The sequence below is a fragment of the Bos javanicus genome, chromosome 9, assembly GCF_032452875.1.
Source record: "Bos javanicus breed banteng chromosome 9, ARS-OSU_banteng_1.0, whole genome shotgun sequence".
NCBI classification, from domain to species: Eukaryota; Metazoa; Chordata; class Mammalia; order Artiodactyla; family Bovidae; genus Bos; species Bos javanicus.
In genome coordinates, this window is record NC_083876.1 from 13,756,714 (window position 1) to 13,828,802 (window position 72,089).

Consider the following 72,089-nt stretch of genomic DNA (forward strand, 5'->3'; position numbering starts at 1 on the left):
TCTGTCACTGTTTCCATTGTTTTCCCATCTATTTGCCATTAAGTGATGGGATTGGATGCCATGATCTTAGTTTTTTGAATGTGGAGTTTTAAGCCAACTTTTTCACTCTCCTCTTTCACTTTCATCAGGAGGCTCTTCAGTTCCTCTTCATGCTCTCCCATATGGGTGCTGCTGCTGCTGCTAAGTCGCATCAGTCATGTCTGATTCTGTGCAACCCATATGGGTGGTCATCTGCATATTTGAGATTACTGATATTTCTTCTGGCAATCTTGATTCCAGCTTGTGCTTCATCCAGTCCAGCATTTTGCATGATGTACTCTGCATATAAGTTAAAAAAACAGGGTGATACAACCTTGACATACTCCTTTCTCAATTGGGAACCAGTCCATTGTTCCATGTCCATTTCCAACTGTAGCTTGTTGACCTGCATGCAGATTTCTTAGGAGGCAGGTCAGATGGTCTGGTATACCCATCTCTTTCAGAATTTTCTGCAGTTTGCTGTAGTGAAGAAGAACTAAAGAGCCTCTTGATGAAAGTGAAAGAGGAGAGTGGAAAATTTGGCTTAAAACTCAACATTCAGAAAACTAAGATTGTGGCATCCGGTCCTATCACTTCATGGGAAATAGATGGGGAAACAGTGGAAACTGTGGCTGACTTTATTTTTGGAGGCTCCAAAATCACTGCAGATGGTGATTGCAGCCATGAAATTAAAAGACACTGAAGGAAAGTTATCACCAACCAACCTAGACAGCATATTAAAAAGCAGAGATATTACTTTGTCAGCAAAGGTCCACTGATGGCTGGATGGCATCGCTGACTCAATGGACATGAGTTTGAGTGAACTCCGGGAGTTGGTGATGGACAGGGAGCCTGGCGTGCTGTGATTCATGAGGTCGCAAAGAGTCGGACATGACTGAGAGACTGAACTGAACTGAACCGATGGTTTTTCCAGTAGTCAAGTATGGATGTGAGAGTTGGACTATGAAGAAAGCTGAGCACCGAAGAATTGATGCTTTTGAACTGTGGTGTTGGAGAAGACTTTTGAGAGTCCCTTGGACTTCAAGGAGATCCAATCAGTCAATCCTAAAGAAGATCAGTCCCGAGTATTCATTGGAAGGACTGATGTTGAAGCTGAAGCTCCAATACTTGGCTACCTGATGCAAAGAGCTGACTCATTTGAAAAGACCCTGATTCTGGGAAAGACTGAAGGTGGGAGTAGAAGGGGTCGACAGAGAATGATATGGTTGGATGGCATCACCGACTCAGTAGACACGAATCTGAGTAAACTCTGGGAGTTGGTGATGGACAGGGAGGCCTGGTGTGGTGCAGTCCATGGGGTCTCAAAAAGTTGGACACTACTGAGCGACTGAACTGAACAGAGTCAAAGGCTTTTGCACAGTCAATAAAGCAGAAGTAGATGTCTTTCTGGAACTCTTGTTTTTCTGTGATCCAACGGATGTTGGCTAATTTAACTCTGGTTCCTCTGCCTTTTCTAAATCCAACTTGAACACCTGGACATTATTGGTTCATGTATTATTGAAGTCTGGATTGGATAATTTTGAGCATTACTTTGATAGTCTGTGAGATGAGTGAAATTGTGCAGTAGTTTGAACATCCTTTGGCAGTGCCTTTCTTTGGGATTGTAACAAATACTGACCTTTTCCAGTTCTGTGGCCACTGCTGAGCTTTCTGAATTTGTTGGCATATTGAGTGCAGCACTTTAACAGCATCATCTTTTAGGATTTGAAATAACTCAGCTGGAATTCCATCACCACAAGATTCTCAAATCTCAGTGGCTTAATGTAAGTTAGTGATGCTGCATTCCTATGTAGGTTGGTGGGAGGCTCTGCTTTCAGTAAACCTTGGCTGATAGAGGCTACACCATCTTTGAGTTTTCTCTCTTAAACTCAAGGAGAAGGTTAGGAGAGGAAGAGAGCTTTGCACCTTCAGTTAGGTCATTTGTTAGGTCAGAGATGGAAGCATAACACTTTAGTCCATAGCCTACCAGCTGGAACTAGTTACATGGGTCTGCCTAATTATCAAGGGATTGAGAAATGTACTGGTTCACATACTCACAAAGTATAGTGGTCAGTTTATCACATTGCTTAAGAAATGGTTAAAGAGTAACCATACTGATAGAATAGCACTTTAAATATTGTTACATTTTTTTAAAGTACTGGGTTGTGTTTTTATTGATGTTCAACTCTCATGGATTGCTGTTCATATTAAAACCCCAGTCTCTGCTTTTACAGGCAACATTCTAAGAAGTCTTTATTTCCCTGTCCCATCGATGAAGACATAAGGGTAATAACCCAGAGTTATTTATGCATTTTTAATAATACTGTCCTTCCTAGGCTTGGGAATTAGATATTTTGCAATAACTGGAAAGGTAGGACATGGAAAGAATGTTGAAATTTATACCGCAAAGTATCTAAAGTTGATTTGGTCTCAAAGGAACCTCCTATCTCCAACTCTCACACTAAATATTCATCTCTTATGGCATTTCCTCCATTAGACCAGTAAATGTTTTTGCTTCCATCTGGACTCAATTCTGAGCTATGTCACTGATGACACTGTCCAGACTATAACGCAGATGGGATTAGAAAAAAAGGAATGTCTATAATCACAAACTCAGGCACTCTTACACAACAGAAAACCTATAATCCAAGTAGTCTTATGTAATATGTTCCATGTGTTTGAGGACAGTGTGATATGGGTATTATCGAAGATTTACCTACTTGTTTTTGAAACAGTATGAACTTTGCATGCTGTCTGTTAACAGTGTATATTTTTGAAATTATACGGTATTAGATTTTAGTCTGTTCTTCCAGACAAAAATTAAAACATTTCCTGTTTAGAGCAGAGCTAACAGCTAAAACTTTTGAGTACTTACTATATGCCAGAGAGAATAGTTGTTTTATAATTCACTAAATTCTTAACACAGTCTGTGATGTTGGTGATATTATTATATACTCACCTGGAGGTGGGAAAATGGATTCAGGAAGGCTAAGTCACCTGCCCTGGCCACGTAGTTGAAGTGGAGTTCTGGGTTAGGCATCTGACTCCAGAACTGGGACTGTTAGCAATGGTCAAGGCTACTCCAGAGTCAAAACTTCCTCATGCACTTCTTTGCAGGTGGGTGTTCCACTGAGGTTTTATGAAAAGTGGGACTAGTATAGAGCATGGCATTTGATTGTATAGAACCTTGAATGTTTAACAATATTTTCTAAAGCTCTGTAATTGCAAGATCCAATAAGAAGCCTAAAATGGATTTTCTTTTTATCCCTGTCCCTAATTCAAGGTCATTCAGCTCAGTCACTCGTGTCTGACTCTTTGCAACCCCATGAACCACAGCACGCCAGGCCTCCCTGTCCATCACCAACTCCCAGAGTTAACTCAAATGCAGGTCCATTGTCCAGCTATTTCATCCTCTGTCGTCACCTTCTCTGCCTGCTCTCAATCTTTCCCAGCATCAGGGTCTTTTCAAATGAGTCAGCTTTTCACATCAGGTGGCCAAAGTATTGGAGTTTCAGCTTCAACACGAGTCCTTCCAAAGAATACCAAGGACTGATCTCCTTTAGGATGGACTTGTTGGATCTCCTTGCAGTCCAAGGGACTCTCAAGGGTCTTCTCCAACACCACAGGTCAAAAGCATCAATTCTTCGGTGCTCAGCTTTCTTCAGAGTCCAACTCTCACATCCATACATGACTACTGGAAAAACCATAGCCTTGACTAGATGGACCTTTGTTGACAAAGTAATATTTCTGTATTTTAATATGCTATCTAGGTTGGTCATAACTTTCCTTCCAAGGAGTAAGCGTCTTTTTATTTCAAGGCTGCAATCACCATCTTCAGTTATTTTTGAGCCCCCCAAAATAAAGTCAGCCACTGTTTCCACTGTTTCCCCATCTATTTGCTATGAAGTGATATGCAGAATACATCATAAGAAATGCTGGGCTGGAGGAAGCACAAGCTGGAATCAAGACTGCCGGGAGAAATATCAATAACCTCAGATATGCAGATGACACCACCCTTATGGCAGAAAGTGAAGAGGAACTCAAAAGCCTCTTGATGAAAGTGAAAGTGCAGAGTGAAAAAGTTGGCTTAAAGCTCAACACTCAGAAAATGAAGATCATGGCATCTGGTCCCATCACTTCCTGGGAAATAGATGGGGAAACAGTGTCAGACTTCATTATTTTGGGCTCCAAAATCACTGCAGATGGTGACTGAAGCCATGAATTAAAAGATGCTACTCCTTGGAAGGAAAGTTTTGACCAACCTAGATAGCATATTAAAAAGCAGATACTTTCTTTTGCCAACAAAGGTCCATCTAATCAAGGCTGTGCTTTTTACAGTAGTCACGTATGGATGTGAGAGTTGGACTCTGAAGAAAGCTGAGCACCGAAGAATTGATGCTTGTGAACTGTGGTGTTGGAGAAAACTCTTGAGAGTCCCTTGGACTATAAGTAGATCCAACCAGTCCATCCTAAAGGAGATCAGTCCTGGGTGTTCATTAAAAGGACTGATACTAAAGCTGGAACTCCAATACTTTGGCTATCTCATGTGAAGAGTTGACTCATGGGAAAAGACCCTGATGCTGGGTGGGATTGTGGGCAGGAGGAGAAGGGGACGACAGAGGATGAAATGGCTGGATGGCATCACCGACTAAATGGACATGAGTTTGAGTAAACTCCAGGAGTTGGTGATGGAAAGGGAGGTCTGGTGTGCTGTGATTCATCGGGTCACAAAGAGTTGGACACAACTGAGTGACTGAACTGAACTGATGGGACTGAATGCCATGATCTTAGTTTTCTGCGTGTTGAGATTTAAGCTAACTTTTCCACTTTCCTCTTTCACTTTCATCAAGAGGTTCTTTAGTTCCTCTTCACTTTCTGCAATAAGGGTGGTGTCATCTGCATATCTGAGGGTATTAATATTTCTCCTGGCAATCTTGATTCCAACTTGTGCTTCTTCCAGCTCAGCATTTCTCATGATGTACTCTGCATAGAAGTTAAATAATCAGGCTGACAATATACAGCCTTGATGTACTCCTTTTCCTATTTGGAACCAGTCTGTTGTTCCATATCCAGTTCTAACTGTTGCTTCCTGACCTGCATATAGGTTTCTCAAGAGGCAGGTCAGTTGGTTTGGTATTCCCATCTCTTTCAGAATTTTCCACAGTTTATTGTGATCCACACAGTCAAAGGCTTTGACATAGTCAATAAAGCAGACGTTTTCCTGGAACTCTCTTGTTTTTTTGATGATCCAGCAGATGTAGGCAATTTGATTTCTGGTTCCTCTGCCTTTTCTAAGACCAGCTTAAACATCTGGAAGTTCACAGTTCACGTATTGCTGAAGCCTGGGTGGAGAATTTTGAGCATTACTTCACTAGCCTGTGAGATAAGTGCAATTGTGCGGTAGTTTGAACATTCATTGGCATTGCCTTTCTTTGGGCAATGAATTGGAATAAAAGCTAGCCTTTTCCAGTCCTGTGGCAACTGCTGAGTTTTCCAAATTTGCTGACATATTTAGTGTAGCACGTTCACAGCATCTTTTATGATTTGAAATAACTTAAGTGGAATTCCATCACCTCCACTAACTTTGTAATGATGCTTCCTAAGGCCCACTTGAGGTCACATTCCAGTATGTCTGTCTCTAGGTGACTGATCCAACCATTATGATTATCTGAGTCATGAATATCTTTTTTGTACAGTGCTTCTGTGTATTCTTGCCACCTCCTCTTAATATCTTCTTCTTCTGTTAGGTCCATACCATTTCTGTCCCTTATTGAGCCCATCTTTGCATGAAATGTTTCCTTGGTGTCTCTAGTTTTCTTGAAGAGATCTCTAGTCTTTCCCATTCTGTTGTTTCCCTCTATTTCTTTGCATTGATTGCTGAGGAAGGCTTTCTTATCTCTCTTTGCTATTCTTTGAAACTATGCATTCAAATGGGTATATCTTTCCTTTTCTCCTTTGCCTTTAGCTTCTCTTTTTTTTCACTGCTATTTGTAAGGCCTCCTCAGACAGCCATTTTTCGTTTTTGCATTTCTTTTTCCTTGGGATGGTTTTGCTCCCTGTTTCCTGTACAATGTCATGAAACTCCATCCATAGTTCATCAGGCACTCTATCAGATCTAGTCCCTTGAATCTCTTTCTCACTTCCACTGTATAATCATAAGGGATTTGATTTAGGTCATACCTGAATGGTCTAGTGGTTTCCCCCACTTCTTCAATTTAAGTCTGAATTTGGCAATAAGCCGTTCATGATCTTAGCCACAGTCAGCTCCTGGCCTTGTTTTTGCTAACTGTATAGTGCTTCTCCATATTTGGCTGCAAAGGATATAATCATCTGATTTTGGTGTTGACCGTCTGATGATGTCCATGTTTAGAGTCTTCTCTTGTGTTGTTGGAAGAGGGTGTTTGCTATGACCAGTGCATTCTCTTGGCAAAACTCTGTTAGCCTTTGCCCTCTTTCATTCTGTACTCCAAAGCCAAGTTTGCCTGTTACTCCAGGTGTTTCTTGACTTCTTACTTTTTTATTCCAGTCCCCTATAATGAAAAGGACATCTTTTTTGGGTGTTAGTTCTAGAAGGCCTTGTAGGTCTTCATAGAACCGTTCAACTTCAGCTTCTTCAGCATTACTGGTTGGGGCATAGAGTTGGATTACTGTGATATTGAATGGTTTGCCTTGGAAACAAACAGAGATCATTCTGTCATTTTTGAGATTGCATCCAAGTACTGCATTTCGGACTCTTTTGTTGACTATAATGGCTACTCCATTTCTTCTAAGGGATTCGTGTGCACAGTAGTAGATATAATGGTTATCTGAGTTAAATTTAAGGTAAGAAATTTAAGAAAAGAAAAACAGAAACAAAAACACATGTTCGGTTTGTAAAGTTAGAAGCTGGAGATGGAGGTTTAAGGTCCAAATGCTACTTAAGCAAGCAACCAAGCAAGAAACTCCTCTGACTCAGCCTGATTTTTAATTCTGACTTTGTTATTCTCTTCTATATAGTCTTTGGTAAGTTAAATTCATTCAGCTTTTGTTTCCCTGTCTGAAAACTAAAGTTATAACTGCCTTAAACATCTCACTGAGTTGCTGTTGTTGTTCAGTGACTCAGTTGTGTCTGAGTCTTTGTGACCCCATGGACTGCAAAATGTCAGGCTTCCCTGTCCTTCACCATCTCCCAGAGTTTGCTCATATTCATGTCCATTGAGTCGGTGATGCCATCCGACCACCTCATCCTCCATTGTACCCTTCTCATCCTGCTTTCACTCTTTCCCAGCATCAAGGTCTTTTCTAATGAGTCAGCTCTTCCATCACGTGTCCAAAGTATTGGAGCCTCAGCTTCAGCATCAGTTCTGCCAGTGAATATTCAAGGTTGATTTCCTTCAGGATTGACTAGTTTGATTTCCTTGCTGTCCATGGGAATCTTAAGAGTCTTGTCTAGCATCACAATTCAAAAGCATCAATTCTTCCATGCTCAGTCTTTTTTATGGCCCAACTCTTACATCCATACATGACTACTGGAAAATCCATAACTTTGACTATATGGACCTTTGTCAGAAAAATGATGTCTCTGCTTTTTAATATGCTGTCTAGGTTGGTCATAACTTTTCTTCCAAAGAGCAAGTATCTTTTAATTTCATGGCTGCAGTCACCATCTGCATGATTTTAGAGCCCAAGAAAATAAAGTCTGTCACTTTTTCCATTGTTTCCCAATTTATTTGCCACAAAGTTATGGGACCGGATGCCATGATCTTAGTTTTTTGAATGTTGAATTTTAGTCAACTTTTTATCTCTCCTCCTTTACCTTCATCAAAAGGCTCTTTAGTTCCTCTTCCCTTTCTTTCATTAAGGTGTTGTTATCTGCATATTTGTGATTATTGATTGTTTCCCTGGCAAACTTGATTCCAGCTTAAGCTTCATCCAGGCTGGCATTTCACATGATGCATTCCACATATAAGTTAAATAAGCAGGGTGACAGTCTACAGCCTTGACATACTTGTTTCCAGATTTTGAACCAGTCTGTTGTTCCATATCCAGTTCTAGATGTTGCTTCTTCACCTGGATACAGGTTTCTCAGGAGGCAGGTAAGATGGTCAGGTATTCCCATATGTCTAAGAATTTTCCACAGTTTCTTGTGATCCACACAGTCAAAGGCTTTAGTATCATCAATGAAGCAGAAGTAGATGATTTTCTGGAATTCCCTTGGTTTTCTATGATCCAGCATATGTTAGCAATTTGACCTCTCATTCCTCTGTCTTTTCTAAATCCAACTTGTACAACTGGAAGTTCTTTGTTCACACATTGTTGAAGCCTAGCTTGAAGGATTTTGAGCATTACCTTGCTAACTTGTGAAATGAGTGCAATTGTGAGGTAGTTTGAACATTCTTTGGCATTGCCCTTCTTTGGGATTGGAGTGAAAGCTGACCTTTTCCAGTCCTGTGTCCTCTGCTGAGTTTTCCAAATTTACTGGTATATTGAGTGCAGCACTTTCACAGCATTATCTTTTAGAATTTTAAATAGCTCTGCTGAAATTCCATTACTTCCACCAACTTTTTTCATAGCAATGCTTCTTAAGGCCTTTTTGACTTTACACTCTAGAATGTCTGGCTCTAGGTGAGTGATAACATCACCACTGAATTGTTGATATCACCAAATGCAGTGACAGTGGTCCTTCCAAGCTCACATGAAATCACTCTCCTTGGTCTCCTCATTTTTCCTCATCTCTTTCCTCCTCAGGTCTTCCTCATTCCCTCTCTTCTCCTCTTCCTTTTGTTCCTCATCATGTGGACATTTTTTCTTCTAGCAGCTGTTACCATTAGAACTTAATAAATACACTTGTGCTGCTCCATATTTGGCTGCAAAGGATATAATCAATCTGATTTCGGTGTTGACCTAATTTATCAGGTCAATAAATTAGGTCAATAAATTGTTGACCAATTTATTAATAAATTGTATTTATTAATGCAATTTATTAGTAAATAAATTGTATTAATACAATTTATGTGTATTAAAGTGAAAATTTGGATGAAACCTATGGAATTCCTACATTTTATTAAAATGTTAGCAGTAAATTATTTTGACATGTTTTTCAGAATTAACTGTTGTTTTATTGACACCTCTAGATGTTTAGATTTTGTGTAAACATAGCCCAAAGCAGCACAGAACTGAGGCAAAATTGACAGTTTTGGGGGGATCATAACATCTCTTTATTACACTCAGAGCATCAAGTGCTAAGATGAAAATCAGTTAGCTTAAAATGAGTTTGAAAAAACTCAATAAAATTTACTGAATTGATTCAATTTATTAAACACTTGTTTATTTTAAACTATTTTAAAAGTTTTTGTAAATTATGATGTGACATTAACATGTTACATGGTACAGGGAGGGAGGAGGGAGGAGGGTTCAGGATGGGGAACACGTGTATACCTGTGGCGTATTCATGTTGATATATGGCAAAACCAATATAATATTGTAAAGTTAAAAAACAAAATTAAAAAAAGGAAAAAAAACATAATGATTCCCATAAAAAATTTTAATCAACTGTTTCATAATAGCAAGACAAAACATTCAACTTATCAAAATCAAAGACCACAGTGTTATATTAGTTACTGTGAACATGCTTAACATTCAGAAAAGTATGGTTTTTCTTTTACACTTTTTCTTTTGTATTGTGGTATAACCAATTAACAAACAACGTTGTGACAGTTTCAGATGACTCAGCCAATAAATATACGTGTATCCATTCTCCTCCAAATTCCCCTCCCGTCCAGGTTGCTACAAAATATTGGGCAGAGTTCCATGTACAACACAATAGATCCTTGTTGGTTATCCATTTCAAATATGGCAGTGTGTACATGTCCATCCCAAACTCCCTGACTATCCCTTCCCCTCAACCTTACCCTCAGAACCATAAGTTCACTCCCCAATTCTGTGAGACAGAAAAGTATGTTTTAAAGTCAGTAAAGAAAAAAAAAAAAGTCAGTAAAGAGTTTTTTAAAAGCTTAATATGGATTTCTTCAGTTTATGCTGATGTTTTCTAGTTTATATTTTCAATAATTGTTCATTTTGTCAAAATTTTAGCATTTTTATGTGTTTATCTTCAATTTATTAATTAGAATATTAATCTTGATTTATTATTTATAGTACTTAATAACTAAGATTTTGTTATTAATTCCTGGTACATTTTAAATTTTATCCTTCTGTATTTGGAGATTTTTAAATAATTTATTTTTTGAAAATCCTTTTATCTTTTTATTCATGATTGTCAAATATAAAATTTTACATGCCAATAAAGCAATTATTTCATTTCACTTCTTCTCTTTTGGGTTAAATATCTCATACTTTCATTTACATTTTCTTGCCTCTTCTTTCTACTTTGTATTGATCTTTGACTGTATCTGCTGGGATACAGAAACTGTTTTAAAACTGCTATGGAAGCTTCCTAAGTTTAGACCTTTCTGTAGCTTTCAATTTGTCTTTTTCCCTGTGATGTTCTCCAAGATTACCAGAAGAAGCTATCACATGATATAATTTTTATAATGGTCATTATCATCACAGCAACTAAAGACTGCAGTCACTTGTCAATGACTTGGTCTCCACCTACACTATCTTCCATAACACTGCTGATAATTTGAGTGATCATGCAGTTACTCCATGCCAGGGATTACTAATGTCCGCCATCCACTAAGGGGCTTCCCAGGTGGAAATAGTGGTAAAGAACTTGTCTGCCAATTCAGGAGAGGCGGGTTTGATCCCTAGGTGGAGAAGATCCCCTGGAAGAGGGTATGGCAATCCACTCCAGTATTCGTGCCTGGAGAATCCCATGGATAGAGGAACCTGGTAGTCTACCATCCATATGGTCTCAAAGACTCAGACACAAATGAAGTAACTTAGGACTCACCAACCAAGAAATAAGATTATCTATATGCCTACTAAACATGCAAGGAAACCTACTTTAAAACTCAATTTTGAGGTTGCATTTCTTTGGGCCTGTCCTGGTAACAATTACTATAAATTTTAGAATTCTAAAAGAAAATAGATGCTGCATGCAAAGAGAGTGATATTTGCAATGTATTATTCTGGATTCAAATCTAGTCCAGGATGTTTTTCTTCTTTTTTATTAGGTCAATTGGAAAAAAATTTGAATAAGATCTACAGTTTAGAAAATAATATTCCATTAATGCTCATTTTTTCTTGTTTTCATAACCATTCTATGGATATGTAAGAGAATGTCCTTGGTCTTTATTTTTAAGAAACATACACTGGATTTTTAGGGTAAAAAGGTCATCAAGCATTAACTTATGCTTTTTAGATATTGAGAAAAGCAATAAAAGTTTTATGCAGAGAGAGAGAGAACCAATATATATGATGCTGAACACTGAGAAATCTGGGTGAAAGTTATAAGGGAAATCTTTATATTATTTTTGATATTTAAAGATATTTAAACATATCTTTATATAAAATAAGATTAAAAAATTAGAAAAGGAGAGGTTGATTGAAGAGAGTTTAATAAAGGGACAAAGACAGGACAAGATAGGGATGGTAAAGCATCAAGGTTGGCAACAGGATGACACTGTTACCTTGAAAGAACAAGTTGACTGAGCAGTTAGTTACCAGAACCCAGAATACCTGCAGCTGTTAGAGAGAGCAACCTAACAGGAGCTTCCAACCTGTGACCCAACAGGGAAGAGCTCAGGGAAATGAGTACCCTTGTCTTCTTCTCTTCTTATCCTCTATATTGGTTCAGAACCTTCAAGAAGCAGACATCAAAATGGAATTAGTCATGCAGTAGGTGTATCAGGGAAATGCCTGTGAGAGAAATAGAGAGGGGGCTGGACGAGGCTGTGAGTCATTAGACCACCATCTAATACCTGTAGAGAGAGGGAAAGAAGGAAGATTTAGAAGGAAAAGTCAGTCAGACTGGAATGCAGTTTTAATAAAGCCTTGAAAATACCACTGGGAAGTCCTCAAGTCAAACCGTCCATCAGAGGAATTCTAGGTCTTTTAGGCATGCACTTCCTTTAGGCTCTCTGTTGTAGCCAATGACTGCCCTAGTAGCACATGGGAAGCGGGGTGATGGATTTTAGAACGCACCAGTTGGCCCTTCAGTTTAAGATCTGAGAGGCACTTTTTTTTTTGGTTATTATAGTCTCCATCACCCAAGCAATTGAGAGCTAGAGGGCCAAGGAGTCAGGTTATTATGGTTTATAAAAGTCAAATTTTCTAAAGAAGATTGGGGAAAGTTGGAATAGGATGGAGCTGAGTGGATCTTCAGGGGTCCAACAGAATCCACTGAGGCAAAAAAGAGAGATTTTCAGAGAGGTGTAGGGCCTGGAAGACAACCTGAATAGCTGTTTTTTAGAGGTTGGGTATAATGAAGAGGTCAGATGAGGTGCAACCAACCCTTTGCAATTGAGGTTTGCAAAGGACAGAAGGAAAATTGCCTAATCTTGGCAGTGATGAAGTCTAGGGAGAAGGAAAGGGGACAAATATTTCAAGTGTGGTATGGCTGGCACCCAGGGCATTGGCTACATACGAAAAATTTTAAAATAACACAAGAGCTAAGATTTGTGACACTGAGAACCCAAGTAAGGTCAGCTTCCTTGAGTGAGCCAGACAGCAAAGAAATGGAGTGTTCTCCCTGAGACAACCACGGAAAACCTGTGACAGAGGGTGGGCCAGGGAGCCTTCAGACTTGAGCATATTCTAAATCTATTAGCATCTATTTTGCTAAGGGGATGAGCTTAGAATATGACATCCTTGGGACACACGAAGAAAGAGTAGTGGTGAATTGATTAGAATCTGAGCTCTTCTTGTCTGTCTGAAATGCTGGGTTACTTCATCAGTACTGGTCGGCTTGTTTAAGGTTGATCTCAGAGCAGTGCTGAGCCCTTTATTGCTCTAAAACTCTGAAAGTAATGACAATTTGGCTGCAAGATTATTTATATCTTATGCTCTACCTAAATATAATGGTCTCACTTCCAGATGTAGACTGGAAGAAACTTTTCAGGACTTTTCCCCGCTTTTCTTACAAGAAGTCTGAAGAAGAAGAAAAAGAAAAATAAATAGGTAACAAAGTAAGTGGCAAATTCAGTTGATAAACTAAATTTCACGAGGGAGATAGGATATGACTGTTAGAGGCGGGACAACATATCGTTATTGTGAGAAAGACTCAAAGAGAGAAAGAGGAATAATTTATTTGTCCAAGATATAATTAAATAGCAAGAGACACAAGTTGAAAAGAGAGAGACCAACAACAATAAACTCCAAAAACCACATCAGATGCTAGAAGATATTTTCTTCCATGAAAAGAGCCATGATAGAGTGTTTTCAAAACTGAGTCGTTTCCTATGAGAGAAAGAAAGATAAATGTAAATCCTCTTGTCTTAGCACCACTATGGCGATGCATTAACTAATTTCTAAGGTTTTCTACTGAATGGGGAGAAATGTAGGGAAATAAGCATTTTTTATAACAAATTTTATGATATTTCAATAGTATCATTTTGAGTGCTATTTTGGCAGCTCTTTCATTAATAAAAAAAGGATTATCCATGAATATTTTCTAAGATTTATAACAGATGGGAGTTGCAAAATATTAAAATAATTTAGTGTCCTAACAAAAATACCTATGAAAATTTACAGCTTTGATGTTCTATGACACTTGTTTCTTGGAGGAAAGGGTGTAATATAATACACATGCTTCTTTTGTTTAGCAAAATTCCTAACCATAATTTTTCCTAGCTGAGGACTTCACTTAACTCAGTTATATATACCGATGGCTTTTCTGATAGGTTGCCTTTTTATTCTAAATATTATGCTTCTTTGGTTGTTATTTTCTGGGTTTCCAGTCAGTCCAGGCTTCCTAATGGTGGCATATGCCCCTTCATTCCACTTAGCCCAGATCATAGTGGCAGGAAAATAATGGTTCTGTTAAATGAATGGTAGTGTGAATTATTTTGTTATAGTTGTTGCTTAGTCACTAAGTTGTGTCTGGCTCTTTTGTGACCCCACTGACAGTAGGAGCCCTCCAGGCTCCTCTGTCCAGGGGAAAACAATTCCCAGGCAAGAATACCAGAGTGGGTTGTCATTCCGTCCTTTAGGGCATCTTCCTGGCCCAGGAATTGAACCTGCCTCTCTTGTATTGGCAGGCGGATTCTTTACCACTGAGCCACAAGAGAAACCCATGGGTGAACGATTATAGAGAATAAATAATATGCTGAAATCTACTGCATTAGTAGAAATGAGAGTTTTAAAACATTCTGTACATCAGGATTATAATCTCTTTAAGGCATTCAGTCTGTAAAATGTTTCACTGACATTATAATTCTATCTTTATTTGTAGACTCAGAGTTCCAATCTTTTACTATTTAGACAGTTGCAACATTAACTTGAACACTTCAAACCATTAAAAGTAAGACTGAAATGTGCAGATCAAAGAGTTTCTCTGATACAATATTTTAATTACAAATAATGATGTTTTAGTTTAGATAGTATTACTGATTCAATGGACATGAATTTGAGCAAACTCCAGGAGACAGTGAAAGACAGGGAAGCTGGTGTCCTGCAGTCCATGGAGTCATAAAGAGTCAGAGGTGTTGAGGGACTGAACTATAATTATGGCTTTATATTTTTGTGTACACTACATGAAATTAAACAGGTGAAGTTTTAAAGGAACTGTGTCATGGTAGTTATCACTTAAATGATAAATTGTTATGTATTTCCCTTTAGGATATCAGTCAGTTTAGTCATTCAGTCGTGTCCGACTCTGCAACCCCATGAACTGCAGCACGCCAGGCCTCCCTGTCCATCATAAACTCCCGGAGTTCACTCAGACTCACGTCCATCGAGTCAGTGATGTCATCCAGCCATCTCATCCTCTGTCGTCCCCTTCTCCTCTTGCCCCCAATCCCTCCCAGCATCAGAGTCTTTTCCAATGAGTCAACTCTTCCCATGAGGTGGCCAAAGTACTAGAGCTTCAGCTTTAGCATCATTCCTTCCAAAGAAATCCTAGGGCTGATCTCCTTCAGAATGGACTGGTTGGATCTCCTTGCAGTCCAAGGGGCTCTCAAGAGTCTTCTCCAACACCACAGTTCAAAAGCATCAATTCTTCAGTGCTCAGCTTTCTTCACAGTCCAACTCTCACATCCATACATGACCACTGGAAAACCCATAGCCTTGACTAGATGGACCTTTGTTGGCAAAGTAATGTCTCTGCTTTTGAATATGCTATCTAGGTTGGTCATAACTTTGCTTCCAAGGAGTAAGTGTCTTTTAATTTCATGGCTGCAGTCACCATCTGCAGTGATTTTGGAGCCCAAAAAGATAAAGTCTGACACTGTTTCCCCATCTATTTCCCATGAAGTGATGGGACCGGATGCCATGATCTTCGTTTTCTGAATGTTGAGCTTTAAGCCAACTTTTTCACTCTCCTCTTTCACTTTCATCAAGAGGCTTTTTGGTTCCTCTTCACTTTCTGCCATAAGGGTGGTGTCATCTGCATATCTGAGGTTATTGATATTTCTCCCGGCAATCTTGATTCCAGCTTGTGCTTCTTCCAGCCCAGCGTTTCTCATGATGTACTCTGCATAGAAGTTAAATAAGCAGAGTGACAATATACAGCCTTGACGTATTCCTTTTCCTATTTGGAACCAGTCTGTTGTCCCATGTCCACTTCTAACTGTTGTTTCCTGACCTGCATATAGGTTTCTCAAGAGGCAGGTCACGTGGTCTGGTATTCCCATCTCTTTCAGAATTTTCCACAGTTTATTGTGATCCACAAAGTCAAAGGCTTTGGCATAGTAAATAAAGCAGAAATAGATGTTTTTCTGGAACTCTCCTGCTTTTTCGATGATCCAGTGGATGTTGGCAATTTGATCTCTGGTTCCTCTGCCTTTTCTAAAACCAGCTTGAACATCAGGAAGTTCACGGTTCACATATTGCTGAAGCCTGGCTTGGAGAATTTTGAGCATTACTTTACTAGCGTGTGCTGCTGCTGCTGCTAAGTCGCCTCAGTCATGTCCGACTCTGTGTGACCCTAGAGGGCAGCCCACTAGGCTCCTCTGTCCCTGGGATTCTCCAGGCAAGAATACTGGAGTGGGTTGCCATTTCCTTCTCCAATGCATGAACGTGAAAGTGAAAGTGAAAATGAAAGTGAAGTCACTCAGTCATGCTGGACTCTTAATGATCCCATGGACTGGAGCCTACCAGGCTCCTCTGTCCATGGGATTTTCCAGGCAAGAGTACTGGAGTGGGGTGCCAAGTGTGTGAGATGAGTGCAATTGTGCGGTAGTTTGAGCATTCTTTGGCATTGCCTTTCTTTGGGATTGGAATGAAAACTGACCTTTTCCAGTCCTGTGGCCACTGCTGAGTTTTCCAAATTTGCTGGCATATTGAGTGCAGCACTTTCACAGCATCATCTTTCAGGATTTGAAATAGCTCAACTGGAATTCCATCACCTCCACTAGCTTTGTTCGTAGTGATGCTTTCTAAGGCCCACTTAACTTCACATTCCAGGATGTCTGGCTCTAGGTGAGTGATCACACCATTGTGATTATCTGAGTTACAAATATCTGTTTTTGTACAGTTATTCTGTGTATTCCTGCCACCTCTTCTTAATATCTTCTGCTTCTGTTAGGTCCATACCATTTCTGTCCTTTATTGAGCCCATCTTTGCATTAAATGTTCCCTTGGTATCTCTAATTTTCTTGAAGAGATCTCTAGTCTTTCCCATTCTGTTGTTTTCCTCTATTTCTTTGCATTGATTGCTGAGGAAGGCTTTCTTATCTCTCCTTGCTATTCTTTGGAACTCCGCATTCACATGCTTATATCTTTCCTTTTCTCTTTGCTTTTTGCTTCTCTTCTTTTCACAGCTATTTGTAAGGCCTCCTCAGACAGCCATTTTGCCCTTTTGCATTTCTTTTCCATGGGGAATGATCTTGATCCCTGCCTCCTGTACAATGTCACGAACCTCCATCTATAGTTCATCAGGCACTCTATCAGATCTAGGCCCTTAAATCTATTTCTCACTTCCACTGTATAATCATAAGGGATTTGATTTAGGTCATTCCTGAATGGTCTAGTAGTTTTCCCCACTTTCTTCAATTTAAGTCTGAATTTGGCAATAAGGAGTTCATGATCTGAGCCACAGTCAGCTCCTGGTCTTGTTTTTGTTGACTGTATAGAGCTTCTCCATCTTTGGCTGCAAAGAATATAATCAATCTGATTTTGGTGTTGACCATCTGGTGATGTCCATGTGTAGAGTCGTCTCTTGTGTTGTTGGAAGAGGGTGTTTGCTATGAGCAGTGCATTTTCTTGGCAAAACTCTATTAGTCTTTGCCCTGCTTCATGCCCTTCATTCATTTGCCTGTTACTCCAGGAGTTTCTTGACTTCTTACTTTTGCATTCCAGTCCCCTATAATGAAAAGGACATCTTTTTTGGGTGTTAGTTCTAAAAAGGTCTTGTGGGTCTTCATAGAACTGTTCAACTTTAGCTTCTTCAGCATTACTGGTTGGGGCATAGCCTTGGATTACTGTGATATTGAATGGTTTGCCTTGGAAACGAACAGAGATCATTCTGTCGTTCTTGAGATTGCATCCAAGTACTGCATTTTGGACTCTTTTGTTGACCATGATGGCTACTCCATTTCTTCTAAGGGATTTCTGCCCACAGTAGTAGATATAATGGTCATCTGAGTTAAATTCACCCATTCCAGTCCATTTTAGTTCGCTGATTCCCAGAATGTCGACGTTCACTCTTGCTATCTCCTGTTTGACCACTTCCAATTTGCCTTGATTCATGGACCTGACATTCCAGGTTCCTATGCAATATTGCTCTTTACAGCTTCAGACCTTGTTTCTATCACCATCACATCCACATCTGGGTATTTTTTTTGCTTTGGCTCCATCCCTTCATTCTTTCTGGAGTTATTTCTCCACTGATCTCCAGTAGCATATTGGGCACCTACTAACCTTGGGAGTTCCTCTTTCAGTATCCTATCAAATTAGTTTTAGTAGTGAAAAAGCTAGCCTATTGTGTAAAAATGACATTCAAACTTGTCCTTTGACTTTACTTATCAATTAATCACTAGTTGATTCTTTGAACTTTGCAGTTGAAATTTGTAGTTCTGTGTGGTCTTAAATCTCCCATTTTTGGCACAATTCAGTGGAGAAAATACTGTGGAATTTTTAGGTCCAGACGTTTAGCTCTTTTGAACTATTATACCAAGAAGAAAATGTTAATAACATAACACATATTAATTTAGCAGTATGATTATTATAACTTGGAGTGCTATTTAATGTGGACATTACTACCACTGCTTCTATTACTACCTTAAGCTTCCCTGGTGGCTCAGACGGTAAAGCATCTGCCCGCAGTGTGGGAGACCGAGGTTTGATTCCTGGGTTGGGAAGATCCCCTGGAGAAGGAAATGGCAGTCTACTCCAGCACTCTTGCCTGGAAAATCCCATGGACGCAGGAGCCTGATAGGCTACAGTCCATGGGGTCGCAAAGAGTAGGACACGACTGAGCGACTTCACTTTCTTTACTACCACTGCCACTATAACAGTATTATGTGTTAATTATTCCCAAGCCCTATAACTGTGGTTTTGTTTTTCAGTTCAGTTCCTCAGCCATGTCGGACTCTTTGTGGCCCCATGGACTGCAGCATGCCAGGCTTCCCTTTCTTCACTATCTCTCTGAGTTTGCGAAAACTCATATCCACTGAGTTGATGATGCCATCCAACATCTTGTCTTCTGTCATCCCCTTCTGCCCTCAATCTTTTCCAGCATTAGGGTTTTTCCCAATGAGTCGGTTCTTCGCATCAGGTGGCCAAAGTATTAGAGCTTCAGCTTCAGCATCAGTCCTTCCAATGAATATTCAGGGTTGACTTCCTTTAGGATTGATTGGTGTGATCTTCTTGCTGTCCAAAGGACTCTCAAAACTCTTCTCCAACACCACAGAAGGAAAGCATTAGTTCTTCAGTGCTCAGCCTTCTTTAGGGTCCAACTCTCATATCCATACATGACTACTGGAAAAACCGTAGCTTTGACTATGCTAACCATGCTAGCAATAACCCAAACCATTTTCAACAAATATCATATTTATTTTCTATGGTTTTTATGACCTTTAGTCCAAAACTTATAGTACTGACCGATAGGACAATCTAAAATATTTTAAACTGTTGATTTGGCAGAATGAGATATGTTGGTGTATAAATATAAACAGGAAAAAAATCTCTCCAGAAAAAAAAATGATATGAACTTTTTTCTATAAAATGATTTAACTTTTTGATGAGTTTGGGAGCAAAGACTAAAATAAATTATTGATTCTGTGTAAAAAGTGCTTTATAAATGAGTCTGTACATCTATCTCTAAGCTGAGGAGAATTGGCCTTTGTTTAACCTCTGTTCTATGCCAAAAATTGCACTGAGTTGTGTATTTTATGGATTTTTTTGTTCTTTTTCACCAAAAAGAACTTTTGTAGATAATTTTGTAGATAACTTTTGTAGATAATTTCTAGCTCTGACACTATCCTAAGGATATGACCATAGTTTTTCACAGATAAAATTATTTCATTTTTAATGCAGTTATAAAGCATAAGTTGAACTTAAGTGGCAAAGGCTTTAATACTTGAACAAATAATTTTAAGTAAGGATAAAGGTATTTAAAAAATATAAAGTGGCTACCCGCCACCCCTTACCCTGGAGTGGGTGGAACTAGAAGACCAAAGAAAAAATTTTTGAGGTCACTCAATCTTCCTGATTCTGTTTAGCTTTAAGCTGAAATGGATGAAAAATAATGTGACACTGACATTTACAGTTAGGATTAAATCTAGACCTTGACAGGTGAATAGAAGGGGAAATTGCAGTTTTGCTAAGAACTTAATGTATGATTATTTATATAAATAAGGCAAGAATCAGAATTTTGTTAATTTATGTGAAGAAAACCAGTTGAAACGTGAAAATATTTCTATACAGTAAATTTCTTTGGTTTATTTATTTATTTTAGTTCCCAAGAAAACACATATTTACTTGTAGATGGTGCCATCAATCACCAATAAAATTCTTTTTAGAGTAAGTGGTTGACTCCTTTCACAAGGGTTTAATGTGACAGAATAAGTAAATGTATAGTGAGCCCAGATTCAACCTACTGCAGACCATGTAGTACTATAGTAGTTACTACTGAAAAAAATCTGCATAAAAATGGACGTACGTACGCAGTTCAAACCCTCATTGTTCAAGGGTCAACTGTACTGGTCACAAAGCCCAGCCACAATGGACATATTGTATCTTGTTTCAAAGGCTATGTGGTTGCTTATGTTTATCTCTCATAGTGTGTCACCCTAGCCATGAATCATCATCTCCAGCATCATGAACTAGTCTCTTTGTTTTAATTAATTTTTTATAATTGGAGGATAACTACTTTACAATATTGTGATGGTTTTTGCCATACATCAACATGAATCAGCCACCAGGATACATGTGTTCCCCCCGCCATCCTGAACCCCCCTCCCACTTCCCTCCTGTCCCTATCCCTCTGGATTGTCCCAGAACACTGGCTTTGGATGCCGTACTTTATGCATCTAATTTGCACTGGTCATCTACTTTACATATGGTAATGTGCATGTTTCAATGCTATTCTCTCAAATCATCCCACCTTTGCGTTCTCCCAATGAGTCCAAAAGTCTGTTCTTTTTTTTTTTTTAATATAAATTTATTTATTTTAATTGGAGGCTAATTACTTTACAATATTGTATGGGTTTTGCCATACATTGACATGAATCTACCACGGATGTACATGTGTTCCCCATCCTGAACCCCCCTCCTACCTCCCTCCCCATATCATTCCTCTGGTTCATCCCAGTGCACCAGCCCTGAACATCCTGTATCATGCATCAAATCTGGACTGGAGATTCATTTCACATATGATAATATACATGTTTCAATGGCATTCTCCCAAATCATCCCACCCTCTCCCTCTCCCACAGAGTCCAAAAGACTGTTGTATACATCCGTGTCTCTTTTGCTGTCTCGCATGCAGGGTTATCATTACCATCTTTCTAAATTCTATATATATGTATTATTATACTGTATTGGTGTTTTTCTTTCTGGCTTACTTCACTCTGTGTAATGGGCTCCAGTTTCATCCACTGCATTAGAACTGATTCAAATGAATTCTTTTTAATGGCTGAGTAATACTCCATTGTGTATATGTACCATAGCTTTCTTATCCATTCATCTGCTGATGGACATCTAGGTTGTTTCCATGTCCTGGATATTGTAAACAGTGCTGCGATGAACATTGGGGTACACGTGTCTCTTTCAATTCTGGTTTCCTTGGTGTGTATGCCCAGCAGTGGGATTGCTGGGTCATTAGGCAGTTCTATTTCCAGTTTTTTTTTTTTTTTTTAAAGATTCTCAACATCATTCATTATCAGAGGAATGCAAATCAAAACCACAATGATGTTCCATCTCACGCTGGTCAGAATGGCTGCCATCAAAAAGTTTACAAACAATAAATGCTGGAGTGTGTAGATAAAAGGGTACCCTCTTACACTCTTGGTGGGAATGCAAACTAGTAAAGTCATTATGGTGAACAGTGTGGAGATTCCTTAAAAAACTGGAAATAGAACTGCCATATGACCCAGCAATCCCACTGTTGGGCATACACATTGGGGAAACCAGAATTAAAAGAGACATGTGTACCCCAATGTTCATTGCAACACTATTTACAATAGCTAGGACATGGACGCAACCTAGATGTCCATCGGTAGATAAACAGATAAGGAAGTTGTGGTACATACAATGGAATATTACTCAGCTATAAAAAAGAATGCATTTGAGTTAGTTCTAATGAGGTGGATGAAACTGAAGCCTATTATACAAAGTGAAGTCAGAGCATCTTTGCATGTGTTTGTTAGCCATCTGTATGTCTTCTTTGGAAAAATGTCTGTTTAGTTCTTTGGCCCATTTTTTGATTGGGTCATTTATTTTTCTGGAATTGAGCTGTAGGAGTTGCTTGTATATTTTTGAGATTAGTTGTTTGTTGGTTGCTTCATTTGCTACTATTTTCTCCCATTCTGAAGGCTGTCTTTTCACCTTGCTTATAGATTCCTTTGTTGGGAAGAAGCTTTTAATTTTTTTTATCTTTCTTTTTAAAAAAATTTTTTTTTAATTTTATTTTATTTTTAAACTTTACATAATTGTATTAGTTTTGCCAAATATCAAAATGAATCCATCACAGGTATACATGTGCTCCCCATTCTGAACCCTCCTCCCTCCTCCCTCCCCATACCATCCCTCTGGGTCATTCCAGTGCACTAGCCCCAAGCAGAAGCTTTTAATTTTAATTAGGTCCCATGTGTTTATTTTTGCTTTTATTTCCAATATTCTGGGAGGTGGGTCATAGAGGATCCTGCTGTGATGTATGTCAGAGAGTGTTTTGCCCATGTTCTCCTCTAGGAGTTTTATAGTTTCTGGTCTTATGTTTAGAACTTTAATCCATTTTGAGTTTATTTTTGTGCATGGTGTTAGAAAGTGTTCTAGTTTCATTCTTTAACACGTGGTTGACTAGTTTTCCCAGCACCACTTGTTAAAGAGATTGTCTTTTTTCCATCGTATATTCTTGCCTCCTTTGTTAAAGATAAGGTCCATAGGTGCATGCATTTATCTCTGGGCTTTCTATTTTGTTCCATTGATCTATATTTCTGTCTTTGTGCCAGTACCATACTGTCTTGATGACTGTGGCTTTGTAGTAGAACCTGAAGTCAGGCAGGTTGATTCCTCCAGTTCCATTCTTCTTTCTCAAGATTGCTTTGGCTATTCGAGGTTTTATGTGTTTCCATACAAATTGTGAAATTATTTGTTCTAGCTCTGTGAAAAATACCATTGGTAGCTTGATAGGGATTGCACTGAATCGTGTTCATGAATTGGAAGAATCAGTATAGTGAAAATGAGTATACTTCCCAAAAGTCTGTTCTTAACATCTGTGTCTCCTTTGCTGCCCTGCATATAGGATCGTTGACCGATGATCCTACATGAACTAGTCTCTTTACTTTCTTTCCTTGTAATTTAAAAATGTGTTTATATCTCCCCAATCCTTGACAGACAGACTGCAATCTTCCTCTAATCTTCCTCTGTTTGAATTTATATTTGTTTCTTTCCCATAATTTTCAACTTTTTAGCAGTCTTTGTCATCAACCTTTTCTTTTTCAAACCTACAAATTGGCTTTGGCCAACACCACCTGGTTGAAATGCCCTCTGAAGGCTTGCAGTGCCTCCCTGGTATTTTCCATCTTCTTTGAAGCCTGTGAGACTCGTGAGAGTTTACTCCTTCTGGATGTTCTACATTGCCTCACTCAGTCTTGGTGACACCATGCTACATGCTTTGGTTTTCCAATTGCTCCTTTCCATTATTTTTTGCTGTCTCTTATTTTTCCACTTGTAGGGTAACCCATCATCCTATTTTTCCAGGAACTATTCCACATTTAGTATCCAAAGCCCCCTTTTCTAGGAAACCCCAAACCAAGAAATTTTGTCACCCACAACTTGTCTGGTAAGTGTTGTTATTCCACAGGCTTCTGTTCTTAGTTCTTATCTCTTTCTCTACTTTCTTCCACTACTTATTGGTCAGTGGTGACCAATTCTATGTCTCTAGCCATTAGTGTTCTACTAAGTCCAAACACTGTTTCTGAAAAAGGGATATAGGCTCTAGACTGGGTTCCCAAAATCCAAAACATACTAGCTACCACGTGTGAATCTTGTTTAATTTACTTAACTTCTCACATCATAGTTTACTAACTTGTGAATGGGGATAATGCTTAATTTGTTGTAAGAATTAAAACTAAAAAAATTTTAAAGATTTCAGTGCAATGCTGGTTTTAGTACAAAACAGGTATCAAATAATTTTCAGCTATTTTAATTTATTATTAATGGTGATAGAAGATTAGAATGCTGGATGGCATCACTGACTCGATGGACATGAGTTTGAGCGAACTCTGGGAGTTGGTGATGGACAGGGAGGCCTGGCGTGCTGCAATTCATGGGGTCGCAAAGAGTCCGACACGACTGAGCAACTGAACTGAACTGAACGGATATTTTAAAATCTAATGTCTTTCAGCATTTTTCCCCTCATGGATTAAACTGAAGGACATAAAAATATTCCAGTCAGTACAATGGCTCACTACAGCAAAAAATTTTCAATGGATAAGAGAGAAAGAGACATGTCTAGTTTAGAAAAAGGACCCCAATTGGGTGATCCTGGTATTCAAGCTCTAGGGAGGTCAGTGTCTCTCCAATTCCCCTCTCCCCATGCCTTTGTTCCTGCAAGTTCAAAATACTTTATTCAGTTCAGTCACTCAGTCATGTCCAACTCTTTGTGAGCCCATGAATCGCAGCACGCCAGGCCTCCCTGTGCATCACCAACTCCAGGAGTTCATTTGCATCGAGTCACTGATGCCATCTAGCCATCTCATCCTCTGTCATTCCCTTTTTGTCCTGCCCCCAATCCCTCCCAGCATCAGAGTCTTTTCCAATGAGTCAAGTCTTCGCATGAGGTGGCCAAAGCATTGGAGTTTCAGCTTCAGCATCAGTCCTTCCAATGAACACCCAGGACTGGTCTCCTTTAGGATGGACTGGTTGGATCTCCTTGCAGTCCAAGGGACTCTCAAGAGTCTTCTCCAACACCACAGTTCCGAAGCATCAATTCTTTGGTGCTCAGCTTTCTTCACAGTCCAACTCTCACATCCATACATGTCCACTAGAAAAACCATAGCCTTGACTAGATGGACCTTTGTTGGCAAAGTAATATCTCTGCTTTTTAATATGCTATCTATGTTGGTCATAACTTTCCTTATTGATATACATTTAAGTAACATAATTCAAAATAATATTTTATTGTAACCTCCTTACATTCCTGACTATTTCTATGTCCCATTAAGACACGTAATATCCATTAATTAAATTTATCCCATTTTCAGTACAGTAGTAGTCTTAGTATTAGACAGTAGAACTTAAAAACTTAACTGTAGTCCTTATATTCACTGTGCATCAGAATCACCTTCAAGTTGTGTCAACACAGAGTCTCCCATCCAGGGTTTCTGGGCTGGAACTTGAGGATGTACATTTCTATTAGGTACCTAGGTGTTGCTGGTCCAGCAAATATATACTTTTAAAACTATTATTCTAGGGTATTCAAATAGCATAGTGATTTAACTTAATTTTAGCCTCAAATAAACATTTTCTTTTCCCTCCTATCCTTCCCCTTCTTCCCCTCTATATTTTGACTTTTCTTACCTGGAGATCTGATTTTTCTCCCCCACCCTTTGACATTTTAAATTGGTATCAGGATTTGACTAATTTTCATTTGTTAAATATAACCTTTATTTGCAAATGCAATTTATTAACAGGAATCTAGTAGAGTATATGAATCCCATGTCATCTCTAGGTCTTAACCATATTTAGAAACATGAAACCTGACAGTCAAGAGCTTCGATGAAAGTGAAGATTAGTTATGTTTCAGTAGCTTGAATTTCAGCTTTTGTTCTATGTACTTTTCTTGATTTTTTTAATAAAGCGCTTCTTTGGGTAAAAATGGTCACTCCTTTATTTTGTAGACTTGAGCTCAAAGATTTTAAACGACAGTCTCAAAGTCACACAGATAGTTAATGGAAGCTCAAGGAAAAACATTTTGGATTTCTTCAGTTCAGTTCAGTTCAGTCACTCAGTCGTGTCTGACTCTTTGTGACCCCATGGATTGCAGCACGCCAGGCCTCCCTGTCCATCACCAACTCCGGGAGTTCACTCAGACTGATGTCCATCAAGTCAGTGATGCCATCTGGATTTCTTAGTTTAGTACATTTCCCACTTGATCACATTGTCTCTTCATGTAGCAGTTCAGGTTATGGACGGTGTGATGTTTAGATCACTGTTAAAGCTATCTTTGGGTTTCTATAGACTTAGAATTATTGACTATTCCTAGTTTTTTAAGAAACCTCTATACTGCTCTCCATAGTGTCTATCAATCTACATTCCCACCAACAGTGCAAGAGGGTTCCCTTTTCTTCATATCCTCTCCAGTATTTTGTTTGTAGATTTTTTTTTTTTTTTGATGATAGCCAGTTAAAATTAAATTTGAATTCTGACCAGTGTGAGGTGATATATGGAATCTAGAAAAATGGCACTGATAAACCTCTTTGCAGGGCAGGCATAGAGACGCGAATGTGGAGAACTGACTTGTGGACACAGCATGCGGGAGGAGAAGGTGGGACAAAGTGACAGTAGCCTTGGGCTACGTACATTACCATATGTGAAAGAGATAGCTAGTGGGAAGAGCTATATGACACAGGGACCTCAGCCTGGTGCTCTGGGATGACCTAGAGGAGTGAGATGAGGGTGAGGTGGAAGTGAGGCTCAAGACGGAGAGGATGTATTTATCGCTGATTCATGTTGTCGTATGGCAGAAAACAACACAACACTGTAAAGCAATTATCCTTCAATTTAAAAAAGTAAGAATTAGAAAAGAATTATTGATTTTTCTTTCCTTGCATAGAGACCTCCAGCTAGGTGAAATAAAATGAACCATGACAATTTTCCCTATGATCAAAATGGTGGCTATTTGAATGTTAGTGTTACTAATGGGAAGTTTTGCTTTTCTTCTTTCTTTCTGCCTTTGAACATAACCAGTGTTTTTTTTTTTTTTTTTTTTTTAAACACTACAGAGCAGAGCAGTGTGTGGAATGTTTGTGATCGTCAAATGGGGAACATAGAACATTTTAACCCAATGAGAGTGTTCACTTCCCAGGGTGACCTGTTTGTACTCTGGGCCAAAAGACCTCTAAGAGGCTTACAGCTGCTTTCATTCTGTCATTTCAGATGTGAAGTGCAGCCCCCTGCAGCAGCTGCAGAGGCCCCTACCACCTGCTCTGCACACACTCAGAAAAGGAGCTCTTTAATCTCTGAGCTTGGGAAAAACATTTATTAAGGAAAGAAACGGGGCCACAGAATTCCTGGGGTGAGCCTCAGGAATACAGCAGGTGGTAGCCAAGAAGCCATGGCAAAACTAAGGAAAAAGATTTAGATTCTTTTCAAGGCTATGCGTGATTAGCAAAGTACATGTGGGTTACAGCTGTCCCTTAGAGAAGACCATACTTTTCATCTCCAAGAATGAAGGATGATTTTCCATCTAATGAACTTGGAAGACTGTCTTGGCAGGTTGTTTGTTTATAAGCTAGATATCTCCAGTTATACTTTGTTTTTATTGTTTTCTGAAACCAACTCCATCCAGAGTTGCGAGTCTGAAAGTTCTTCTAAAGTTTACAATAGGAAATGAGATTTCTTTTCTTTCTTACTCCCCTTTCATTTCTTTTTTCTTTATTAAATGTGCTCTGTATTAACTCCTGGACACGGCTGCTCTCTTTGTTTCACTGTTCTCAAGAAGATCTGCTGGTGATGGCTGTCTGTCCTGCTGCTTCCAAAGTAAACTCACCGGTATTGACACAGAGACAGAACAGTTCAGTTTAGTCGCTCAATCATGCCTGACTCTTTACGACCCCATGGACTGCAGTATGCCAGGCTTCCCTGTCCATCACCAACTCCCACAGCCTACTCGAACTCATGTCCATCACATCAGTGATGCCATCCAACCATCTCATCCTTTGTCATCCCCTTTTCCTCCTGCTTTAAATCTTTCCCAGCATCAGGGTCTTTTCCAATTCTTTGCATTAGGTGGCTGAAGTTTAGAAGTTTCAGATTCAGCATCAGTCCTTATAATGAATTTTCAGGACTGATTTCCTTTAGGATTGACAGGTTGGATGTCCTTGCAGTCCAATGGATTCTCAAGAGTCTTCTCCAACACCACAGTTCAAAAACATCAATTCTTTGGCACTCAGCTTTCTTTATAGTCCAATTCTCACATACATACATTACTACTGGAGAAACCATAGCTTTGACTAGATGGATCTTTGTCAGCAAAGTAATGTCTCTGCTTTTTAATATGCTGTCTAAGTTGATCATAGCTTTTCTTCCAAAGAGCAAGTGTCTTTTAATTTCATGGCCACAGTCACCATCTGCAGTGATTTTGGAGCCCAATAAAATAAAGTCTGTCACTGTTTCCATTGTTTCCCCATCTATTTGCCATTCACACAAAGGTCCGTCTAGTCAAGGCTATGGTTTTTCCTGTGGTCATGTATGGATGTGAGAGTTGGACTGTGAAGAAGGCTGAGCACCGAAGAATTGATGCTTTTGAACTGTGGTGTTGGAGAAGACTCTTGAGAGTCCCTTGGACTGCAAGGAGATCCAACCAGTCCATTCTGAAGGAGATCAGCCCTGGGATTTCTTTGGAAGGAATGATGCTAAAGCTGAAGCTCCAGTACTTTGGCCACCTCATGGGAAGAGTTGACTCATTGGAAAAGACTCTGATGCTGGGAGGGATTGGGGGCAGGAGGAGAAGGGGACGACAGAGGATGAGATGGCTGGATGGCATCACGGACTCAGTGGATGTGAGTCTGAGTGAACTCCAGGAGTTGGTGATGGACAGGGAGGCCTGGCGTGCTGTGATTCATGGGGTTGCAAAGAGTCGGACACAACTGAGCGACTGAACTGAACTGAACTGATGGGACCAGATGCCATGATCTTCGTTTTCTGAATGTTGAGTTTTAAGCCAATTTTTTTGCTCCCCTCTTTCACTTTCATCAAGAAGCTCTTTAGTTCTTCTTCACTTTCTGCCATAAGAGTGATGTCATCTGCATATGTGAGGTTATTGTTATTTCTCCTAGCAATCTTGATCCCAGCTTGTGCTTCATCCAGCTTGGCATTTCTCATGATGTACTCTGCTGCTGCTGCTGCGGCTAAGTCGCTTCAGTCATGTCCGACTCTGCGCAACCCCATAGATAGCAGCTCATCAGGCTCCTCTGTCCCTGGGATTCTCCAGGCAAGAACACTGGAGTGGGTTGCCGTTTCCTTCTCCAATGCATGAAAGTGAAAAGTGAAAGTGAAGTTGCTCAGTCATATCCGACTTTTAGCGACCCCATGGACTGCAGCCTATGAGGTTCCTCCATCCATGGGATTTTCCAGGCAAGAGTACTGGAGAGGGGTGCCATTGCCTTCTCCGGATGTACTCTGCATATAAGTTAAATAAGCAGGATGATAATATGCAGCCTTGAAGTACTCCTTTCCCAATTTGGAACCAGTCTGTTGTTCCATGCCCAGTTCTAACTGTTGCTTCTTGACCTGCAGAACAGAGAGCACAAAGGCTGATGCCAAAGAAAAATGGCAACAGCACTAGCAGGTTTTAAAAAATGTCAACAACACTGGGGATTTTTAGGGACAATTGACTAGAGAAAAGTCGACCAACATTCTGAACACGCTACAACCATGGCATTACCGACAATGTGCATGATCCCCAATCTGTCATATATAATGAGAGGCTAGAGGAGCTTGATCTTATTCTTCTAAGTCCCCATCACTTTTTGCTCTTTCTTATGGATATTTCATGTATTTGCATCCTGTGTATGTTATCTCCTGGAGCATCAAGTAATTAAAGTGGAATAAACATAGCGATTTCTCTGATGGAAAATGTTATTGCATTTATTATTCACTGCACAAGTTATCCATATTTTCTTAACATTGATTTGTTTGCATCCACATATCTGCCAATGGAAATAATTTGGTAGCAAATAAATAAGATTATTTATTTTATTTCTTTTAGCAAATGAAGGTATGCATCAGAATAATTTGATCTGATATGCTATACAAAATTTAAGGAAAAAAACAAGAAAGGGAAAATAAAAAGAAAACTAAACAAAAACTATGCTGGCTTTTGTACAGAACCTTTATATTTCTTGTTGCATTTTTGCCCTGACAGGAGAGTGTGTGGGAGTTATGTGTGCTTTATGCTTCTGAACATTTGGTCAGATACTGGACCCTCTCTTTCTCAAGCTGACCTATTCATAGTTAGTGCCAAAAGCTACTTGCATTTTGCCATTTCAGACATAAACTATAGATGTTGCTGTAGCTATGGGTCCCCCAGTTCTACTCTGGAAGCTGCCTTTTCTTCCCATTCAAGGTCTGCCTCTTCACCCCAGGCTCATGGCCTTCAGAATGACTGATTGCTCCCCAAACCTACTGTGTTGCCTAGGTGACCGGAACCTTGGCCTCAAATGCCCTTCCACTCTTTCTTCAGTTGACTAACTCCTACTCATCCTTCAAAATGTAGCTTTGATATCACCTGCTCCCGGAAACCTTCCTTGATCTGTCGCCACTTAACCCCCAATCTTGTATGGGTCCTCCTTCATGCTTATACAGTGACAAGATTGTGAGTGAGTGAGTGTGAAGTCGTTCAGTTGTGGCTGACTCTTTGCGACCCCATGGACTGACTGTAGCCCACCAGGCTTCTCTGTCCCTGGGATTTTCCAGGCAAGAATACTGGAGTGGGTTGCCATTTCCTTCTCCAGGGGATCTTCCTGTATCTCCCAGCTATTGGCGTTTGCTTATTTCCTTTTCCAATCAGTTTCAGAAGTTATTGTGACAAAAAAATATATAGTTTAAAAATTCCTGTATCCTTTGTAACTATTGTGATGAGGAGCTGAAAAACAGTGCTGTTGAATGAAAAGTAATTGATTGACTCCTGGCAGATATTCAAGTTGTATTTAAAGAGTGGTACTTTGTGCTAATAATAGGTGTCCTTTCAAATATACTCAAAATGTGTGTGGCTCAGACACAATAGAAGTCTATTTTTTGCTCATACAACAGTTTGAGGTGACACTTCTGGTCAGAGAGACCAGAAATCCTCTAGGGGTGAATCGATAACCAAACTGACAGAGGCTCAACCATCTTCCACGCATGGCTTCCAACTGCCGTGGTGGTCTCAGCCCCAGGTGGCCAAGAGAGGGAACGAGCTCTGTGAAGTGCTCCAAAAAGCAGAATTCATGCATGTAAGAGGCTCTTCTGGGCCAGACCAGGAGGGGGACAGGCCTTCCAGTGCCTGGAGCTCAGTCACTTGGGAGCACAGAACTCTTACTGGGCTAACACACTAGTACACGTGTTTAGTAAAACAGCATGACTCCTTTTCATACTTTGCCGGTCATTAATTACGCTTTTATAAAACCATGAAATTGTTGGTTTCTGAATGTTTTACTTTACGTCTTCAAAAAGAAAGTTGCTTTGGTCTATTATGAAACACTTTCCAAACACTAAGATCATAACAAAAGATAACTCATTTTATTTCATTTGCCTAAGCTCCCACCACATGTTTCCCTGCTCTATTCTGGATTCGATTGTCAAATCTAGGTCCGAGAGAGAAAGAAAACAAGAAAGTATGTCATTGTCCCAGCTACTTATTCCTATTAGGTACCAGGTATCATGTCCATTGCTAAGAAGCCAATATGAGTGAGATAGTATCTGCTTTCAAGGTTCTAGTGGAATTTATGTAAGTAGAAAATTAGCAGTGTGCCACGCAAGCTTCTCTCTCCTCATTATTCAGTTTCAATCTATTTTTTGACTAATTTTCTCCTATCCATTGTTCCCAAAATTGAACTTCAAGCTTCCAATCTTGTTCATCTATATCTTTATAAATTCTGTTTATATTCTATCCCAAGAGAGTCATCATTTTATATAGTCTCTTCAAACACTAGTGATTTATGAGAGCTACTACTGGATCTTTTTATTTTATATACTCTTTGTATAGAGGAAATAAGTCTTATTTAATATCTTTTAGAACCTTTGAATGTTAGATAGTTAGAGAATATGAACATCACCAATCATCAGGAGACTGCAAATCAATACTACAATGAGCCATCATCTCATACCTGTGAGAATGGCTATCATCAAAAAAGATAAGAGATAAGTTCTGGTGAGAATGTGAAGAAAGGAAATCTTTGTACACTGTTGGTGGGAATACAATCAACCACAGTGAAAATTAAAATAAATCTTTCATATGTTCCAGCAGAGGGCTTCCCTGGTGGCTTAGCAGTAAAGAATCCACTTGCAATGCAGGAGCCTCAGGAGATGTGATCTGATCCCTGGGTTGGAAAGATGCCCCAGAGAAGGAAATGGCAGCCCATTCCAATATTCTTGTCTGGAGAATCTCATGGACAGAGGAACTTGCCGGGCTAAGGTCCATGGGGTTGCAGAGTTGGACATGACTGAAGTGACTTAGCATGATCCAGCAATCCCACTTGGGGTACATCCCCAGATGAAATGAAAACAGGATTTGAAGAAATATATATACTCCTCTGTTGACTGCAGTATATTTATAATAGCTAAGATATAGAAACAATGTAACTGCCAATCAATGGATGAGTGGATAAAGATGATGTGGTGTGTATATTCAGTGGAATGTTATTCAGCCACAAGAGAGGAGGACATTCTGCCATTTGCAATGGGATAAATGAGCCTTGAACATATTATGCTAAGTGAGACAAGTCTGGCAAAGAAAGACAAATATTACTGTATGGTATCACTTATATGTGGAATCTAAAAAAAGCCAAATTCATAAAAAAACAGACAGTAAAATGGTAATTATGAGGAGTTTTTTTTTTTTTTTTTTAAAGTAAGGAGATAGTGCAAATGTTGTTTATGGTTTAGTTGCTCAGTCATGTCTGACTCTTTGCGGCCCATGGACTGTAGCCCACCAGGCTTCTCTGTCCATGGGATTTTCCAGGCAAGAATACTGAAGTGGATTGCCATTTCTTTCTACAGGGACAAATGTTGTTTAAGGATTCAAATTTATAAGAAGTAGTAAATAGACCCTAGAGAGCTAGTGCGTGACATGGTAAATATAGACAAAAATATTGTATTATAGTAAAAAAAACTTGCTAAGATACTAGAACTTATTTATTTCAACCACTAAAAAAGGATAATTATGGAACATGATACAAGTGTTATCACTACAATGACAATTGTATTACAGTATGTAATTGCAACAGATTTTATACTTTAAATTTACATAATGTTATATGTCAACTATATTTCAATAAAAATATGTTTGTTACATTCACACAGACATACATAGGATTTTCAAACAATTTTGAAAAATTCTAAAACATTTCATTTATTTTATTTTACTTAAATTTAAAAGAAATTACTGAAAAAGAAACTTCACCATTACTTATATTAGCTTTGATATAAATTTTTTTGTATATCACAGAGAATAACTTTTTTGTAGAAAACTTTCTATACGTATCTTTTTCTATGCCAGTTTCAGATCAGTCTATGTAAAAGAGCAGAAACTTTTTTCATATATGTCCTGGGAAAATGCAGGTGAAACATTTTTTTCCTCAGATGGATTCATATAATGCAAATTTGAGTCACATAAAGTGAAATGAAACATTATGCTAAATATTGACTAAATGTTTATTTTGTCTCATCATTCAGATTTCAAGCCTGCTGAGGATTGAAGTCAATATTTTATTTCCCTCTTCAACTGTATCATAATAGTATGTCTCATAATTACTGATTATTGGGTCACATATTAATTGTTTTATGTGATACATGCTGCTAACAAATTTTCTTTTTATTTTCTGCTTATATTTGTATTTTTAAAAATTTTGTTGATAATTGCAGTTTAGCATTTACTTACATGGTTATGTTGATCCTATATTCAAAGAAGTCATTTACAAAGTAGAGAAAGTTTGCATTTTCTTTACTTCTCTCAAAAGATTGTTAATTTAAAAATAATACATTGCAAGAGTAGCTGTGAAAATATTAGACAAATCATTTAAAAAATAAAAAGAAATATGCATATAAAAGCAGCACACTATTCTTAAGACTTACAAAAATGGAGAGAATTAAAAAGAAAGTCAGCCTTTGCAAACAGAAGTCAGATGTTTCAAACGTCACCAGAGTCTTTAGAAACAAAACAAGAAAAGTCAAAGAAAGAAATCAGATGTCCATTTGAAGCCCATCTATGAAAAGTATTATATTTTTTACAGTTTTAACAAAGGTACTAGAATAATAAAATGATCCCTGTTTCAGTAGGACTCACAGTGAAAGTCAGAAATTACAGAACTGCTTGAGAAAATAGTGGCTCATTTAAAAACTGGCAGTTATGGTATTTTGCAGTCAAACCTCTGATTCTAAATGAATTCAGAAAGATACCCTTAAAAACTTGCATTTTGCCAGGTTGGGGTTGCCTGATAGAGAGCTGACACCAGCCCAACAGCTCCAAGTATTCACAGCCTTTGTGAATTACAAGGGAAATGCTGTCAGAAGTCCTCCAACTTGAATTTGAAGTAAGTTTGGAGACCACTTTGCAGGGCACTGCTGCTGGCTTCCTCTATCTATCATCTAACTCAGATTTATTGAAGTATAATTTGCATACAGTTTTCTTGAGTTACAATTGATATACAACACTATTCATTTAAGGTGTGCAGCATAATAATTTGATTTACATACACCAGGAAATGATCTTCATAATAATTTTCATGAACATCCACCATCTTATACAGATACAAAATAAAAGAAAAATAAAAAATTTTTTCTTGTGATGAGAAGTTAGGATTTATAACTTCTTTTAATAACTTTTAATAACATTCATATATGACAGAAGCATTATTAATTATATTAAGCATGTTGTACATCACTTCCTTAATAATTATTTATCTATAAGCTGGAAGTTTGTACCTTTGGACTACTTTTCTCTGATTCCTACTCCCTCTCCTAGTCTCTGATAGCCAGAAATCTGATCTCTTTTACTAGGAATTTCTCTGTTTGTTTTTTGACTTACATTTACCTAGAACACTATGTTAGTTAGCATGATGGTAATTTGATATTTCTATAGATAACAAAATGATCAGCGTGATAAGTCTAGTCACTGTTTGTCACCACACAAAGGCAATGCCGAAAATGTTCAAACTACCATACAATTGCTCTCATTTCACATGCTAGCAAGGTTATACTCAAAAATCTTTAAGCTATGCTTCACCAGTACATGAACTGAAAACTTCCAGATGTATAAGCTAGGTTGAGAAAAGGCAGAGGAACCAGAGACAAAATTGCCAACATTCATTGGATCATAGATAAAGCAAGTTTAGTTCAGTTGCTCAGTCCTGTCATGGACTCCTTGCGACCCCATGGACTGCAGCACACCAGGCTTCCCTGTCCATCACCAACTCCTAGAGCTTGCTCAAACTCATGTCCGTTGAGTCGGGGATACCACGCAACAATCTCATCCTCTGTCATCTCCTTCTCTTCCCCACTTCAATCTTTCCCAGCATTAGGGTCTTTTTCAGTGAGTCAGTTCTTCACATCAGGTGGCCAAAGTATTGGAGCTTCAGCTTCAGCATCAGATCTTCCAGTGAATATTCAGGACTGATTTCCTTTATGATGGACTGGTCTGATCTCCTTGCAGTTCAAGGGACTCGCAAGGGTCTTCTCCAACACCACAGTTCAAAAGCATCAATTCTTGGGTGCTCAGCTTTCTTTATAGTTCAACTCTCACATCCATACATGACTACTGGAAAAACTGTAGCTTTGACTAGATGGATCTTTGTTGGCAAGGGACTATCTCTGTTTTTTAATATGCTGTCTAGGTTGGTCATAGCTTTTCTTTCAAGGAGAAAGTGTCTTTTAATTTCATGGCTGCAGTCACCATCTGCAGTGATTTGGGAGCCCAAGAAAATAAAGTCTGTCACTGTTTCCATTCTTTCTCCATTGGAAAGTGATTGGACCAGATGCCATGATCTTAGTTTTTTGAATGTTGAGTTTTAAGCCAATTTTTTCACTCTCCTCTTTCACTTTCATCAAAATGCTCTTCAGTTCCTCATCTATGCCTTATCTTTTCATTTTTTAAACAATGCCTTACAAAAAGAAAAAGATTTTAACTTTGATGTTAAAAACTTTTATAATTTGTTATTTTAGGTGTTACTTTTCGAACTTCAAATTCTATTTGTTTTTAATATGCAGACATTCATTTGGCTTTTGCATTTGATCTTTATCCTGCAAAATTACCATATTGACTTGCTATGCTTAATAGTTATACGTATTTCATAAAATTTTCTGCATATATGATCATGTTACCTGTGAATAGTTCCCCTCCCCCCATCTGGATTCCTTTTGTTTCTTTTAATTTTATTTCTTGTGTGCAATGTTGAATAGAAATGGCCAGAGCAAACATCACTGTTTTGTTCCTGATGTTAAGGGGACATCATTTAGCCTTCACCAGGAAGTATGATATCAGCTGTAGATCTGCTTTTTATTATGTAGGGGTTCTCTTTTATTGCTAGCTTGCTGAGAGTTTCTTTTTCACTCTCATAAAAAGATGTTGGATTTTGTCAGATGCTTTTTCCATATCTATTGTTATAATCATATAATTCTTTTCACGTGTTCAACAAACATTGCATTTCTAGGATAAAACTCAATTTGTCATGATGTATTATGTAATTTATTTCTGGATTGGATTTCATAAAAATTTAAGAAGTTTTACATTTTCTTTCATGAGGAGTATTTTTATTTTTCTTGTAATGCTTTCATCTGATTTTGGTGGAAGTGTTTCCTTCTCTTCAGCTTCCTCAAAGAATTTGTGTTGAATTAGTATTATTTGTTGAGTTGATACTATTTATTCCTAGGACCTTGGTAGGATTCTCCAGTACATAATCTGGGCCTAGAGAAAAGTATTTCTTTGTAGAAAAGTATTATTTACCTTCAAAAAAGAGAGGCAGCTATTTTACCAACAAAGTGAAATTATTCAGGAATAGTAGAGGGATTTCAATTCAGTTCAAGCAAGCTAAGCAAACCATAGGCAAGTCTGGAGAACAGAGAGGGGCTCGCTTTTTACAGAGGAGGAGAAGGATTTTGGGAGGACTATGGTGCTCTTAATTGACTGCAGGTGGTGGGCAGCTTGTTGCTGGGTTAGAAGAAATTCCTTTCTCCCTGATAGGGTCTGTAAGCTGTGGTGAGTGATAACATGTATGAGGACTGTCTGCTTCAGGGCTTGTTGACTCCATTTTAAATGAGGTTTACTTTATTAACTTTTTCATTTTCCCCTTTTGATCAAGATCTTTTCTTGAAAGCATCAACTAAATAAGTCAGGGTATCCATTGTTAGTGGAATTATATTTTGTCCCTTGGCACCAGGAAGGACGCTTGCTCCTTGGAATAAAAGCCATGACAAACACAGACAGGGTAGTATAAAGCAGAGACATTATTTTCCAACAAAGGTCCGTCTAGTCAAAGCTATGGTTTCCCAGTAATCATATATGGATGTGAGGCTTGGACCATAAAGAAAGCTGAGCACCAAAGAATTGATGCTTTTCAACTGTAGTGTTGGAGAAGACTCTTGAGAGCCCCTTGGACTGCAAGGAAACCCAACCAGTCCATCCTAAAGGAAATCAGTCCTGAATATTCATTGGAAGGATTGATGCTGAAGCTGAAACTCCAATATTTTGGCCACCTGATGCGAAGAACTCACTCACTGAAAAAGACCCTGAGGCTGGGAAAGATTGAAGGCAGGAGGAGAAGGGGACAATGGAGGATGAGATGGTTGGATGGCATCACTAACTCAATGAACATGAGTTTGAGGAAGCTCCAGGAGTTGGTGATGGACAGGGAAGCCTGGTGTGTTGCAGTCCATGGGGTTGCAAAGAGTCAGACAGGACTGAGTGATGGAACTGACTGACCAGGAACGACCTTTCCTGGATATTATGTCACAAATTAGAAGGAAAGTACAGATTGGAAATTTAGTGCCACATTTGAGTAACAAGGAGGGTAAGAGGGAGAACTCACAAGCATTTCATGTCCATGGCCTGTATTCTATCAAGGTCATAAGTATTGGAAATCACCTCAAAGTTCTGATCTTGCATCACCCTATTGAGTATGTCATTTCTGCAAAGGTTTGACAGGCAATAGGTATAAAGCCTAAATATTCAGATGAGGAGCATAATAATGACCCCTGTTTGTACAGTAGCCAAACCAGGAGCTCAAACCTGAAAGCAATCACCTAAAAAGGACTATGGAATGTCAGGTGACAGTTGGAAAACGCAGAGCTTTAGTTGAATTCATATGGTAATGATTGGCAAAAGTTTTGACATCTGACCATGTCAGCTTTCCTTGATAGGTAACACCCATAGGCTTTTGATTATAATTAACAGACAAGGGAGTAATTGGTTACAGGTAAGAGCAAGATTATTTCTGAAATCATAAACAAATCAGTTTCTGCTGACAGATCCAATGGTCAGAAAGGCTTATACTTTTTCCAATAGATTGATCCAAGAAAGAGAGGTGAGAAACTAAAGTAAGAAGCAATGATGAGAAAAGGGTATACAAGCCTGGTTTGGTCATCTTGGAATAGCTGTCTCCTTCAGTGAGATTCTGCTTCAATTCCTAGAATTATTTATTTTTTAGGTCCACAGTTGGTATACAAGTTTAGCTTGGGTTTGGTGCTTTTATTTAGATGGATTCAGGAGTATAATACTTGGAGATTTATGGCACAGAGGTTGATTAATAATAGAGGACTTTCCCATGGTATTGAAGTCTTTGTAGAGGTGTCTTTTCCAATAGACAGAATCTCTAAGTTGCAAAGTGTGGTGCTTAAATTCATAATCTCCCTGGAGTATGCTGTAATTAATCAAGCGTGGTTATTCTCAACAGGAACAATTAGACTTTAGCAATATTGAAGCATATCCTACTTTTATTAGTTATGAGTCAAAGGGTAAGAGTTTACAGATTCCAAAAGGGGCAGACCAGAGATTGGGAAGAACTGGCAGTGTTTTTGGCCAGGGTATTTGAAGAGTCTCTATAAATTTTTCCAATTGAGTCAATGATACCATTAATGTGTTTGATTAGCCCTGAAGATTAAGGGTGGTGAACATAGGAAAAGTGTTGTAAAACTTGCCAAATAGCACATACCTGGTGAAGCATTTGACTGGTGAAATGAGTTCCCTGGCCATTACAAAATTTGAAGGGAGTTCTCCAAGAAAGGATGATCCTTTCTTCAAGGATTTTGGCCACAGAAGTAACAGTAGAAACTGGAAATAGAACTACCATATGACACAGCAATCCCACTGCTGGGCATACAAACCAAGGAAACCAGAATTGAAAGAGACATGTATACCCCAGTGCTCATTGCAGCACAGTTTACAATAGCCAGGACATGGAAGCAACCTAGATGTCCATCAGCGGATGAATGAATAAGAAGGCTGTGGTACATATACACAATGGAATATTACTCAGCCATTAAAAAGAATGCGTATGAATCAGTTCTAATGAGGTGGATGAAACTGGAGCCTATTATCCAGAGTGAAGTAAGTCAGAAAGAAAAATACCAATACAGTATACTAACGCACATATATGGAATTTAGAAAGATGGTAATGATGACCCTATATGCGAGACAGCAAAAGAGACACAGATGTAAAGAATAGTCTTTTGCACTTTGTGGGAGAAGGTGAGGGTGGGATGATTTGAGAGAATAGCATGGAAACATGTGTATTATCATATGTGAAACAGATCACCAGTCCAGGTTTGATGCATGAGACAGGGTGCTCAGGGCTGGTGCACTGGGATGACCCTGAGGGTTGGAATGGAGTGGGAGGTGGGAGGGGGTTTCAGGATGGGGAACACATGTACACCCATGACTGATTCATGTCAATGTATGGCAAAAACCACTACAGTATTTTAAAGTAATTAGCCTCTAATTAAAATAAGTAAATTAATTAAAAAAAGAAGTAACAGTAGATTATGTACAAAGGAAGGCTTCAGTATGGTGAGAAAGAAACAAATAAGACATTTATATCCATGACGAGGAAGCTGAATAAAATTCTCTTCTAAAAGGATTGGTTTGTTGGGTAATCTAAAGTTATTACGTGTGTATGGTAATTAATAATGAGAATTAATAACGAGAATAATTAGGATTTTAGAGTCTGGCAGGACTAGATTATTTGGCTAAATCAGAGTTCTCTTTATTGAACCAAGAATTATTAGATTTCCAATACTGCTTCCCCTTTTCTGGGGCTGATTCTTGGGTATCACTAATCAATTTTTCCATATTTCATCTGGGGGACTACTCTTTAGGACCATGGTGAAATTTGGTTGTTGGTTCATTTGAAAGCAGCATTCTTTGCAGGAATATCAGTAAGGTGGTTCCTTTATCCTCCAGGAACTCCAGTTTGGAGGCTCAGGAACCTTGATAATGGCCAAGTCAGCGGGCAAGAATATTCTTGGACAAAAGGGCCCTTTCAATTTTGTCCTGCTGATGTGAAGAAGCCTTACTGTTTCCATAGCATCCCAAAGTCATCAGCTGCTTCAAAGGCATACCTATTGTCAGTATAGATATTTTCATTTTTGCCCTTGGCCAACATACAGGCCTGAGCAATTCAACCCATTGGGCCAAGTTAGCCAAGTGTGAAGGTGCTGCTTCAATAACTTCAGAAGGAGTTGCAATAGCATACCCAAAATATTTACCATTTTCACCTTTTAAATCGGCCATTGCTAAACTGTGAAAAGTTGGCATTATCCAAATGAATTTTCTGTAAATGATAATGGGGGGTGGGGCAGGAGGGTGGAAGGTGGTCAGGTGATCTGTCAAGTGATTCATGAGGGATATTATCCATAGCGGAGGGATGAAGTGTCTCACTGTTACAATGAGAAAATTATATGAGGAGCTGTTAGTAAGAGGATTTCACAGGAGGTGAGATGATTGGCTGAATGATACTGAGTGATGATAATTCAGGAGGGCTGTTCTGCAGGAGGTACAAAGATGGTTAGAAGGGATCCTATGACTAGCTCTTCAGTGACTGACTAAAAAAGTGGCGACTGAAATGACTCTGAGGGAAGAGGAGTATCCTCATACCACAGAGTCTAGCTGTTGGGTATATTACACTCTGGTTTGATGGTGGTCTCCATGTTTTTGGGTGAGTACCCCAAAGGCTTTCCTTACTTTTCAAATACAAAGGAGAAAGGGAAGCTAATCACTGAGATATTCAAAGGCAGGAATATTTATCAAACTTTTCCTTAGGACTTTAAAGGCTAAGTTATTCTGGTTCTTGAATTTTTAGTAAGTTCAGAACATTGTGAGGCCTATTTAGATCTAAATGAAAACTTGTTCTGAGGTCAGGTGCCCCAAGTATCAAACCTGAGTTTGAGCAAACTGAATTTCTTTGGAGTCTTTATACTTTTAAATGTTTTAACAGGTGGTTAAAAATATTGTTTATGGCCCAGAGATTCTATAGAAATTTCCATCTATAGTCATTGGGTTTTCTCACAGACAAAATAAAAGTATTGCAGGGACTAGTGTGGGGGATAAACTGATGCAGTACCTTATCTATTACGTGCTTGATGTCTTGCAGCTGCTCCAATATGGATGAATGGTTGGTATCCTTAAAATTAATTCTAGTGTGGTCGGAGAAAGGGCAACTAAAATATGTTGAAAGTGAAGTGAAAGTGAAAGTGAAGTTGCTCAGTCATGTCCGACTCTGCGACCCCATGGACTATAGCCTATCAGGCTCCTTGAGGGGTCGTTTAATTCACCAGGTTGGCTATTTGTGTTGCTGCTATCAAGTTCTAGATATTTTTTCTCTTTCAGGTGAAAGAAATTCCAGCATGATGTTCCTTAAATTTAAAAATGAATAGAGGAGCTAAGAAAAGGATGACTATCTCTTAGAGAACATAAACAAAAGGGAATAGGTTTATAGGTATAAAGTTGTTGTGACTTATTAGAGAACTTCCACAATTTGTACAATTTTAGTACTTCAAGGTAGGAGCTGTCTAATAACAATGGGGTTGAGCACAGAGAGTGTAGCTATGGTGTTGATAAGGACAGAAGTAGATTCATTTCCAATCTGGAAAGTTGTTTCTCCAAACTAGTTAAGAGGAAGGATAGGAAAAGTTTCTGTTGTTACTTGAAAGTGAAGTCACTCAGTCGTGTCTGACTCTTTGCAACCCCATGGACTGTAATCAGGCTCCTCCGTCCATGGGATTTTCCAGGCAAGAGTGCTGGAGTGGATTGCCATTTCCTTCTCCAGGGTATCTTCATGACCCAGGAATTGAACCCAGGTCTCCCACATTGCAGGCAGACGCTTTACCATCTAAGCCACCAGGGAAGCCCAATTAGGAGTTAGGAAGTTAGGATGTTAGGAAGTAATTAGGAGTTAGGAAGGCATCAGAAAGGCTAGTCAGAGGGCAGAGGGTACCTGGAGTGCTTAAATTTATAATAATCTGTCTTCCAATATCCTGGCTTTTCACAGTAATGACAATGACAGGGGTTGGGGAGAGCTTTGCTTTTTCATTGGAAGGACTAATGCTCCAATACTTTGGCCACCTGATGTGAACAGCCAACTCATTAGAAAAGACACTGATGCTGGGAAAGATTGAAGGCAAAGAGAAGAGGGTGGTAGAGGAGGAGATGGTTGGATGGCATCACCATGGACATGAACTTGGAAAAACCTCAGGAGATGTTGAGGACAGGAAGGCCTGTCATGCTGCAGTCCATGGGGTCACAGAGAGTTGGATATGACTTAGTGACTGAACAACAAAAGGTGCAAGTGAGCTGATTTGCTAAATTAAAGCTAGAGTGAACATGGTTCCCTATTCCATTTTAGTCCTTTTATCTAGAATGATCCCAGTTCTGCCCATTACTGAACAAACAACTGAAGGCTACCTGAATGAATTCAACATTAATAGGAAGGTCAGATTTTGCCTTAAAAACAATTTGGAGTGGGTATAATAATCATTTATGGGCTCACTGTGTTTCTCACTTCTCGCATATTCACTGAATATTAGCTTCACTTTTATACCAGTGGATAGGTTTTGGGAAAGCCCTGGGGACGGCTGGTGAACTCACTTAGCGATTGCTGAGCCCAATCATGTACCAAGGCAGGATATTGGTCTCATTTACAGTTCTATTTTTTAAATTGATTTTTATTGGAGTATAGTCGCTTTACAATGTTTTTAGTTTCTTCTATACAATAAAGTGAATCAGCTATACAGTGCAAGAGAGTTTTCAGGGTTTTCCAGGATTATCCCAATCAGTTGTTTTCAATCATAGAATTTGGCTTACACCAGTGAGCATTTGTGGAGAAGGCAATGCAACCCCACTCCAGTACTCTTGCCTGGAAAATCCCATGGACAGAGGAGCCTGGTGGGCTGCAGTCCATGGGGTCGCTAGGAGTCGGACATAACTGAGCGACTTCACTTTCACTTTTCACTTTCCTGCATTGGAGAAGGAAATGGCAACCCACTCCAATGTTCTTGCCTGCAGAATCCCAGGGACGGGGGAGCCTGGTGGGCTGCCATCTATGGGGTCACGCAGAGTCGGACACGACTGAAGCGACTTAGCAGCAGCAGCAGCAGCAGCAGCAGCTACTTAGGAATATCTGTAAGGACAGCTTTAGTTGGGAGATATTGAAAATTAGGGGTTTAGCATTAGGGTCTTCAGAGGATTTAGACGCATTAGGATACGCCTGACTTTAAATGAGTAGATTTTAGTGAGTCTGGGGGAGAAGGTTGTGTGGAGAGGCTCAGAGAAAAAGACACCTATGGAGAGAGGAAGTGGTGGGTGCACTGGAAGTGGAGATGGAGATGAGGACAGGGAAGAGAAGAAAGCGGCCCCAGCTTCTTTCAATTTGCCTCAGTTACTTTCAGTTCAGTTGCTCAGTCGGGTCTGACTCTTTGTGACCCCATGGACTGCAGTACTCCAGGCTTCCCTGTCCATCAGCAACTCCTGGAACTTGCTCAAACTCATGTCCATTGCATCAGTAATGCCATAAAACCATCTCATCCTCTGTCATCTCCTTCTCTTCCCGCAGTCAATCTTTCCCAGCATTAGGGTCTTTTCCAATGAGTCAGTTCTTCACATAAGGTAGCCAAAATATTGGAGCTTCAGCATCAGTCCTTCCAATGAACACTCAGGACTGATCTCCTTTAGGATTGACTGGTTGGATCTCCTTGCAGTCCAACAGACTCTCAAAGTCTTCTCCAACACCACAGTTCAAAACCATTAATTCTTCGGCACTCAGCTTTTTTTATGGTCCAGCTCTCACATCAACACATGACTACTGGAAAAACCACAGGTTTGACTAGATGGACCTTTGTTGGTAAAGTAATGTCTCTGCTTTTTAATATGCTGTCTAGGTTGGTCATAGCTTTTCTTCCAAGGAGCAAGTGTCTTTTAATTTCATGGCTGCAGTCACCATCTGAAGTGATTTTTGGAGCCCCCCAAAATAAAGTCTGTCACTGTTTCCATTGTTTCCCCATCTATTTGCCATGAAGTGATGGGACCAGACACCATGATCTTAGTTTTCTGAGTGTTCGGTTTTGAGCCAGCTTTTTAACTCTCTTGTTTCACTTTCACCAAGAGACTCTTTAGTGCTTCTTCACTTTCTTCCATAGGGGTGGTATCATCTGCATATCTGAGGTTATTGATATTTCTCCCAGCAATCTTGATTCCAGCTTGTGCTTCATCCAGCCCAGCAATTCGCATGTTGTACTCTGCATATGTTAAATAAGCAGGCTGACAATAGACAGCCTTGATGTACTCGTTTCCCGATTTGGAACCAGTCTGTTGTTCCATGTCCAGTTCTAACTGTTGCTTCTTGACCTGCATCCAATTTTTTCAGGAGGCAGGTAAGTGATCTGGTATCCCCATCTCTTGGATAATTTTCCACAATTTGTTGTGATCCACACAGTCAAAGGCTTTGGCATATTCAATAAAGCAGAAATAGATGATTTTCTGGAACTCTCTTACTTTTTAGATGATCCAACAGATGCTGGCAGTCTGATCAAGTTCATGGTTTATGTACTGTTGAAGTCTGGCTTGGAGAATTTTGAGAATTACTTTGCTAGCATGTGAGAGGAGTGCCATTTGTGATCGTTTAAACATTCGTTGGCATTGCCTTTCTTTGGGATTGGAATGAAAACTGACCTTTTTCAGCTCTGTGGCCACTGCTGAGTTTTCCAGATTTGCTGGCATATTGAGTGCAACATTTTCACAGCATCATTTTTTAGAAGTTGAAATAGCTCAACTGGAATTCCATCACCTCCCCTAGCTTTGTTTGTAGTGATGCTTCCTAAGGCCCGCTGACTTTGTATTCCAGGGTGTCTGGGTCTAGGTGAGTGATCACACCGTCATAACCCCCACTTGCTGCAACTAGAGAAAACCCATGCGAAGCAACAAAGGCCCAGTGAAGCTTAAAATAAATTAATACATAAATAAAAGTTTTAAAATAACTACTCATTAGAGAAATGCAAATAAAAATTATCGTGGGATATCACTTCATACTTGTTGAAATGGTTATGAAAAGAGATAACAAGTGATGATGTGGAGCAAGAGAATGCTTGTGGGAACATAAATTACTTCAGCCACGAAAGAAAATAGTTGATTGTTGTTATTCAGTTGCTAAGTCATGTCCTACTCTGTAGCATGCCATGCTTCCTTGTCCTTCACTCTCTCCCAAAGAAAATAGGTCAATTCCTCAAAAATTAAAAATAAATTATGATACAAATCAGCCATACAATTTCTTGGTATACATCCAAAAGTTATGAAATCACTTTTGAAAGATACCTGCACTCCCATGTTTATTGCAGTCTTATTCAAAATCACCAAAATATGAAAGTAAAAGTGAAAATGTTAGTCCTTTCTGACTCTTTGCAACCCCATGAACTGAAGCCCACCTGGCTCCTCTGTCCATGCAATTCCCCAGGCAAGAATACTGGAGTGGGTTACAATTTCCTTCTCCAGGGGATCTTACCCACCCAGGGTTTGAACTCAGGTCTCAACCAAAATATGGGAACAGCCTGTGTCCATCCATGGATGAACAGATAAAAGTTATGTAAATATTATTCAGCCACAAAATTAAGGAAAGTTTATGACCTGTGATACATGAATAGATCCTGAAGGCATTATGCTAAGTGAAATAACAAAATTATATGTGGAATCTCAAAAAGCTGAACTCATAGAAACAAAGAGGAGAATGGTGGTTGCTTGGTGCTGAAGGATGGTGGGTAGGGAGATAATTGGTCCAAAAATACAAACTCCTAGTTATAATAAAATTTCTGAGTATCTAACAAATAACTTGATGACTTTAGTTAACAATACTGTATTGTATACTCTAAAATTGCTAGGTGATTAGGTGTAATAAAAAATAAACATGGGTTAACTAAATCTATTGGGGGAGACTTTTCATAACACACACATTTATCAGGTCATTAGATTGTACACCTTAACATTAGCAATGTTATATATCAGTTATATCACAGTAAAGGTGGAAAAAACATTGCCATCTTTTTCCAGACTTCTGCATATGTAAGAAAAAGTCCATTTGTCAGTTTCTCAAACTTTAGTGTGACTATGAACCACTTGGGCATCTTGCTAAAGAGATGATTTAGATTCAGTTGTTCTAGGATAGGATCTCAGACTCTGCATTTCTAGGAAGTATTAAGGTGATCCTGATACTGTTGTTTTATGGACCATTCTTTGTTCATAAGAAATAATGTCATTTTAATCAGAAGCAATAATACATAGTTAAAACATCCTTTGCATTTCCCTACTTCCTAATGGTGAGAGCAACTAGGTCATGGCAGTAAAAATTTCTGGCAAAGAATAACACTTAATAAGTTTTAAGGAATTTAAGAATAGAATTTAGAGTTTAATGTATTTTGCTAAGGCAGCATACAACTGTGTGCCTGTAAATGTGTAACAATGGGCTCTTCAGAGGGGAAAAAAAAAAAAGAAAGTCCTGAATTTTGAAAAATCAGCTCTGAAGGGAAATGAAAGCCATGTCAATCCCTTTCATGTAAATAATCCCATGGCTTATCACAAGCTATTAATGACATCGTTGAGTGTAGAGCTGGAAACTGTGAACCCCTATGGTCTTGTACCAACCAGCCCCACCATACCACTGGCTCTATAAACCATACTTTACTACATTATACACCAAATAAAGATCTTATGTAGAAACTATTATATTTCTCTCATTATAAAATGATGTATACTTAAGTGTGCCTAGTTGCTCAGTTGTGTCTAACTCTTTGTGACTCTATGACTGTAGCCCACCAGGCTCCTCTGACCATGGGAATTCTGCAGGCAAGAATACTGGATTGGGTTGCCATGTCTTCCTCCAGGGGATCTTCCAACCCAGGGATTGAATCCAAGTCTTCTGCATTGCATGCAGATTCTTTACTATCTGAGCCACCAGGGAAGGCCATACTTATGTGAGTAATAATCAAATATAAAGAAGAAAGTAAAATGAGCTCATAAACCTTTCAGATAAGTTGAATTTTTGGTATTACTCTAAGAGTTGTTAATCATAAGCAATAGAAGTTGATACTACCTTAATTAAGCAGTAGAGGAATCATTGAGTAAATACTGAGTTGCTTAGAGAGTTGTTGGGCTTCTCTGGTAGCTCAGCTAGTAAAGAAACTGGCTGCAACGTGAGACACCTGGGTTTGATCCCTGGGTTGGGAAGATCCCCTGGAGAAGGGTATGACAACCCACTCCAGAATTTTTGCCTGAAGAATTCCATGGCCAGAGAAGCCTGGTGGGCTGCAGTCCATGGGGTCACAGAGTTGGACATGACTGAGTGACTCATCACATAGAGAGTTGTTGGGAGTCCTGGAGAGTCAGATTTGCTAAGCAGCCAGGGCAAATGGCTCAAACCTGGGACTAGTTGTTCTGAAGGAACTCTTCCTACTGTGCCAGGTAGAATACTCTGTCTCTAATCTCTTGGGTCAGTAGCTCTTAAGTCAAAGTCTGTGACAGTTGCACAAGCCGGTTTACATGTCTATGGCTTAACTGTGAAGGAGTGTGTGGAAAACAGTATTGGCTCCTGGAATTTGGATGCCACTCTTCCTTCCCACCAGGACATAAAAGGCAGAAAATTCTCCAAATGTTGGAACGATATTGAGTAGTCAGAAAGAATAACACATGTTCATCATTATACTAAAATTGGGATCATATAAAATTTATAGTCATATGTTTTGATTTTTAAATTATTTCACCTTGTATCATGAGTCTTTTCTCTTCATTAAGTGTTCCTTAAGAGGATGCTTTCAATGATTGCATAATATTCCACTGTACACCCCTTCCCCACTGCACAAATCCCATTTTTTCCTGAAAATACCAATCTCTTAAAATCTCTTAAAATTTTTAAAACTTTTAATTTTGAGAACTTACCAAAAAGTTAGAACTTGACATGAAACAACAGACTGGTTCCAAATCGGGAAAGGAGTACATCAAGGCTGTACATTGTTACCTTGCTTATTTAACTTATATGCAGAGTACATCATGCGAAATGCCAGACTGGATTAATCACAAGCTGGAATCAAGATTGCCAGGAGAAATATCAATAACCTCAGATATGCAGAGTGAATAAGAACTATGGTAGAAAGTGAAAAAGAACTAAAGAGCCTCTTGATGAAAGTGAAAGAGGGGAACAAAAAAAATTGGCTTAAAACATTCAGAAAACTAAAATCATGGCATCCAATCCCATCACTTCATGGTAAATAGATGGGGAAACAATGGAAACAGTGACAGACTTTGTATTTTTGGGCTCCAAAATCACTGCAGATGGTCACTGCAGCCATGAAATTAAAAGATGCTTACTCCTTGGAAGAAAAGCTATGACCAACCTAGACAGCATATTAAAAAGCAGAGACATTACTTTGCTAAGAAAGGTCTGTCTAGTCAAAGCTATTGTTTTCCAGTAATCATGTACAGATGTGAGAGTTGGCCCATAAAGAAAGCTGAGCGCAGAAGAATTGATGCTTTTGAACTGTGGTGTTGGAGAAGACTCTTGAGAGTCCCTTGGACTACAAGGAGATCAAATCAGTCAATCCTAAAGGAAATCAGTCCTGGGTGTTCATTGAAAGGATTGATGCTGAAGCTGAAACTCCAATACTTTGGCCACCTGATGTGAAGAATTGACTCATTGGAAAAGACCCTGATGCTGGGAAAGATTGAAGGTGAGAGGAGAAGGGGCTGACAGAGGATGAGATGGTTGGATGGCATCACTGACTTGATGGACATGAGTTTGAGAAAACTCCAGGAGTTGGTGATGGACAGGGAAGCCTTGTGTGCTGCAATTTATGGTGTTGCAAAGAGTTGGACACAACTGAGTGACTGAACTGACTGACCATAAAGTTGCCTTCCTACAATTTTTCAAACCTGGGAGTCAGCTTTGTTGGTTACTTAGTCTTAGTCCGATGGTTTGTAGCTTTTAAAATGTCAACCATCTTAAGACTGGCATATGAAGTAGTTCAGTTTCCAAGAAGGAAGTAAATTTGTAGCATCAAGCACACAAATGATGCCATAGTGTCACTCTACTGGTATGTATTCGCTGGTCCATGGCAAAGTTCTGCCAAACTCTAGATTTCTTCACCTATTATTGAGTAGTTTCTTCTCAGTACTCTCATTCTTTCAGGCTCTTATTACTGAATAGCTTAGTAAGAAACCTTTTATTTTTATCTGTAATATTTCTAAAAACTATGGCCTTAGAAATTCTTGCATTTTAATTTTAAATCCATGTGTAGTATGAGTAGCCACATATATCTAGAGAAGTATAAGGTCAACATAACATGTGGCTAATGGCTGCTAACCAAAGTAGTCTTGTCAGAAACTTAAGTGCTTGCTCACCAGTGTATCCTGGAATATTTTCCTTCTCTATTTTCACTTGTTTATGTAGACTTATTAAAAAACTTTCTCATGAAGAAAGCTAATATTCTGTCTTTTCTAAAATTCCATCATATAGCTGTGCTGACTTGCTGTTAACCTCCTTCAATTGCTTACACAAAATGGCTATGAAATTAAAAGTGTCAGTGACTTAGTCGTATCAGATTATTTGGACTGTAGCATGCCAGGCTCCTCTGTCTGTGGAATTCTCTAAGCAAGAATACATTTCTCTAGGCAAGTCACCATTTCCTTCTTCAGGGAATCTTCCCAACCCAGGGATCAAACTTGTGTCTCCCACATTGCAGGCAGATTCTTTACTGTCTGAGCCACCAGGGAAGCCTGCAAAATGACTATATTATGATTGGAATTATTGTTAGAAGAAGAAAAACATCAGTTACTCTGTGACTTTTGACGAAGTTCAACAAGTATGCTTAATGTATGTCAAGAAGCTGAATTTATATGAGTAAATGTCTAATTTATTCTTTCATACTCTCCTTTAGTCTAACTTCAATAAAACTTCATTATTTTTAATTTATATATTTTTATTGTTTTATTTAAAGTTGCTCAGTTGTGTCTGACTCATTGCCACCTCATGGACTATACAGTCCATGGAATTCTCCAGGCCAGAATACTGGAGTGGGTAGTCTTTCCCTTCTCCAGGGGATCTTCCCAAACCAGAGATCAAACCCAGGTCTCCCGCATTGCAGGAGGATACTTTACCAGCTGAGCCACAAGGGAAGCCCTTGTTTTAATAATGACAATGTTAGCAGAGGTTCCCCAAATACAATAACTTCTATCATCAAGTCAATAAATTCCTCTTTTCCTAATTTTTTGATCTGTACATAACACTTTCATAATATACTTTATGTAAAGTGCTAACATTCATATCAGGAAAATAGCAAATTATTTTGAAAACCTTAAAGAAAACAAAACATTTTGTTCAAATGTGGAAAAGTTCTGAAAACTAGAATATTTTTCTGAGCTTATGGGATAAAACTCACTCATTGAATTAACAGTAATTTCCATTAATTTGAACATTAAATATTTAAAATGCTAAGATATGTTAGCTTAATTCAAGCTAATTTTATTTGGAGAAAAAAATGGTAATCCACTCCAGCATTCTTGCCTGGACAAACCCACGGACAGAGGAGCCTGGAGGGCTACAGTCAATGGGGTTGCAAAAAGTTGGCCATGACTTAGTGACTGAACAACAACACAAGCTAATTTTAAAAGAATAGTCTTTTGGGCTCTGTGGGAGAGGGAGAGGGTGGGATGATTTGGGAGAATGTCATTGAAACATGTATAATATCATATAAGAAACGGATCACCAGTCCAGGTTCAATGAATGATACAAGATGCTTGGGGCTGGTGCACTGGGATGACCCAGAGGGATGGTACGGGGAGGGAGATGGGAGGGGGGTTCAGGATGGGGAACACGTGTACACCCATGGCGGATTCATGTTGAGGTATGGCAAAACCAATACAATATTGTAAAGTAATTAGCCTCCAATTAAAACAAAAAAAAATAAAGAGCAACTATAGGTGAAAAAACTAGATCTGCAAATGGAATTGTAAGATGGCCAGATAAAGCCTAGATAGTAATCTGTAAAAAGTGTAGTAAGAGCGTTCTAGGGGCATCACAGTGTCACACTGAGCTGTCTGGATACATGTAGTTTTGGACAAAATAAAGCAGACACCAAGGACCCAGTATGACCTACTGCTGAAGGATAAGTGCTACATTTTACTCCATGAGTTTCCTTTTGGTGCCATCAAGGATGGGACAGAACACCTGCCACCAGTTAGGAGGGTGGCGCTGGGAGAGGGGGAAATATGGTCCCCCTTTACTTTGTGTAAAGTTTTTTATTCTGGGCATTGAGGACAAATTGAAATTATAATAAAATAATCATAGTTTACAAAAAAAAAAAGACACTGCAACTGCCTAGTATAGCATAAGCAAAATATACATAAAAGTATTGGCCCAATTCAGTGGCCACAGGACTTAAAAGATCAGTTTTCATTCCAATCCCAAAGAAAGACAACACCAAAGAATGTTCAAATTACCATTAAATTGCACTCATTTCACATGCTAGTAAGATTATGCTCAAAATCCCTCAAGCTAGGCCTCAGCATTACATGAACCAAGAACTGCAAGATGTACAAGCTGGATTTGGAAAAGGCAGAGGAACCAAAGATCAAATTGCCAACATCCACTGGATCATAGACAAAGCAAACAAATTAAAAAAAAAATCTAGTTCTATTTCATTGACTACGCTAAAGCATCTGAATGTGTGGATCATGACAAACTGTGGAAAATTCTTCAAGAGATGGAAATACCAGACAACCTTATCTGCCTCTTGAGAAACCTCTATGCAGGACAAAAACAACAGAATGGACATGGAGCAACAGACTGGTTCAAAATCAGGAAAGGAGTCTTTCAAGGCTATATATTGTCACCCTGCTTATTTAACTTACATGCAGAGTGCATGTGGAATGCCAAGCTGGATGAATCACAAGCTGGAATCCAGATTGCCAGGAGAAATATCAACAACCTCAGATATGCAGATAATACCACTCCAATGACAGAAAGAGAAGAGGAATGGACTGTTGAACTCAATGGACATGAGCCTTAGCTAACTCCTGGAGATAGTGAAGGAAGACTGGTGTGCTACAATTCCTGGTGTCACCAAAAGTCGGACACAACTCAGTGACTTAAGAACAAGAAGAATAGGCCCAATTATTTACGTAAGCAAATTCTATTTCCAGAGAGGAGGAAATTTCAGAGAAACTAGTAATAATGGTGAATCAGTTTCTTTTTTCCAAGTTGATTTAAGTTGGAGTATTCAGTACCGTTCAGTGTCTCAGTCACGTCTAACTCTTTGCGACCCCATGGATTGCAGTATGCCAGCTTCCCTGTCCATCTCCAACTCCTGGAGCTCGCTCAAACTTATCTCCATTGAGCTGGGGATGCCATACAACCATCCCATCCTCTGTCTAAAGGACTCTCAAGAATCTTCTCCAATACCATAGTTCAAAAGCATCAATTCTTTGGTGCTCAGCTTTCTTTATAGTCCAACTCTCACAGCCATACCGACTACTGGGAAACCCATAGCTTTGACTAGACAGACCTTTGTCAGCAAAGTAATGTCTCTGCTTTATAATACGCTGTCTAGGTTGGTCATAGCTTTCTTCCAAGGAGCAAGTCTCTTTTAATTGCACGGCTGCAGTCACCATCTGCACTGATTTTGGAGCCTAAGAAAACAAAGTTCATCACCGTTTCCATTGTTTCCCCATCTATTTGCCATGAAGTGTTTGGAGCAGATGCCATGATCTTAGCTTTTTGAATGTTGAATTTTAAGCCAAGTTTTTCACTCTCCTCTTTCACTTTCATCAAGAGGCTCTTTAGTTCCTCTTCACTTTCTGCCATAAGGGTGGTGTCATCTGCATATCTGAGGTTATTGATATTTCTTCCAGCAAACTTGATTCCAGCTTGTGCTTCATCCAGCCCAGCATTTAACATGATGTGCTGTGGATATAAGTTAAATAAGCAGGGTGACAATATAAAGCCTTGAAGTACTCCTTTCCCGATTTGGAACCAGTCTGTTGTTCCATGTCTGGTTCTGACTGTTGCTTCTTGGTCTGCATAGAAGTTTCTCAGGAGGCAGATTAGGTGGTCTGGTATTCCTATCTCTTGAAGAATCTTTCAGTTTGTTGTGATCCACACAGTCAAAGGCTTTAGTATCATCAATGAAGCAGATGTAGATGTTTTTCTGGAATTCCCTTGGTTTTCTATGATTCAGCAGATGTTAGCAATTTGATCTCTGGTTCCTCTGCCTTTTTTAAAACAAGCTTGAACATCTGGAAGTTCACGGTTCATGTATTGCTGAAGCCTGGCTTGGAGAATTTTGAGCATAACTTTACTAGCGTGTGAGATGAGTGCATTTGTGTGGTAGTTTGAGCTTTCTTTGGGATTGGAATGAAAACTAACCAAGCCCAAGAGTCAACACTTGGCTTCAAAGCTTCAAAGAACAGGCTGACTCTCTTGTTAGAAAGAGAAGTTGAAACCAGTGTTCATTCAGCATTCCAAAAATCCTAGGGTCTTTAAAAATTATGCTAAATCTACTCTGCCTATGCTCTAGCAGTAGAGCAACAAAGCCTGGATGACAGCACATCTACTTACAACATCGGTTCAGTTCAGTCGCTCAGTCGTGTCTGACTCTTTGTGACCCCATGAGTTGCAGCACGCCAGGCCTCCCTGTCCATCACCAACTCCCAGAGTTCACTTAAACTCACGTCCATTGAGTCAGCGATGCCATCCAACCATCTCATCCTCTGTTGTCCCCATCTCCTCCTGCCCTCAATCTTTCCCAGGATCAGGGTCTTTTCAAATGAGTCAGCTCTTTGCATCAGGTGGCCAAGGTATTGGCGTTTCAGCTTCAGCATCAGTCCTTCCAAAGAACACCCAGAACTGATCTCCTTTAGGATGGACTGGTTGGATCTCCTTGCAGTCCAAGGGACTCTCAAGAGTCTTCTCCAACACCACAGTTCAAAAGCTTCAATTCTTCAGTGCTCAGCTTTCTTTATAGTCCAACTCTCACATCCATACATGACCACAGGAAAAACCGTAGCCTTGACTATTCGGACCTTTGTTGGCAAAGTAATGTCTCTGTTTTTGAATATGCTGTCCAGGTTGGTCATAACTTTCCTTCCAAGGAGTAAGTGTCTTTTTTTCCTCCATTTCATTGCACTGATCACTGAGGAATGCTTTCTTATTTCTCCTTGCTATTCTTTGGAATTCTGCATTAAGATGGGTATATCTTTGTTTTTCTTCTTTGCCTTTAAGCTTCTATTCTTTTCTCAGCTATTTGTAAGGCCTCCTCAGACAACCATTTTGCCCTTTTGCATTTCTTTTTCTTGTGGATAGTCTTGATCACTGCCTCTTGTACAATGTCAAAAACCTCTATCCATAGTTCTTCAGGCACTCTGTCTACCAGATCTAACCCCTTGAATCTATTTGTCACTTCCACTGTATAATCATAAGGGATTTGATTTAGGTTATCCCTGAATGGTCTAGTGGTTTCCCCTACTTTCTTCAATTTAAGTCTGAATTTGGCAATAAGGAGTTCATGATCTGAGCCACAGTCAGCTCCTGGTCTTGTTTTTGCTGACTGAATAGAGCTTCTGCATCTTTGGCTGCAAATCAATCTGATTTCGGTGTTGACCATCTGGTGATGTCCATGTGTAGAGTCTTCTCTTATTTTGTTGAAAGAGGGTGTTGGCTATGACCAGTGTGTTCTCTTGGCAAAACTCTGTTAGCCTTTGCCTTGCTTCATTTTGTATTCCAAGGCCAAACTTGCCTGTTACTCCAGGTATCTCTTGACTTCCTACTTTTGCATTCCAATCTCCTATGAAAAGGATATCTTTTTTTAGTGTTAGTTCTAGAAAATCTTGTAGCTTTTCATAGAACCATTCAACTTCAGCTTCTTCAGCATTAGTGGTTGGGGCATAGACTTGGATTATTGTGATATTGAATGGTTTGCCTTGGAAATGTACAGAGTTCATTCTGTCATTTTGCGACTGCACCTAGGTACTGCATTTTGGACTCTTTTGTTGATTATGTGGGCTACTCCATTTCTTCTAAGCAATTCTTGTCCACAGTAATAGATATAATGATAATCTGAATTAAACTCACCCATTCCAGTCTGAATTAGAGCATGATCGGTTTACAATGTTGTGCCAATCTCTGCTGTACAGCAAAGTGTTATATGCATAGTTATGTGTATATACATTTTTTAGTATTCTTTTCCATTATGGTTTATCACTGGATATTGAAAACAGTTCCCTGTGCTATATACATCAAGTCTTTGTTGTTTATCCATTCTAAAAGTATCAATAGTTACATCTCAAACACAGTGTACAACCCCAAACTCAGTGTATCCCTCTCCTTTCCCCGCTTCTGCTGGGGAACCACCAGTCTAATCTCTATGTCCATGAGTCTGTTTCTGTTTTGTAGACAGATTCATCTATGTCCTATTATAGATTCCATATGTAATTGATATCATGTCCGTTCCTGACTTACTTCACTTAGTATGATAAAATGTAGTTGTATCCATGTTGCTACAAATGGCATGGTTTCATTTTTTTTTTTAACAGCTGGGTAGTATTCTGTTGTATATATCTGTGCTACATCTTCTTTATCCATTCTTCTGTTGATGGATGTTTAGGGTATTTCCATGGTTTGACTATTGTAAACAGTGCTGCTATGAACATGGGGATGTATGTGTTTTTTTGAATTAGTTTTGTCTAAATATATTCCCAGGAGTGGGATTGATGGATCATATGATAATTCTATTTTTATTTTTCTTAGGAATCTCCATATTGTTCTCCCTAGTAACTGTACCAACTTACATTCCCAACAGCATAGGTGGGTTCCATTTTCTCCACATCTTCTCCAGCATTTGTTATTTGTAGACTTTTTAATGATGGCTGTTCTGAGTGATGTGAGGTGGTAGTTCATTGTAGACTTGATTTGCAATTCTCTAATAATTAATGATTTTGAGCATCTCTTCATATGCCTACTGGCCATCTGTATGTCTTATTTGGAGAAATGTCTATTAAGGTCCCATTTTTAATTGGGTTGTTTGTTTCTTTGCTGTTGAATTGCATGAGTTGTTTGTATACTTTGGAGATTAAGCCTTTATCTGGTTCATCATTTGCAAATATTTCGCCTGTTCCATAGTTAGTCTTTTTTTTTTTTTTTAAATGGTTTTCTTTGCTTTGCAAAAGCATGTAAGTTTAATTATGTCCCATTTGTTTATATATGTTTTTATTTCTACTTCCTTGGGAGACTGACCTAAGAAAACATTGGTACAATTTATGTCAGAAAATGTTTTGCCTATCCTCTCTTCTAGTGGTTTTATTATGTTATGACTTGCGTTTAAGTCTTTAAGTTATTTTGAGTTTATTTTTGTGCATGATATAAAGTTGTATTCCAACTTAATTGATTTAGAGCCAGCTGTCCAACTTTCCTAGCACCACATGCTAAAGAGGCTGTTTTTTTCTCATTTTGTATTCTTGCCTCTGCTATTGAAGATTAGTGGACTGTTAGTATGTTTATATTTGGGCTCTCCATTATGTTCCATAAGTCCACACTCGTTTTTTATCAATACTGCATAATTTCCATTACTGAAACTTTGTAGTGTTGTCAGACAATATATTTTATAGTTCTTGGCATATGAGTCTTTCATCTACTTGGTCAGGCTTATTCCTAGGTATTTTTTGGTGAAACTTATAAAGCTATTTTTTTTTTTACATTCCCTTTCTAATATTTCATTGTTAATATAAAGAAATGTAACCAATTTCTGAATGTTATTCCTGTTCAGTTCAGTTTAGTCGCTCAGTCATGTCCGACTCTTTGCGACCCAATGAACTGCAGCACGCCAGGCCTTCCTGTCCATCATCAACTCCCAGAGTTCACCCAAACTCATGTCTATCGAGTCAGGGATGCCATCCAACCATCTCATCCTCTGTTGTCCCCATCTCCTCCTGCCCTCAATCTTTCCCAGGATCAGGTCTTTTCAAATGAGTCAGCTCTTTGCATCAGGTGGCCCAAGTATTGGTGTTTCAGCTTCAGCATCAGTCCTTCCAAAGAACACCCAGAACTGATCTCCTTTAGGATGGACTGGTTGGATCTCCTTGCAGTCCAAGGGACTCTCAAGAGTCTTCTCCAACACCACAGTTCAAAAGCATCAATTCTTCAGTGCTCAGCTTTCTTTATAGTCCAACTCTCACATCCATACATGACCATTGGAAAAACCATAGCCTTGACTAGACAGACCTTTGTTGGCAAAGTAATGTCTCTGCTTTTGAATATGCTGTCTAGGTTGGTCATAACTTTTCTTCCAAGGAGTAAGTGTCTTTTAATTTCATGGCTGCAGTCACCATCTGCAGTGATTTTGGAGCCCAAAAAGATAAAGTCTGACACTGTTTCCCCATCTATTTGCCATGAAGTGATGGAACCAGATGCCATGATCTTCGTTTTCTGAATGTTGAGCTTTAAGCCAACTTTTTCACTCTCCACTTTCACTTTCATCAAGAGGCTCTTTAGTTCTTCTTCACTTTCTGCCATAAGGGTGGTGTCATCTGCATATCTGAGGTTATTGATATTTCTCCCGGCAATCTTGATTCCAGCTGTGCTTCTTTCAGCCCAGCGTTTCTCATGATGTACTCTGCATATAAGTTAAATAAGCAGAGTGACAATATACAGCCTTGACGTACTCCTTTTCCTATTTGAAACCAGTCTGTTGTTCCATGCCCAGTTCTAACTGTTGCTTCCTGACCTGCATACAGGTTTCTCAAGAGGCAGGTCAGTTGGTCTGGTATTCCCATCTCTTTCAGAATTTTCCACAGTTTATTGTGATCCACACAGTCAAAGGCTTTGGCATAGTCAATAAAGCAGAAATAGATGTTTTTCTGGAATGCTCTTGCTTTTTCAATGATCCAGCATATTTTGCTGAATTCATTTATTGAATTTAGTAGCTTTTGTGTGGAGTCTTCAAGGTTTTCTATATATAGTACCATGTCATCTGCATATGGTAAAGAAGGCAAAATGTGAAAGAATTGATGTCTTCAAATTGTGGAGAAGACTTCTGAAAATTCCTTAGACAGCAAGGAGATCAAACCAGTCAATCTTAAGGGCAATCAACCTTAATATTCACTGGAAGGACTAATGTTGAAGCTCCAGGATTTTGGCCACCTGATGTGAATAGATAACTCATTGGAAATGTCCCTGATGCTGGGAAAGATTGAGGGCAGGAGAAGTTGGTATCAGAGGATGAGATGGCTGGACAGCATCACTGATGCAATGAACATGAACTTGGGAAAACTCCAGGAGATGGTGAGGAACAGGGAGGCCTGGCCTGCTACAGACCATGGGGTCCCAAAGAGTTGGACATGAGTGGGTAACTGAACAACAAAAACAACATCTGCATCCAGTGATAATTTTACTTCTTCCCTTCCATTGTTCTTTTTTCTTTCTGTTCTGATTGCTGTGGTTAGAACTTCTAGGATTATGCTGAAGAGAAATGGTGAGAATGGGCATCTTTGTCTTGTTCTAGACTTTAGTGGGATAGCTTTCAGCTTTTCACTGTTGAGTATTATATTGGCTGTGAGTTTGTCATAAATGATGTTTATTGTGTTGAGATGTGTTTCCTCTATTCCCACTTTGGTAAGAGCTTTTACTATGAATAAATACTGAATTTTGTCAAATGCTCTTTCTGATTCTATTGACATAATATAATTATTTTTTACTTTTCTCTTATCAATGTAGTGTATTACACTGATTGATTTGCACATTCTGAACCATCCTTGTCAATCTGGGATGAATCCCACTTGGTTGTGGTGGTTTTTTTTTTTTTTTTTGTATATGTTGTTGGATTCGGTTTGCTAAAATTTTGTTGAGAATTTTTGCATCTATATTCATTAAATATATTGACCTGTAATTTTCTTTTTTGGCGATGTCTGTCTAGTTTTGGTATTAGGGTGAAGGTGACTTAATACAATGCCTTTGGAGTGTTCCCTTCTCTTCAATCTTTTGGAAGAGTTTGAGAAGAATCATAAGAAGTTCTTCTTTGTATGTTTGGGAGAATTTGCCTATAAAATCATCTGGTCCTGGACTTTTGTTTGTAGGAAATTTAAAAAAAATTATGTATTCTATTTCACTTCTAGTGATTTGTCTGTCTAAATTAACTATTTCTTCTTGATTCAATTTTGGTGATCTGTATGTTTCTAGAAAGTTGTCTTTTTTTTCTAGGTTGTCCAATTTGTTGGTGTATAATTGTTCATAGCATTCTCTTACGGTTGTTTGTTTTCTGTACTTAACTGCAATATCAGTTAAGATTTCTCCTTTTTCATTTCTTAGCTTGTTTATTTCTATTGTCTCTCTCTTCTTTGTTGGGGTCCTGGCCAGAGGTTTATAAATTTTGTTTACACTTTCAAAGAACCAGCTCATGGTTTTATTGAGTTTTTCTTTTTTCTTTTTTTTACTCTATTTATTGTATTTCCTCCTGATCTTCATTATTCTTCCTTCTTTTCACTTTAGGTTTTGTTAGTTCTTCTTTTCTTAATTCTTCAAGGCAGTAGTGTAGATTGTTTACTTGAGATTTTTCTTGCTTTTTGATGAAGGCCTATATTTCACATGCTAGCAAGGTTATGTGAAATGCCAAGCTGGATGTCTCAAAGCTGGAACCAAGATTGTCAGGATAAGTATCAACAACCTCAGATATGCAGATGACACCACTCTAATGGCAAAAAATGAAGAGGAAGTAAAGAATCTCTTGATGAATGTGAAAAAGGAGAGTGAAAAACCTGGCTTGAAACTCAACATTCAAAAAGTTAAGATCATGGCATTTGGTCCCATCATTTCATGGCAAATAGAAGGGAATCAGTGGCAAATTTTTTTTTTCTTGGGCTCTAAAATCACTGTGGATGGTAACTGCAGCCTTGAAAGTAAAAGACACTTACATCTTGGAAGGAAAGCTATGATAAACCTAGACAGTGTATTTAAAAGCAGAGATATCACTTTTATGACAATGGTCATAACTCTGGGAGTTTGTGATGGACAGGGAGGTCTGGCGTGCTGCAATTCATGGGGTTGCAAAGAGTCGGACAAGACTGAGCGACTGATCTGAACTGATCTGATTGATTAGAGATTCTGGTCTCATGTAGGTTTTCTCTCAGGTATAAATGTAGCACCTACGAGTGAGATTCCAAATTTGGTTTTGGTTTATATGTATATATTTTTTAATTTTATTTTATTTTTAAACTTTACATAATTGTATTAGTTTTGCCAAATATCAAAATGAATCCATCACAGGTATACATGTGCTCCCCATCCTGAACCCTCCTCCCTCCTCCCTCCCCATACCATCCCTCTGGGTCGTCCCAGTGCACTAGCCCCAAGCATCCAGTATCGTGCATTGAACCTGGACTGGCATCTCGTTTCATACATGATATTTTACATGTTTCAATGCCATTCTCCCAAATCTTCCCACCCTCTCCCTCTCCCACAGAGTCCATAAGACTGTTCCATACATCAGTGTCTCTTTTGCTGTCTCGTACACAGGGTTATTGTTATCATCTTTCTAAATTCCATAAAGCAAAAATAAACAAATGGGACCTAATTAACCTTAAAAGCTTCTGCACATCAAAGGAAACTATCAGAAAGGTGAAAAGACAGCCTTCAGAATGGGAGAAAATAATAGCAAATGAAGCAACTGACAAACAACTAATCTCAAAAATATACAAGCAACTCCTACAGCTCAACTCCAGATGGTTTATATTTTTAAAGGAAAAATAAAATTAAGAGATTCTTATCAGTCTAAAACCGTTTTAAAACTTAATTTCCATTTCACACTGAAATCTCACCTACTAGCCTATTTTTCACTTCTAATGTAAAAGTATAGCCCCAATTCTGAGTCAGACTCAGCTTAGCAACTCAACAAGAAAAAAATTGCCATCAACTTCCTTCTAAGAACTTCTTTTGTTTCACTGAATAGATTTTGTATAGTTGGTTGTGTTTTCATTGTTGTTTTTCTTAAGGCATTTCTAAATTCATGGACCCATTGGTTTTTAGTAGCATGTTGCTTAGTTTCCATCTAGTTGTTTTTTGTTTTTGTTTTAATTTCTTTTCCAGTGGTTTACTTCTAGTTTCATACCATTGTGGTCAGATTATATGCTTGAAATAATTTCTGTACTCTTAAATGTGTTAATATTAGCCTTGTGCCCTAGGTCGTGGTCAATATCCTAGAGAATGTTCCATGTGCACTTGAAAAACATGTATATGCTGTGTTCTGGGTGACATATTTTCCTGAAAATGTCAATTGAATCTAACTGATCTATTGTATCATTTAGGACCTCTGTTGCCTTATTGATTGTCTATCTAGAAGGTCTCTTCATCTATGTGAATGGGATGTTAAATTCTCCTACTCTTAATGTATTCTTTCAATTTCTCCTTTTATGTCTATTAGTATTTATTTTGGACACAACTGAAGCAACCTCGCAGCAGCAGCAGCAGCAGTATTTATTTTATGTATTTGCATGCTCCTATATTCAGTGCATATATGTTGATGTGTGTAAAAATCCTGTTTGTGTATTGATCCTTTTGTCATTATGTAGTGTTCCTCTTTATTTCTTTACAGACTTTGTTTTAAAGTCTTTTGTCTGATATGAATATTGCAGCACCTGCTTTTTTATCATTTTCAATAACATGAATTTTCTCTTTCCATCCCTCCACTTTCAGTCTATGTGTATCCTTTGCTGTAAGGCAAATCTCTTGTAGGCAGAATATTTTAGGCTATTGTTTTTCCATCCAGCCTACAACTCTGTGTCTTTTGACTGGAGCATTCAGTCCATTGACATTTAATTATTGATACATATGTATTTATTGTTATTTCAAACCTGTTTCCCAGTTTATTCTTTGTTTCTTTTTTGTTTCTTTCTTTGTCTTTGTTTTATGATTTCCTTTTATTTTTATCCTTATGTTCTCTTCTTTCAGGTTTTTGTGAATCTATTGATGTTTCTGATTTGTGGTTATTCTAAGTGTGCTAACCTTCCTATATCTGCTTGCTTTTGACTGATAGTCATATAGGTTCAAACATATTCTAAAAATAAGAAAAAGATTCTGCATTTTCTTACTTTGCTTCTTCTTTATGATTTTATGTCCCTTTTTACATGTTTGTGCTTATCCTTCTGCTGTTCCTCGCATTTATTGTTGCTGTAACAAACATTTTTTTTTTTTTATCTGTATACTGGCCAATTTAAGTAATTTACTTTCCATTGTGATTTCCTACTTCCTGTTTCTTCTTGCTTCTTTTCTGTTTAGAGATAACCTTTCAATATTTCTTTAGGATAGATTTAGTATTGCTGTATTCTTTTAGTTTTTACTTTTCTGAGAAACTCTTTATTTCTCCTCTTATTCTAAATGATAATCATTCTGGTTAGAGTATTCTAGGTTGCAGATTTTTCCATTTCAAGACTTCAAATATACCTTACCATTTCCTTTTGGTCTGGGGCTATTTCTGTAGAGAAATCAACTGATATCCTTATGGAGGTTTCCTTGTAAAGAATTTTTTTTTCCTTTTGCTTCTTTTAGAATTTTCTCTTTAACTTTTGCCAGTTTTATTATAATATGTCTTGGCATAAGTCTATTTGGTTTCATCTTGTTTGGGAACTCTGTGCTTTTTGGATCTGGATATTTGTTTCTTTCTTTAGGTTTGGGGAAATTTTAGCCATAATTTCTTCACATTTTCAATTCTCTATTCTTTTTCTTCTTCTAGAATCCCTATTATGAGTAGATTTGCTTGCTTTCTATTATCACATAGGTTTCTTATATTGCTTTCTTTTTTTTCAATTTGAGTTTCTGTCTGCTGTTTTGATTGAGTAATTTCCATTTAGTCTGTCTTCCAGATCAATTCTTTCCTCTATTTTATTTATTCTGCTATTCATTGCCTTAAACTCAACTTTTGTCTGAGCGAATGAATTTTCTAACTTTTCTTGGCTTCTGCTCATAGTTTATAGTTCCCTTTCAGTAATCTGCATTTCTGTCAAAAGCCTTTATTATTTCTTTCAGTATTTCCATTACCTCATTTGAACTCTTTGTCTATTAGACGAAAGAGATCTGTTTCATTATTTGTTCCTTCAGGGGAATTTTTTTGGTCTTTTAACTGAGAGTGGTTCCTCTGCTTTTTCATTTTGGTAATAGTTATCTTAGTTTGTGAGTTTAGGAGAAACAATTATCTACCTTAGTCTTAGAGGGCTATTTATCAGTGGGAGGATCTCTGTGTAGCTTGTGTGGGTTTAATATTTTTTTGGTGTGAGTGCTGTTTTGGTTTGGATGCTTGCCATCTCTTTCCTCAGCATGTTCTGGCTATTACCCGCTTGATAGGGGGTGTGCAGGTACATAGGTGCACAGCTCCCAGGCTCCCAGGGGGGCAGCAGCAGCCAGCAGCAGTTGGCTCCCAGCTGTGAGTTCCTCTGCAACCACAAGTCATATAGCCCTGGGGAAGTTGTCCCCAGATCATGGGTCTCTCAGCAGTGGTGGGCTGTGCAGTCTCCTGCAAAGCTGGGGACCTGTACCTGCTCACAGAATCCCCAGCAATGGTGGTGGCAGCAATGGCAGTAGTCTATACCTGCTTCTGGGATCCAGGATGGCAGCCATGGCTCCTATGGCGGGCCCCCTTCCCCTTTTGTGCCCCCAACAATGGTCCCTTACCTCTCTGGCAGGTCCAGGCTGCTTCCCAGACTTCAGCTGTTGCACACTACACCCTAGACTCCATAGCAGTCAGTCCCAGTACTGTCCCAAGATCTGAACTCCAAAGCCTGAACCACAGTACTCAGCCCTGACCCATGCCAACAGATAAGCAGACAGTGTCTCAGGCTGGATAGTGCTGGTTGGCACCAACCCTCTGTGCAGATCTTTCTCCACCTTGCCTTTAACACACCTGTTGTTGTGCTCTCCTCTAAGGGTCTGAAGCTCACCTTCTGTTTCCACCAATAAGGGGATTTCCCAGTATATGGAAACATTTTTTTTCACAGCTCTCTCCTAGAAGCTCAGGTCCCATCTCAATTCCTTTCTTTTTTCTTTTGCCCTACCCAGTTATGTGGAGTTTTTCTTGTCCTTTTGGAGGTCTAAGGTTTTCTGCCAGCATTCATAGATGTTCCTTGGGAGTCATTCCACATATAGATGTATTTTTGATGTATCTGTGAGGAGATGGTGAACTCCAGATCCTACTCCTCAACCATCTTCATCCAATCCTTGATTTATCAATTTCTTTAATTCAAATTCTCCAAATTTGGTGTTTAGACACTTTAAATATAAAATATTGTTAGAATAATATTTATTATCATTAAACTTTTAGATAGGAAAATGAGGGAGATGGTATGGCAAAGATTGAGGTACTAAAAGTTTTCACTTGATTAATTCTGCAAGCCATTTTTTAGTGACTTTTATGGAAATCCATGAAATCTATTCCCTCAACTAGCTACTATGTTGGGATAGTGACTGACACCGATTGATTGATATGACATGAAAACTGAATTCTATGTTCTATAGACCCAACTCTTTGTAAGTAAAAGAACTGACTTTAAAATGTGTTCTATCTTATATATCAAAGTGACACTTGCCTACCATCTGTGGGGCATGTGTTCTGAAATTTTGCTGACATGGGAATAACTTTTCAATTCAACCACATTTCTCGCCAAGACCCCACTTATGACCAACAATTTGGCCATGATTAGAGACTGCTAGCTACAGACATGGATCACAGAAAAACTTACTGCTTTCCTTGGGTTCAAACATTTTCCCCAAACCCAGAATTATGATCAATCAGTGTCTTTATAAATACAAACATTTTTCTGAATAGTCAAACCAATAGAGAAAGCCTCGGCCATGGCTGTGCAGGTATAGCATGCCTGTGCCACGGTGCAGAGCTGTTTTGGCATGACTTCTGAGAGTGTAAAGATACAACAGAGAAGATCTCAGTGCTAAAATATTTTCAAGTCTGTGAAGCTATACTGGGCATTAATAATGCCTGTCAGCCTATCATCAACACAAATGATTTTAGAAGAGTTTGACATTTTAAAAGCAATTCCTAAAAGAAAACCATGTGATGGTAATTGATTATAAAATACATAAAGAATACACATGTATGAGCTCACGCAAGAATGATATACGCAGTATTAAATATTCAGTAGAAAATAATAGCTAGCTATGGGCATTATTTAACTTTCAACAACTATATGCCAGAAATACTGCTCAGTAATTAATATTATTAAACATTTTTATTCAATGTTTAAAACAAGAATAATCAAGAAAAATGTTGGACTCTATATCAGATAAGATTCATACAGAATACTTATTCAAACTAATCTCTAAACTATAATAAAAATAAAATTTTTAAATGATCTGATGGTTCTAATATATAAACCTACTGCCTTCTATTAACTTCTGTTCCATAGAGATTGTACAAAAATGTCTTTCTCTCCAACTGTTGATGTTCTATGTACTACAGAAGGTTATGATGTTCTCTAATCCTCCATAACATAGTTAAGTTTCCTGGAAGATTACATTTATGCCCAGAAAGTGAGGCCACAAGAATTAAACATTTGGAGTCAATGACAAAATATTTTTGTTTTTGAAAACATATTTGTTACTGTTCTTATCTGGGAAAATTTCTAAGTAGTTTGAATAATTAATCAGAATTTATATTTTTTCCTGAGCATGTGAACAATAAACCTCAAAAACAACTACCACAGGTCTCATATTTAGGAACAGAACAGCTTGTCTTTGTGACTTGTATTAATTATACTTAAATTTTTGTTGCTCTTGTTAGTTGCTAAGTTGTGTCCAACTCTTTGTGACCCCATAAACTGCAGCATGTCATGCTCCTCTGTCCTCCAGCATCTTTTGTCAATCTATTGTACTTTATTTTTTTGAACTGTTTTGATTTTGCTTATGGGTGTATATGTGTGTGTGTTTGTGTATATAAGTATATTAAGCCACAGTTTTTATGGTTATCATAAACCTCCGCATCTACGTTGGGTTTTGAAGGTCTGTGGAGTTTTCCTTTTTTTTTTTTATAATTTTAACTTTTAATTTTTTTAAACCTATTATATTTTTTCTACATTTATTCTTTTGTTTACCTTTCCTACTGTTTTTTTTCCCCTTACAGGTAATCTTTAATATATATAAATCTTCTTCATCTAACTCTATTTAACTTTGCATATCTATTCTTTCTTTCTTTTCTTTCCTTTCAACATATTTGTTAGTTTTGTTTTCATTGCTTTATTTCCCGCTTGGCACTTTGCTTTAGTTTTGTTTTCCAGTTTGTGCTTTACTTATTTTGTTATTAACTGGTAAATACAATTTTTTATTTCCTTTGTCTGCCAGATCAATCTATTGTACTTTATTTTTTTTTAATTTTATTTTATTTTTAATCTTTACATAATTGTATTAGTTTTGCCAAATATCAAAATGAATCCGCCACAGGTATACATGTGTTCCCCATCCTGAACCCTCCTCCCTCCTCCCTCCCCATACCATCCCTCTGGGTCGTCCCAGTGCACTAGCCCCAAGCATCCAGTATCGTGCATCGAACCTGGACTGGCATCTCGTTTCATACATGATATTTTACATGTTTCAATGCCATTCTCCCAAATCTTCCCACCCTCTCCCTCTCCCACAGAGTCCATAAGACTGTTCTATACATCAGTGTCTCTTTTGCTGTCTCGTACACAGGGTTATTGTTACCGTCTTTCTAAATTCCATATATGCGTTAGTATACTGTATTGGTGTTTTTCTTTCTGGCTTACTTCACTCTGTATAATAGGCTCCAGTTTCATACACCTCATTAGAATTGATTCAAATGTATTCTTTTTAATGGCTGAGTAATACTCCATTGTGTATATGTACCACAGCTTTCTTATCCATTCATCTGCTGATAGACATCTAGGTTGCTTCCATGTCCTGGCTATTATAATCAGTGCTGCGATGAACATTGGGGTACACGTGTCTCTTTCCCTTCTGGTTTCCTCAGTGTGTATGCCCAGTAGTGGGATTGCTGGGTCATAAGGCAGTTCTATTTCCAGTTTTTTAAGGAATCTCCACACTGTTCTCCATAGTGGCTGTACTAGTTTGCATTCCCACCAACAGTGTAAGAGGGTTCCCTTTTCTCCACACCCTCTCCAGCATTTATTGCTTGTAGACTTTTGGATCGCAGCCATTGTGACTGGTGTGAAATGGTACCTCCCTGTGGTTTTGATTTGCATTTCTCTGATAATGAGTGATGTTGAGCATCTTTTCATGTGTTTGTTAGCCATCTGTATGTCTTCTTTGGAGAAATGTCTATTTAGATCTTTGGCCTATTTTTTGATTGGGTCATTTGTTTTTATGGAGTTGAGCTGTAGGAGTTGCTTGTATATTTTTGAGATTAGTTGTTTGTCAGTTGCTTCATTTGCTATTATTTTCTCCCATTCTGAAGGCTGTCTTTTCACCTTGCTAATAGTTTCCTTTGATGTGCAGAAGCTTTTAAGGTTAATTAGGTCCCATTTGTTTATTTTTGCTTTTATTTCCAATATTCTGGGAGGTGGGTCATAGAGGATCCTGCTGTGATGTATGTCAGAGAGTGTTTTGCCTATGTTCTCCTCTAGGAGTTTTATAGTTTCTGGTCTTATGTTTAGATCTTTAATCCATTTTGAGTTTATTTTTGTGTATGGTGTTAGAAAGTGTTCTAGTTTCATTCTTTTACAAGTGGTTGACCAGATTTCCCAGCACCACTTGTTAAAGAGATTGTCTTTAATCCATTGTATATTCTTGCCTCCTTTGTCAAAGATAAGGTGTCCATATGTGCATGGATTTATCTCTGGGCTTTCTATTTTGTTCCATTGATGTATATTTCTGTCTTTGTGCCAGTACCATACTGTCTTCATAACTGTGGCTTTGTAGTAGAGCCTGACGTCAGGTAGGTTGATTCCTCCAGTTCCATTCTTCTTTCTCAAGATCGCTTTGGCTATTCGAGGTTTCTTGTATTTCCATACAAATTGTGAAATTATTTGTTCTAGCTCTGTGAAGAATACTGTTGGTAGCTTGATAGGGAGTGCATTGAATCTATAAATTGCTTTGGGTAGTATACTCATTTTCACTATATTGATTCTTCCAATCCATGAACATGGTATATTTCTCCATCTATTAGTGTCCTCTTTGATTTCTTTCACCAGTGTTTTATAGTTTTCTGTATATAGGTCTTTAGTTTCTTTAGGTAGATATATTCCTAAGTATCTTATTCTTTCCATTGCAATGGTGAATGGAATTGTTTCCTTAATTTCACTTTCTGTTTTCTCATTATTAGTGTATAGGAATGCAAGGGATTTCTGTGTGTTGATTTTATATCCTGCAACTTTACTATATTCATTGATTAGTTCTAGTAATTTTCTGGTGGAGTCTTTAGGGTTTTCTATGTAGAGGATCATGTCATCTGCAAATAGTGAGAGTTTTACTTCTTGTTTTCCAATGTGGATTCCTTTTATTTCTTTTTCTGCTCTGATTGCTGTGGCCAAAACTTCCAAAACTATGTTGAATAGTAATGGTGAAAGTGGGCACCCTTGTCTTGTTCCTGACTTTAGAGGAAATGCTTTCAATTTTTCACCATTGAGGATAATGTTTGCTATGGGTTTGTCATATATAGCTTTTATTATGTTGAGGTATGTTCCTTCTATTCCTGCTTTCTGGAGAGTTTTTATCATAAATGGATGTTGAATTTTGTCAAAGGCTTTCTCTGCATCTATTGAGATAATCATATGGTTTTTATTTTTCAATTTGTTAATGTGGTGTATTACATTAATTGATTTGTGGATATTGAAGAATCCTTGCATCCCTGGGATAAAGCCCACTTGGTCATGGTGTATGATCTTTTTAATGTGTTGTTGGATTCTGATTGCTAGAATTTTGTTAAGGATTTTTGCATCTATGTTCATCAGTGATATTGGCCTGTAGTTTGTTCATGGGTGTATATGTATATGTGTATATTCCATTATTTAATTATTATTTGCCTGATTTTGTATCTGCCATTTGACTGTGGTTCATCTTTGGTTTCTCATTTTTGGGTATTTGTTTTAATCTCACTTAATTCCATAACAAACCACTTATGGAATCTTTGTTCCTGACCAGAGATCAAGCCCTGAGCCTTTGGAGTGGAAACACTGACTCCAAGACCCTAGACTACCAGAGAACTAGCCATAACAGGTATCAGATAGTGAGAACTCACAAAAAGGAAACCACTGTAATACAAGACCTGGTATCACCCAGTTGAGGATTTTTACATCTATGTTCATCAGTGACATTGGTCTGAGGATAGCCTCAGAGACCTCTGGGACAATATCAAACGCACCAACATTCAAATAATGTGGGTTCCAGAAGAAGAGAAAAAGGAAGGGTATGAGAAAATTTTTGAAGAGATTATAGTTGAAAATTTCCCCAAAGTGGAAAAGGAAAGAGTCAGTCAAGTCCAAGAGGCACAAAGACTCCCATACAAGATAAACCCAAGGAGAAACATGCCAAGACACATACTAATCAAATTAATAAATGCTAAACACAACCTAGATAGCATATTCAAAAGCAGAGACATTACTTTGCCAACAAAGGTCCATCTAGTCAAGGCTATGGTTTTTTCTGTGGTCATGTATGGATGTGAGAGTTGGACTGTGAAGAAGGCTGAGTGCCCAAGAATTGATGCTTTTGAACTGTGGTGTTGGAGAAGACTCTTGAGAGTCCCTTGGACTGCAAGGAGATCCAACCAGTCCATTCTGAAGGAGATCAGCCCTGGGATTTCTTTGGAGGGAATGATGCTAAAGCTGAAACTCCAGTACTTTGGCCACCTCATGCGAAGAGTTGAAAAGACTCTTGGAAAAGACCCTGATGCCTGGAGGGATTGGGGGCAGGAGAGAAGGGGACGACAGAGGATGAGATGGCTGGATGGCATCACTGACTCGATGGACTTGAGTCTGAGTGAACTCCGGGAGTTTGTGATGGACAGGGAGGCCTGGCCTGCTCCGATTCATGGGGTTGCAAAGAGTCGGACACGACTGAGTGACTGAACTGAACTGAACTGTAACACAAAGAAAGAATATTAAAAGCAGCAAGGGAGAAGCAATAAATAACAAAGAAGGGAAACATACAAGCTGCTTAACAGGTTCAGCAGAAACTCTGCAGGCCAGAAGGGAATGGCAGGATATATTTAAAGTATTGAAAGGGAAAAATCTACAACCAAGATTACTGTACCCAGCAAGGATCTCATTCAAAATTGATGGAGAAGTAAAAAGCTTTTCAGACAAGCAAAAGTTAAGAGAATTCAGTACCTTCAAACCAGCTTTAAAACAAATGTTAAAGGGACTTAGATAGTCAACAGATACAAGAAAAGAAAAAGATGTACAAAGTCAACACCAAACAATTAAGAAAATGGCAATAGGAACGTATATATCAATATTTACTTTAAATGTAAATGGATTCAGTGCTCCAACTGAAAGACACAGACTGGCTGAATGGATACAAAAACAAGACCCATATATATGCTGTCTACAAGAAACCCACTTGAGACCTAAAGACACATATAGACTGAAAGTGAAAGGATGGAAAAATATATTCCATGCAAATGGGAAGCAAAAGAAAGCTGGACTAGCAATCTTCATATCAGACAAAATAGACCTTAAGATAAATATTACAAGAAATAAGGAAGGACACTACATAATGATCAAGGAATCAACCCAAGAGGAAGACATAACAATTGTAAATATCTATGCACCCAACATAGGAGCTCCTCAATACATAAAACAAACACTAACAGACATAAAAGGAGAAACTGACCGTAACATAATAATAGTAGGAGACTTTAACACCCCACTCACACCAATGAACAGATCATCAAAATAGAAAATTAATAAGGAAACACAAATCTTAAATGATACATTGGATGAGGTGGATCTTATCAATATCTTTAAGACTTTCCATCCAAATGCAGAAGAATACACCTTCTTCTCAAGTGTACATGGAACATACTCCAGGATAGACCACATCTTGAGTCACAAATCAAACCTCAGTAAATTTAAGAAAATTGAAATCATATCAAGCATCTTCTCTGACCACAATGCTGTGAGACTAGGTATCAATTACAAGAAAAAAAGCTTAAGAAACACAAATACGTGGAGATTAAACAACACGTTTCTAAATAACCAACAGATTTCTGAAGAAATCAAAAGGGAAATCAAAAAATCTTCTAGAAACAAATCACAATGAAAACACTACACTCAAAACCTATGGGATGCAGCAAAAGCAGTTTTAAGAGGGAAGTTTACAGCAATACAATCCTACGTCAAGAAACAAGAAAAACATCGAATAGACAGCGTAACTTCACACCTAAAACAATTGGAAAAAAGAGAACAAAAAATCCCCCAAATTAGTAGAAGGAAAGAAATCATAAAGATCTGAGCATAAATAAATGAAAAAAGAAATGAAAGAAACAATTGTAAATATTAATAAAACTAAAAGCTGGTTCTTTAAGAAGATAAAATTGGCAGCAAGAAAAAAAAAGAGAGAAGAATCAAATAAACAAAATTAGGAATGAAAAAGGAAAGGTTACAACAGACAATGCAGAAATACAGAGAATTATAAGAGACTATTATAAACAACTATATGGCAAAAAAATCGATAACCTGGAAGAAATGGACAGATTCTTAGAAAAGTTCAATCTTCCAAGACTGAACAAGGAAGAAAGAAATTATGAACAACCTAATTACAAGCACTGAAATAGAAGCTGTGATCAAAAATCTCCCCAAAAACAAAAGCCCAGGACCAGATGGCTTCACAGAAGAATTCAGTCAAACATTTAGAGAAGAGCCTATCCTTCTAAAACTCTTTCAAAAAATTGCAGAGGAAGGAACACTTTCAAACTCA